This window comes from Nicotiana tomentosiformis, chromosome 11 (genome assembly GCF_000390325.3).
Source record: "Nicotiana tomentosiformis chromosome 11, ASM39032v3, whole genome shotgun sequence".
NCBI lineage: Eukaryota > Viridiplantae > Streptophyta > Magnoliopsida > Solanales > Solanaceae > Nicotiana > Nicotiana tomentosiformis.
Genome location: NC_090822.1, coordinates 91,111,447 through 91,183,535, shown reverse-complemented (window position 1 = coordinate 91,183,535; position 72,089 = coordinate 91,111,447). Strand labels below are relative to the sequence as shown.

The window sequence follows — 72,089 nt, the reverse complement described above, 5'->3', positions numbered from 1 at the left end:
GAGTCTGTATGTAGTTGGATTCATGTTATTGTCCGGGTAGACTTAGGTTCACTTACTTACTCTGCCTCATATTTGCTACCTCTTTACTGTACCTTATGTTGTTGGACCACTAGTGAGTGTCGATGTCGACCCCTCGTCACTACTTATCTGGGGTTAGGCTAGATACTTACTGGGTACACATTGCTTACGTACTCATACTACACTTGCTGCACATTGTTGTGTTGGTACATATATGTCTAAAGGCCATGTGAGAGCATAGGCATGTATACATGCGGGAACCTAGGTGAGCTGCATTTCATTTGTCGACCCGAAGCCAGCAAAGTCTCCTTCATAGTATTTACATTTTTCCTATCCAATTTGTATTTAGGACAGTTGCTGTATTTTATTTTATATTCCTAGTTAATGCTCATGAACTTGTGACACCGGGTTTTGGGATGATTATGGGTTGTTATGTATTGAATTTGTTAAAAGTATTATTATTTACTCTGTAAATCCCCATTCTTTACTTTTTAAATTGAAAGAAAATATGATTTCAAAAATAATAAAATGAGACCCCAATCAAGTAATTATTGTTGGCTTGCCTGACAGTAGTGTCCGGCGCCATCACGACCTTTATGAATTTTGGGTCGTGACACATGGCCATCCATCCACACCCAACTAACAAAATTCCATCAAATAATTATCTTTCAATTTCTACAATGGTTATGTATTTAAATTGGGAACATATGGCTTCCAATCACCATACCATAAGTTCTAATACTTAATTCATACTCGTATTCCCATAATATATCCATACATGTAAGTCTAAAGGTGTAGGATTACATTTTGGAAGAAATCTTGCAAAATCCTCCTTTGAGTTCTTGAAGAAATTTCTTAAAGATCTAAGCATTTTATGTGTAGATTTCATCAATACTAGTGTAGAAATGATGGAATTTCACACCAAGATAATGGGGATTGTTTACCTTGAAGAAGAGGGGAGTTGGTGGTCTTGAGAGAGTGGAGAAGAGCTCTGAAATCCATCCAAGTGAAATGGGGAAAATGAGCCCCGAATTGCCTTTAAAAGAGCTGGAGCTGGGGCGTGTCTACTCTAGCGAAGTGTGCCTCACTTCGCTGTCCACTGCAGGCACAAGATCCGCGCCTGGTCTAGCGAAGCGAGTTTTGCTTCGCTGTCCATCAAATTAACTTGGTGGTATAACTTTAGTAATTTGATCATAACTTTTAGTAGGAATGTCCAAATGACAAACGACTTGATGCGTTAGAAACTAATCTCAAAGGGATATACTCTAGGCACAAAATTCAAGGAAAGTATCTTCACATTATGAGAGTTATACCCGTTCAAAGGTAGGTATTGTGCAAATTAAGACACCTTTTCCACTTAATATTTCCAACTTTCGCCAATTAGTGCCAAAACCTTCTAGACCTATCCAAATGCAAATCCGGGCATACGTCCAAGTCCGAAATCACCATCCGGTCCTAAAGGAACTATCAAAATTCCGATCTGAGGTCGAATACTAAAAGGTCAAATTTGGTCAACTCTTTCAACTTAAGGCTTCCAACATGGAATTTATTCTTCCGAATTAATCCCAAAACACTTGAAAATAAAAACCGACGATTCACACACGTCATAATACATCATATGAAGCTATTAAATACTTCAAATAGTTGGAAGGAGCGTGAATGTTCAAAACGACAAGTCGGGTCGTTACAGATCCCATGTCAATCATGTGATTTATCTTACCGAAGAACTTGAAAAGTTGGGGTACAATCTTGGTAAAGATCTTTCTGAAGATTTAATCTTACAGTCAGTATATGATGTTGAATGTTTTCACTGTAAGAAGAAAGGGCATTGGAAGAGAAACTGCAATGAGTATCTTGCAACTCTAAAGGACAAGAAACAAGCTGAGACATTAATAAAAAATATTTTCAAGGTTTCTTTAGCTACTACTAATTCTTCTCTGTGGGTATTAGATACTGACAGTGGTTATAACATCTGCAATATGTTGAGAGGGTTCAAGTTAAGTAGGAGACTAAAGAAGGGAGAAATTAATCTACAAGTTGGAAATGGTGAAAAAGTTGCAGCCATAGCTGTAGGATCAATTTCTTTAATAATGCCTTCAGGCAAAGTATTTATGTTGGACGATTGGTTCTATGTTCCTAAATTTGCTTCGAACATAAATTCAGCTTCTATATTGGACAAGCGTTGATTTTGCATTAACATAGACAATGGTATTTGTTCTATTTAATATGGTGATGATTTATATGCAAATGACTATCTCCAACATGATGTTTATGTCTTACCTAATGTGAATGCAAATTCGATTATGCATGTTTCTACTCTTAAGAGAAAAAGAGACATTAATAAAAAATGTTTTCAAGGTTTCTTTAGCTACTATTAATTCTTCATTGTGGGTATTAGATACTGGCAGTAGTAAATGGGAAACGGGGTTGTAATACTCAAAACGACGGTCGGGTCGTTACAAGTATTTATCCAAACATCGAAAACCGTCCATGCCCTCTAAGAATTTATGACCTCCTCTTCAAAACTAAATTGTGACCTTGGACATGCAAACCTTAATCCCACACAACACACCGCATCTATCATGCCATTATATGAAAATATGAGAACCTCATAATCATTTTGAGTCACCAGTAGAATACATATCCGATCAGCCAGAAGCCTTCCATTTGATCCCATTCGGTAGAAAATTACAATACTTAACATGCTCCTCAGGTCGGTAGGAAATATCCATCTCAAACCGTGGTAGAAATCCTCGAGAATACCTTGGAATCCATTTGCACATAATCAAGTCATGCAGGTCACCAAATCCAAGAATATTTCATCCAAAACATCTGTAAAGTCTCACCACATCATAATTACCCAAAAGAACTGAGCATACCATTACCATGTTGGTCTAGCCTACTACCAGTTGTCCTATTTTCTCTCTAAGTTTCTTCTGAATAACCCTCAAGTTGACATTTCTCATTGTCAGAATACTACGATCCTTACCCAAAGCTCACTACAAGACATCCTAACATAAAACCACAATGTCCTAAGGCCCATAAGACATTGTATTCTTCTTAAGCATATCCATAAATACCACAACCGAGACACTCATTCTTAAGGACCTTATGTGAATTTAAAATTATTCTTCTTTCCTTTATCATACTGTAATGTAGAATCCGTAGTCAAACAAAATTACTGCAAATCCGGATACCATCCAATATAAATAAATGATTCTAGCGATATACGAATCCGAAATTTTTTCAATTGCCACTTATATATTTTTGAATCCATTAGCACCTTCTCGAGAGCCATCCACTTTGTTCATATCTAAATTGCACCGCCCGAACGGGCCGAAGGACACATGTCCCATTATCACAACAACACTCAAAGAAGTAACCCTGCTCTAACACCACCGATCGAATTCATACTCCATGTGTACTACATCCTTCTCAAACATCAACTCACTCATCCCTATGATTTTTCATATACTCATAAAGTGCAATATAACCCGTATCCAAGGAATTTTCCTTACTCGGTTCATCCTCGATCTCAGCCTCTACAAGTCATAACTAACCCACAAGTATGCCCCAAACCAAAACTAATATTTAACACATAACCATGAAAGCAAATCGTTAATAGCAGGCTTCCCCACTTGGCTCAAAACCATAGAACAAAACATTACATAAGTCATAATACCCATACTTTATTACCGCCATAATACTGCAGTTAGTTCAACGAAAATTCTTCTCAAGCTCATGCAACACCAATCATAAAATACCTCAATCATTCGCTAAGCTCGCATTTATTCTCTTGACAGTCAAGTCAACTTTCTCAACCAGGTTCAAATTCAAATCTCAACACATACACTCCGCTGGTAAAAAGAAACTTTCCACTCAATATTATAAGGAACACACTTACGTAGATTACTACGCAGGAGATAACCCACATGCTTAGCCTCAAATTGGCATCTTGCTATACCATTTCGTAGCCACAATTCCTATGCAATCCCTTAATTTTTCTTAGTTTGAATTCATCAACATGACATGAAAATCTAATTCGCTCCACAATTAAACTATATGATATATCCTTCAATACACTCAAAACTCGGACCATACGTCACATCACAACGAAAATCAAGCACCCAATGACCCTCTTTACATTCAAAGGAAACACTTCTTGTCACATTCAAACCATCTTAACACATCCCGCAGTTACATCATACTTATCATATAACTATTCAACCGCTCATCGAGCCACAAATTTCATTCATAGGGACACCACCGGACATATAAGTCCAATTGTACAAGTTACAACTAAAGCTAGCGAGCCTAAGCTATGGTCTAAACCTGGCCTCAAGTCCTCCAGACTAGCCCATCACCAAAACACATAATACACATTCCGAACCTCATTTATGGAATCACAAGCCGACGATACATAACTGATACCGAGCACTCACATGCACACATGAATGCGTGGAAGGAATTCAAAGAGTCATGTCTCAAGCTGAATCAATTCCGCATGATAAGGACCGAAGGATGGGAAGTATATATCCTAAATGCCTTGTAGCCTCTCGAATATAGGTATGGACGTCACCATACCGATCCGCAAGACTCTACTAGACACTTGCTCATGACTTGTAGAACCTATGAACCTAGAGCTCTGATACCAACTTGTCACGACTCAAAACTCGACTAGTCGTGATGGCACCTAATCCAACCCACTAGGCAAGCCAATTAACCACAAACCAATTCTAATAACAATTAATAAAGCAATTAAGTAAAGAAATATCTGAATCTTATACATTTCTCCAATGACTGGTAGTACAAATCATGAGCTTCTAAGAATAGAGTTTACAAAGTTGGTATGAAGTGAATACATCATCTGTTTGAAAATTACATAAATCGATTTTTATAAATCTAAGGCTACCATGAACAAAAGGCAGCTACAACCGGAATGCAGGTATATCTTCAGATCCAGCTCCCAACAAACACAGCAACATCAGCAGCCAACATATGCACGTAAGGTGCAGAAGTGTAGTATGAGTATAACCGACCCCATGTACTCAATAAGTAATAAACCTAACCTTAGGTTGAAAGTAGTGACGAGCTTGTACCAAGGTTAGAGTCCAACTGCAATAACAACAACAATTCATAACAACATAATGCAAGTAATAAAAGAAGTAACTAAAAGATATAATGCTCCGCTAAATCATGATTTCTGAAAATAATTATGCCTTTCCAGTATATCAGGGAAAACCCAAATCGTTTACCGAAGTTGCCAAAAATATGAGTGAGTTTAAAAACAGCAATTTTTCCTAAAATGTTTTTCAATAATAGATAAGATGTTTCATTTTCTTTCCAGATAGCCAGGGTGAAATGCATCCCCATGCCCATATGCCAATATGTGTGAGAAATCATGAATGACGTGATACTGTACAACATGAGGAAAATACATCTCTATGCATGTATGTCATGTGTGCATGTCAATGCAATGTATCTCAGAGATGAACTCATGTACTCACTCTCTAATAGTACTCAATCCCACTGTCTCACATATTCTACTCATCTTTCTCAATCACTCGGTACTGTATATGGCCAATCCGGCCAAGGGAAGATCTATCCCGGAATATACACATCAACTGATCATGAGTCACTAAGTACCAAGTAGAGCCAATCCAGCCTGTGGAGAAGATCCATCTCTAGGCATATAATTCTTCGGACAAGATCCATGTCTAGGGAAGATCTATCCCTCAATAATATCAACTGCGCTCATTGAGGGTGTACAGATTTCGGAGGGGCTCCTACAGACCAAGCGCTACAATCCGCACAAATAACTCACGTGTTGCACAAACAGCTCACGTGCTATAGTATCATATCAAGATCCACACGGACAACTCACATGCTACAATATCATATCAATATCCACACGGATAACTCACGTGCTACAATATCATATCAGAATCTGCACGGACAACTCACGTGCTATGGTATCAATACCTCCCAAACAGGCCCTCGGCCTCACTCAGTCATCAACCTCTCTAGTCTCACTCACAGGCTCACAATGTCATAAAACTAGCCCGAAAACAATGATGTGATGTATCAATAAATAACAACTAATATTGAGATATCATATGAATGTATGAATATTACTGAGTACGAAATATCAATGAAACCAGTGAAATGACAGTAAGAAACGACCACTATGGGTCCTAACAGTAACAAAATAGAGCCTAAACATGATATCTAGTATGATCGACAGCTCAATTACTTTATCACATGGTGAAAACATGGATATCAACAAAATAGGACCACTATACAGTGCCATGGAAACAACGGAATCCCAATTCACATGGTGCACGCCCACACTCCCGTCATCTAGTATGTGCGCTACCTCAATACCAATCACATAAGACGTATTTCGGGATTTCATACCCTCAACACTAAGTTTAGAAGAGTTACTAACCTCGAACATGCTAATTCCCATATCGAGCAAGCCAAGCGATGCTCCGAAAGTGTCATCTCGCGTGTACCAACCTCTGAACGGCTCAAAACTAGAAAAAAGCAACTCAAATACATCAAATAAAGCCCAAGGAAATAATTCCAAAGTATAAAGATCGAATCCTTAATCAAAACCCAAAACCGGCCAAAAGTCACATCGGGGCCTACGCCTCGGAACCCAACATTAGTTTTACTCAAATCCGACTCCAATTCGATGTTCAAAACTCAAAATTTCACATTATGAAACCTTAGGCAAAACCCCCCAATATCTCTTTAAAATTCATCAACCAATAGCTAAAATGAAGATAGATTCATGGAATAAGATCAAAACCAAGTGTAGAACACTTACCCCAATCCTTTTGATAAAAATTGCTCCAAAGGTCGCCTTCATCCGAGCTTGGAAATGTTAAAATGAAGCCAAAATTGCGAACCCTTGTATTTATCATTCTTCCCAGCACTTTCCTTTATGCGGTTAAAATGTCGCATCTGCGACCTTCGCTTTTGCGGTAAAACTTTGCTTCTGCGAAAACAAGCCTTGCCCAGCAACCCCCACACATGTGGTACTAAACTTCACATCTACGAAGACCCTCGCACATGCACTTCCACTCGACGCACCTGCGCATCCGCACTTGCACCCTTTTCTACGCTCCTGCAGGCCTCCTCATCCAGCTCTCATCCCGCTTCTGCGACCATCGCACCTGCAAAAACCAGCCGCAAGTGCGCTCACACCAAAACTAGCAACAACTAGCAATAACAATATGAAGAAAAATGATCCGAAATCAATCTGAAACAAGCCCGAGCCCCTCGGGACCCCGTCTGAACATACCAACAAGTCCCATAACATAATAGAGGCCTATTCGAGGCCTGAAATCACACCTAAAATATAAAAATGACGAATCACACCTCAAATCAAAATCTATGAACTTTGAACTTTCAAATTCTATATCTTGTGCCGAAATACATCAAATCATTCCGGAATGACTTCAAATTTTGCACACAAGTCATAAATGGCATAATGAAGCTATTCCAATTTCTAGAATTGGATTCCGACCTCGATATTAAAAAGTCAACCCCCAGTCAAACTTCCCAAAAATTCGACTTTCGCCATTTCAAGCCTAATTCCACTACGGACCTCCAAATAATTTTTCGTACACGCTCCTAAGTCCAAATTCACCATACGGAGCTACTGGAAATATCAAAATTCAAATTTGAGGTCGTTTACACATAAATCAGCATCCGGTCAACTTTTCCAACTTAAGTTTTCCATTATGAGACTAAGTGTCTTAATTCAATCTGAAATCTCTCCTGACCCAAACTAACTATTCCGATAGGTCATAATACAGTTATAAGGCACAAATAGAGTAGTAAATGGGGGAACAAGGATGTAATACTCAAAACGACCATTTTGGTCGTTACATTAATAATACCTTCGGGAAAAGTATTTATGCCGGATGATTGTTATTATGTTCCTAAATTTATTTCGAACATAAATTCAACTTCTATGTTGGACAAGCATGGATTTCGCATTAACATAAGCAATGGTATTTTCTCTATTTATTATGGTGATGATTTATATGCAAATGGCTATCTCCAACATTATGTTTATGTCTCACCTAATGTGAATGCAAATTTGTTTATGCATGTTTCTACTCTTAAGAGAAAAAGAGATGATCAAGTGAATCACACATACCTTTGGCATTGTAGACTTGGGCATATTGGAGAGAAAATAATTAATAAGTTGTACAAGGTAGAGTACCTTGACAAGTATGATTTTGAATCATATCCAACTTGTGAATATTGTCTGAAAGAAAAAATGACCAAATCTCCATTTACTGAAAATGGAGAAAGAGCTTTTGAATTATTGGGACTAATTCATACAGATGTTTGTGGGCCCATGAAAAGTCAAGCTAGAGGTGGATATTCTTACTTCGTCACCTTCACTGATGATATGTCAAGATATGGATTTGTGTATCTTATAAAATATAAATCTGAATCTTTTAAAATGTTCAAACGGTTCTGTAGTGAAGTTGAGAAATAGACTGGTAAAAGTATTAAAGTACTAAGGTCTGATAGAGGTGAAAAATATCTTAGTGAAGAGTTTACTAGGTATCTCAAAGAGAATGGGATTCTCTCACAATGGACACCCCCAGGAACACAACATAATGGTGTGTCTGAAAGAAGGAATCAAACCTTATTAGATATGGTTAGATCTATGATGAGGTTTACTCATTTTCCAATAAATTTGTGGGGATATGCTTTGGAAGCAACAACATACTTAATAAAGTTTCAACTAAGTCAGTCTCTACAACACCATATGATATATGGAAAGGACGTAAGCCTAATCTTAAACATATTAAAGTTTGGGGTTCTCCAGCTTATGTTAAGAGACTGCAGTCTGATAAACTTGACTCAAGATCTGATAAGTGTAGGTTCATAGAGTATCCCAAAGAAATAATGGGATATTATTTCCATCATCCTTCTGACCATAAAGTGTTTGTGGCTAGAAGAGCAACTTTTTTGGAAAGAGAATTTCTTTTAGAATGAAATTATAGTGGAGAAATAGAACTTGATGAAGTTCAGGAAACTAATGAATCAACACGAAATTAAGATCATGAGACACAAGTTGAAGAACCTTTATTAGATGTTTTGAAGTTAACTAGGAATTTATCATCTTCAACGGTTAAAGTTCAAGAACTAAATGCAGTTCAAGAACAGGTCAATGAACCAGTTCCAAACTAAATTGAACAACAACCAAATTTAGTACAAGGTGAAGGTCTACACGAGAATGTCATGTACCAACTAGATTAAATCTAATGGTACAAGATGATGTATCAAATGAGGTTGATCATAATGATGATGTCCCTAAGAAGTATGAAGAGTCAATACAAAGTTCTGATTGTGATGTAATGACCCGGCCGGTCATTTCAAGAGTTATAGCCCTGTTTCCCCCATTTCTGCTTCTTTTGTGCTTTGCATCTGTATTATGTCTTACCGCGTTGGTTGGCTCGGGTCCGGAATGGTTTTGTAGTTAATAGAGACACTTAGTCACTTAATTGGAAGTTTAAGTTGGAAAAGTTGACCGGTTATCGACTTGTGGGAAAACGACCTCGGATTTGAATTTTTATGATTCTATTAGCTCCGTTAGGTGATTTTGGACTTAGCAGCGTGTCCGGAATATAATTTGGAGGTCCGTAGTAAAATTAGGCTTGAATTGGCGAAAGTTGAAAACTTGACAATTTTGGCCGGAAGTGGAAATTTTGATATCGGGGTCGGATTGGATTTTTGGAAGTTGGAATATATTTGTGGTATTATTTTTGACTTGTGTGTAAAATTTTAAGTCAATCGGATGTGGTTTGGTAGGTTTCGGCGTTGTCATGGAATTCGTACGTTTAGAAGTTCTTTAGGCTTGAATCTGGTGTAATTTACTGTTTTGATGTTCTTTTGAGGTATTTGAAGGTTCGACTAAGTTTGTATCGGGTTATAGGACTTGTTGTTATAATTGGTTGAGGTCCTAGAGGCCTCGGGGTGATTTCGGGTGGTTATCGCCGTAGATGCATCTAAGAAGGATCTGGGTAGAGGACGCAGGTGCGATGGCATTCCCGCACCTGCGATGGTCGCAGAAGCGGATTTAGGGGCGCAGGTGCGATGTAGTTCCCGCACCCGCAAAAAGCGCAGATGCGGTCACTTGATCATAGGAGCAGAGGCAATGTTTTAGTTATTTTTTTGCAGAAGCGGGGTTTTCCCGCAGATGCGGAAATGGAGCCACATGTGCGAGAAGTCTGGGCAGAACCTATAAATAGAAGACTTCGAGATTTTTCACCATTTTCATCATTTTTTAGCTCGGAATTTGGAGATTTTGAGAGAGATTTCAGAGTAATCACTTAGGTAAGTTCCTTGTGCCTATTTATCTTCAATAATGGTATTTCCCCACTGATGTTTACACCTAGTAGGTAAGTGTTTGAGGTGAGATTTGGGAGATTAGAGCTTGGGAATATGAGAGTGAATTTTGGGGTTTTGGAGGGGCAATTGAGGTCAGATTTTGATACATTTGGTATGATTAGACTCGTGAGTGAATGGGCTTTTGGGTTTTGTAACTTTCGTCGGGTTTCGAGATGTGGGCCCGAGGGCCGAGTTGAGCCGATTTTGGATTTTGGACTATATTTTAGTAATTTTCTTGTGTAATTGATCCTTTTAGCCAATATTGATTATCTCGTACTGTTTGTGGCTAGATTCGGGGCATTTGGAGGCTGATTCGAGAGGCAAAGGCATTTTGAAGTAGGATTTCTGCGTAGTTGAGGTAAGTAATAGTCTTAAATCTGGTTTTGAGGGTATGAAACCCCGAGAATTGGTATGATGTGAATATTTGGAGGTGATGCACATGCAAGGTGACAGGTGTGTGAGCGTGCATCGTGAGGGATTGTGACTTGGTCTGTCCCGTGAGACTGTAAAGTCGAAAAGCCATTGTTATTACTTGTTTTTCCTTGTCTTTGAGCAATTGACTGTCTTTCATGTTAGAAACCATGCTTAGGCCATATGATATCATTGCTGGGACTCGCAGCGGTCGTATACATGTTGAATTGACTACTAATTATTGTCTTGTACTCAGTCACAGTCTTACTTATATGTTATATCTCTGTTCTCTCTCATTTCTTGTTGATAATTGTTGTACTCTCTATTTGGGCTAATTATTATGATATTCTGTGAGCCCGGGGGGCTGGAGAGGTTAGTGACTGAGATAGGGTGAGCTGTGAGGCATATGGATTGGATTGCACGTCGCAACAAGCCTTCGTGCTATATATATATATATATATATATATATATATTAATGGTTCAGGTTGCACGTCGCAACAATATTAGATCGGGTTACACGTCGCAATAATATTGGATCGGGTTGCACGCCGCAACAAGCCTTTGGGCTATATATATTAGTGGATCGGGTTGTATGCCGCAACAACATAGGATCGGGTTGCACGCCGCAACAATATAGCGCTTGGGCTGAAGGAGCCCCTCCGGAGTCTGTACACCCCCAGTGAGCGTAGGTACCTATTGAGAGTGTGTATTAAAGGCTGAGAGCCGAGAGTATGAGATGTTTAGATGAGTTGAGTTACTACTTCCTTGAGAGGTTGTACTTGCTTTTATTTATTGTTGCACTTAGTTGTTACTGCTTACTGCTTCCAGATATTTGAGGACATGTTACACGCTTGTGTCATTGATTTTGGGGGTTCATGGGACCAGTTTCTGCCGCTCACGGAGTTTGTATATAACAATAGTTACCAGTCGAGCATTCAGATAGCTCTGTATGAGGCTTAATATGGGAGGCGGTGCAGATATCTGGTGGGATGGTTTGAGTCGGGTGAGACTTGGCTCTTGGGTACAGACTTGGTCCAGGATGCATTAGACAAGGTGAAATTGATTCAGTAGAGGCTTCGCACGGCGTAGTCTAGGCAGAAGAGCCATGCTAACAGGAAGGTCCATGATATGTCTTTCATGGTTGGGGAGAAGGTTCTGCTGAAGGTATCACCCATGAAGGGTATTATGAGGTTTGTGAAGAGGGGCAAGTTGAGCCCTCAGTTCATTGGGCCTTTTGAGGTACTTCAGAGGATCGGGGAGGTGTCTTACAAGCTTGCCTTTCCACCTAGCTTGTTGAGTGTGCATCTAGTATTTCATGTTTCTATCCTTTGGAAGTATATCTGTGATCCGTCGCATGTTTTGGATTTTAGCACGGTTCAGTTGGATGGTGAATATGACTTATGATGTGGAGTCGATGGCCATTTTGGAGCGGCATATTTGGAAGTTAAGGTCAAAGGATATAGCTTCAATGAAGGTGCAGTGAAGAGGTCAGCCTGTGGAGGAGGCCACTTCGGAGACCGAGCGGGAGATGCGGAGCAGATATCCACACCTATTTGAGACTCTAGGTATGTTTCTAGACCCGTTCGAGGATGAACGTTTGTTTAAAAGGGGGAGGATGTAACGACCCGGCCGGTCGTTTCGAGAGTTATAGCCTTGTTTCCCCCATTTCTACTTCTTTTATGATTTGCAGCTGTATTATGTCTTACTGGGTTGGTTGGTTCGGGTCCGGAGTGGTTTTGGAGTGAATTGAGACAGTTAGTCTCTTAATTGGAAGCTTAAGTTGGAAAAGTCGACTGGATGTCGACTTGTGGGGAAATGACCTCGGATTTGAATTTTAATGGTTTTGTTAGCTCCGTTAGGTGATTTTGGACTTAGGAGCACGTCCGGAATGTAATTTAGAGGTCCGTACTAGAATTAGGCATAAATTGGCGAAATTAGAATTTTGGCGATTTTGGCCGGCAATGGAAATTTTGATATCGGGGTCGGACTGGATTTCTGGAAGTTGGAATAGGTTCGTGGTGTCATTTTTGACTTGTATGTAAACTTTAAGGTCAATCGGGCGTGGTTTGGTAGGTTTCGGTGTTGTTGTGGAATTCAGAAGTTTAGAAGTTCTTTAGGCTTAAATTCGGGTGTACTTTGGTGTTTTGATGTTGTTTTGAGAGATTTGAAGGTTCGACTAAGTTTGTATCGGATTATAGGACTTTCTTGTATAATTAGTTGAGGTCCCGGAGGCCTCGTGATGATTTTGGGTGGTTAACAACTTGATGGGAGTTGAGGAATTGCAGTTGAAGCTGCTGCTAGTGGTGTAACCGCACCTTCGGAGTGGGAACCGCTGGTGCGAGCCCGCAGATGTGAAGGAAGAGCCGCAGATACGGCTAAGGAGGATCTGGGCAGAAGACGCAAGTGCGATGGAATTCCCTCACCTACGATGGTCGTAGAAGCAGATTTAGGGGCGTAGGTGCGATGTTGTTCCCGTACCCGCGAAGAGCACAGATGCAGTCACTTGATTTCAGGAGCGGAGGCAGTGTTTTAGTGATTTTTCCATAGAAGTGGGGCTTTTCCCGCAGATGCGAAAATAGAGCCGTAGGTGTGAGAAGTCTGGGTAGAACCTATAAATAGAAGACTTCGAGATTGTTCACCACTTTCATCATTTGTTAGCTCGGATTTTGGGGATTTTGAGAGAGATTTCAGAGTAATCACTGAGGTAAGTTCCTTGTGCCTATTTATCTTTAATAATAGTGTTTCCCCACTGATATTTACACCTAGTTGGTGAGTGTTTGAGGTGAGATTTGGGAGATTAGGACTTGGGAATTGGAGAGTGAATTTTGGGATTTTGGAGGGAGAATTGAGGTCGGATTTTAATAAATTTGGTATGGTTAGACTAGTGAGTGAATGGGATTTTGGGTTTTATGACTTTTGTAGGGTCTCGAGAAGTGGGCCCGGGGTGACGGGTTGAGCCAATTTCGGATTTTGGACTATATTTTAGTAGTTTTCTTGTTGAATTGATCCTTTTAGCCAATAATGATTATCTCGTACTGTTTGTGGCTAGATTCTGGGCATTTAGACATCGATTCGAGAGGAAACGACATTTCGGAGTAGGATTTCTGTGCGGTTGAGGTAAGTAGCAGTCTTAAATCTAGCTTTGAGGGTATGAAACCCCGAGAATTTGTATGATGTGAATATTTAGAGGTGACGCACATGCTAGGTGACGGGCGTGTGAGCGTGCACCGTGAGGGATTGTGACTTGGTCCATCCCGTGAGACTGTAAAGCCGAATAGCCATTGTTATTTCTTGTTTTGCCTTGTCTTTGAGCAATTGATTGTCTTTCATGTTAGAAACCATGCTTAGGCCATATGATATCACTGTTGGGACCCGCAGCGGTCGTATACTTGTTAAATTGACTGCTAATTGCTATCTTGTACTCAGTCACAGTCTTACTTGTATGTTATATCTCTGTTCTCTCTCATTTCTTGTTGATACTTGTTATATTCTCTGTTTGGGCTAATTATTATGATATTTTGTGAGCCTGAGGGGCTGGAGAGGTTAGTGACTAAGATAGGGCCTGAGTGCCGAGCTGCGAGTTGTGAGGTATATGGATCGGGTTGCACGCCGCAACAAGCCTTCGGGCTATATATATATTATTAGATCGGGTTGCACGCCGCAACAATATTGGATTGAGTTGCACGTCGCAATAATATTGGATCGGGTTGCACGCCGCAACAAGATTTCGGGCTATATATATTATTGGATCAGGTTGCACGCCGCAACAATATTGGATCGGGTTGTACTCCGCAACAATAGTGGATCGGGCTACACACCGCAACAATATAGCGCTTGGGCGGAAGGAGCCCCTCCGGAGTCTGCACACCCCCAGTGAGTGCAAGTACCTATTGAGAGTATGTATTGAGGGTTGAGAGCCGAGAGTATGAGCTATTGAGATGAGTTGAGTGACTGCTGCCTTGAGAGGTTGTACTTGCTTTTATTTATTGTTGCACTTAGTTGTTATCTGTTATAGTTGTGAGATTTCTGGAAGTTTATATATGTTTTACTTAAGCTCGAACTGATTTGACTTATACCACCGTATTTGAAAGCATGTTTACTCTTTACTGAAAACTTTTGAAATAATCTGTATTTTTTTATAGCCTGTCCCTTCTCAGTTCCTTATTTAATTATGTTACTTGCTGAGTTAGTTGTACTCATGCAACACCCTGCACTTCATGTGCAGATTCAGGTGTGTACAGTTCTGGCGGTCGCTGAGTTCGTACGCGAGCTGATTATCGGAGATTACGAGGTATTTGTCGGCTTCCGTCGTCCTTGTTTCTCCTTTCTTATTATATTTTCTCTCTTGTATTGGCCTTCGGCAAAAACTGTAGTAGACTCTGTTTTTAGATTAGCTGTTAGATGCTCATGACTTAGTGACACCCCGATGTCGAGCTATCATTCCACACTTGTATTTTGAGTTTTTACCCCATTATTATGTAAACCTTCAGTTAGTTTAATTGTTTTAGCTCACTTCTGTTATATATTGAAAGCATATTGAGAATGTCGGCTTGCCTAGTTTAGCGATAGGTACCATAATGACTGGTTAGATATTTGGGCCGTGACAAGTTGGTAAAAGGCCATGGAATCAGAAATGGAATCCATGAAGGAAAATAACGTATGGACATTAGTTGAACCTTCAAAGTATATAAAACATATAGATTGTAAATGGGCTTTTAAGAAAAAGATTGGAGTCGACTATGACAAGACTTTCTCTCCCGTGGAAATGCTCAAATCAATTCGGATTTTGCTTGCTGTAGCAACATACTATGATTATGAAATATGGCAAATGGATGTGAAAATAACTTTCCTTAATGGTGATCTAGAAGGGTATGTGTACATGACACAACCTGAAGGTTTCATATCTCCGTCTGATCATAATAAAATTTGCAAGATACAAAGATCCATTTACGGACTAAAGCAAGCTTCTCGAAGTTGGAATATTTTCTTTAACAAGACAATTGAAAAGTTCAATTTTGTTAGATGCGAAGAAAAGCCTTGTGTGTACAAAAAGGTTAGTGGGAGCATAATTATATTCTTATTATTGTATGTTGATGATATATTGCTCATAGGGAATGATATACATGCATTGCAAAGTACCAGAATTTGGCTATCTGAACAGTTCTCCATGAAATACTTGGGAGAAGAAACTTATATATTGAGAATAAAGATATATAGAGATAGATCAAGGAAGCTGCTTAGACTTTCCCAATCTTTGTACATTGATACCATCTTAAAGAGGTATAACATGGATAATTTCAAAAGAGGCTATCTACCGATAGACACTGGAATTAATCTCGGTAGGAAGGATTGTCCTAAAACACCTGAAGAGAGAGTGATTGGCTCTTGGTGCAAAAGAGTTTGACAAGCACAAGTGGAAATTGAGAATGAAGTACAAGAGCGATTGGCTCTAGTGCAAGTAGAAAATTATTAGGGATATAGTAGATATTCCCTAGATCCAATCTCATATTTGATTATTTGAACATATTTTTCTGAGACGTTATTTGATATAAAAATATATGGCATCTGATATTCTTTTATCATAGTTATTATTAATTGCTTTATTAACTTGATAGGGTCCTTGATTAAATTTTGAGACTTGTCATCATGATGGAAATCATGATAGTGAGAGTAAAGTTTCTTATAATTTAATCTAAATTTGTTCTTGATCGTAGGATTATTAATTTGGACATTAGTAATCCGGTTAGATCAATATTTATATGATCGTCTTTATTGGATAAAGATTAGTTGGTCTCATTGACTAAATCAGATAGATAGATGATGCATATAGAGATATGATCGTTGAACCGACTCATTGGATAATTCCTAATGGTTAGAATTACCATAAACTGTCAATAGATTATTCTCTTGAAGAATGTGATGTAAGAGTTTCCTTTGACCTGAGATCGTCATAGTAATTGACAAGTTATTTATGGTGCTTTGATACTAGACACCTATGCCCTAGGGCGATAGTTGAAAATATATTGGGTATGATTAAATGCTTGTAGAATTAATGATTGATCGAGATAGAATCTGTCAACTCTTGGTAATGAGTTTAAGCTCCATGTTGTCATGAACTATAAATGACCAAACTAAGACCTTGACCAGGGCAATTAAATGAAAGAAGAAAAGCATTTCTTAGGTCATTCAATGGTCGATTATATTTGACACGAACACGTAGTTGGTCGCCTATTAGGATTTGACAGTTGAACCATATCCTAGGGTGACCCAGAGCTATAAGGACATAAGAAATTACTATATTATTCTTCTACTGGTTCTTGAGAGTAAATTGTATACTTCATTCTATCCGGTCGTGAAGGAGTGTTGCTAGACGCCACCCTTGATTAGTATAGTCATGTGATCATTTTACATCCGGCGTAGTATTGAACCTATGGGGTCGCACACTAGCGAATGTTCTGATCTTTGCTAAAGGAATAATTAATTTATTATTTGATAATTAAATTATAGAATTTAATTAGTCTAATAAATTAATTTATTAGTCCAAAAAAATATTATTATATTCTTTGCTAGCATAAATGATATAATTAATACGGTAAACGAATTGAAGTTTTCTATTTGGAATAGAAAATTAAAATATATCTCTTGGTTGACATATATATATATATATATATATATATATATATATATATATATATATGTATGTGTGTGTGAGAGAGAGAGAGAGATAATATTTATATATAAAGATATATAAAATGTTAAGAAAGTCCTTATAAGTTAAAACCAACTTTGAGTTGGATTAACCAGAAAGTCCATAAAGGACGTGTGGGCCATCAGAGTAATGGGATTAGTATTTTCCTATATAAAATAATGAAAATCCAATTTCTGACTTAGTAGGCGTTTGGACATAAGAATTGTAAAATTCGAAAAAAAAAATGGTGAAAAAAAATATTCAACTGAAAATTTGAAAATTTATAAACAAACGCTGATTTCGAAAAAAAGTAAATTTAAAAAAAAAAATCATCAACCAAATTGTATGTCCAAACGGGCCCTTAGTCTTTCATGGTTCCCTTTCTTTAACCTAAAGGAAACAGTTGGTGCTTGAGTATATATACATATAGTCAAATTAACGTGACTAACATAGCTTCTTGGAGAAGCTGTAAAACCAACAGCATCGAAAGAGTCAAGTAAAACTTTTGACAAGAAAATTCCGTTTATTGGTCTTTCACGCTTGCGCTAAGGTTTTTGAGAAGAACTTTAGCATAATAATTCGTTCAATTTGTTTGGTGGTTTCATTGATCAAAGGGTTGATAGAAAAGATCGGTCTCGGTGTGAATACGTATAGAGGCTTCGCACTATCGAATAAATTTTGAAACGAGATAATATTTACCAGGTACGTCTTAGATCTGATCTTTGACATGTAAATAAATTTTAAACACGAAAAAATATTTCTAGGATTGTATTGTCTTACGCCGCGTGTTATGAATATCTATATGCAATCCTTCAGTATCTACCTCTCAACTTTCTTTTGTTTTTTTATTTTAAAAATTAATTTAGGGTAGAAATCTATAAGGGAAAAGGTAGAGGAGGAGAAGGTCATCTTTTGTGGAGTTCAAGTATTTTACCAAAGTGATGCAAAGTCCAAATTCTCGTGCCTCTCAATTTTAATAATATTGACAAAAGTCTTTCTATTGTTTCTTGTTCCTGCAGCCTGCTAGGGGCAAGGGGCAAACAAACGTATATCCTTACAAGTCAAATCGGGGCTAGTGAGAATTGTTAAATTGTAAGCATTGGAGTATATTTTGATTAGTTTGCACGTTGCTTGACTAGTTTCAGATCGTTTGGCTTGGAATTGAAGAGATAGGAAGGCGTTCGGAGGTTGATACACGCGGAATGGATTTTTCAGAGTATTGTTTAGCTTGCTCGGATTTAATTTGGCTTGTTCGAGGTAAGTAACATTTCTAAACTTGGAGCTGAGGATATAAACCCAAAAAATATGTGTTATATGATTTGTTTGGGGTGACCCATATGCTAGGTGACGGGCGTGTGGGCGTGCACCGTAGAAATTGTGAAGTAATTGATTCCATGGAATTGTGTAGTCAAATAATCTTAGCATTGTCCATGTACTTTTATGTGTTAAAGAAACTTGAGCTGAGAATCATGTTAAAAATCATGTTGAGGCTATATGCCGGTATTATTGAGACCCACAGAGGTCATGTTGTTGTTGAGTTATTTGTTTAAATTATAATTTCATACTCAGTCATGTTCATTCACGATATTTTTAGCCTGAGAGACTGGAGAGATTAATGACTTAGTGAGGCCAAGGGCCTGATTGTGAGGATATTTATGGGATCGGGATGCACGTCGCAGCATGCCATATTTGCTTTATATATTGTATTATTATGGGATCGGGTTGCACGCCGCAACATATTATTATTTTTTATTTATGCCTGGATCTAGCTTATTATAGCGCTTGGGATGAAGGAGCCCCTCCGGAGTCTGCACCCCCACAGTAAGCGCAGTAGATATTATATTTGGGATGGAGTTCCCTAGGCATGGAGTTTCCATATAAATTCACATTTGGGATTGAGTTCCCTGGGCATGGAATTTCCCGATACATTATATTTGGGATGGAGTTCCCTAGGCATGGAGTTGCCATATACATTTATATTTGGGATGGAGTTTCCTGGGCTGGATTGGCCCTGGACAGTACTGAGTGATTGAATATCAGCTATTATATATATATATATATATATATATATATATATATATATATATATAGGGGATGGATTTTTCCTGGGCTGGATTAGCCATATACAATACCGAGTAATTGTTACGACCCAAAATCCTAACTTGTCGTGATAGCGCCTATTGCAATACTAGGCAAGCCGACACCATCAATAACCCACGATTTTCTTTAAGTTTGAAAATATAATGTTTAAACACAATCCAAAAATCTCGCAAATACCGATACAAACACTCCCAAAACCTGGTGTCATTGAGTACATGAGCATCTATACATTACAAGTCTGGGAAACACGGTCTATAATAATCTAAGACCAAATACAATAAACAAAAGGATAGGGAAGGAGAGACAAGGTCTGCGAAACATGGCAGCTACCTCTGAACCTCCGGAAAATCAACTGTGTGAAAGAATCAACACCCATTGTGTCTGGGATCACCTGGATCTGCACATGAAATGCAGGGTGTAATATGAGTACAACCAACTCAGTAAGTAACAATAATAAATAAAAACTGAAATTAGTGACGAGCTTCACAGTTAAGTCCAAATACAATGATTTTCAACATAATAGGGTAGGCATGCTCTCAAGTTCAACATTTTAAATTCCACACTAATTTCATATCAACTTCGACTGAAATAGAAGATAATGTCTTTCAGAAATTTCCAAAATAATGATATATGACAGCTGAAATGCAGCAATAATGAAATCAATGCATCCGCTCAGAGTAACAGTCACCCAGTCCTCTTATTAACTCCAACCTCACAGTCACTCTTTCCTCACAGTCACTATTTCCTCTCAATCACTCAGCACTCGACACTCGTACTCAGTAGGTACTTGCGCTCACTGGGGCTGTGTACCGACTCCGAAGGGGCTCCTTCAGTCCAAGCGAGCCAATCATGGCATATAACAATGAAACATGTTGCGGCGCGCAGCTCGATCCCATAAATATCCTCACAATTTGGCCATCGGCCTCACATAGTCATCAATCTCTCCAGTCTCTCGGGCTCAAATATCATGAAAATCAGCCCAAAAATGATAATATGATATATTAATAAATAGCAACAGAGACTGAGATATGATATGAAATGAACGAACCTGATTGAGTGTGAATTTACAATTTGAACATATAATTCAACCACAGAAATGACACCAGTGGGTACCAATAATAACAGCATATGCCAAGTTAACAGATTATTCAACTACACAGTTCCATAGAATTGACCAAGTCACAATTCCTACGGTGCACGCCCACACGCCTGTCACCTAGCATGTGCGTCACCTCAAGACCAATCACATAACACATAATCCGGGGTTTCATACCCTCAAGACCAAATTTAGAACTGTTACTTACCTCAAACAGTGTAATTCTTTATTCTGTTATGCCCTTGCAACGAGAATTGGTCTCTGAAAGCCTCGTATCTAGCCACAATTAATTCGATTAAGTCAATACCAATTATTGTAATTAATTCCATAAGGAAATACTAATTTTCCAATACAAATCCGAAGTTTAACTCAAAAATTGCCCATGGGGCCCACGTCTCGGAACCCAACAAAAGTTACAAAATATGAACGTCCATCCAACCACGAGTCCAACCATACAAATTTTACCAAATTTCGACATCAACTCGACCCTCAAATCTTCAATTAAAGTCTTTGAATATTTCTACCATTTTCAACCCAATATTTACCCATTTGAACTCAACAATCTTTCCACAAACCTTATTGGTATGTATATGTATAAATAATACTCTCACACCCAAGAATCATATTCCCAATCACCCATCTTTACCCAAACTAGAAATTGAAGACTCGGGTTAAAGATTCTTACCTCTTTGAAGCCTTAGCAAGATCCTTCTGAAATCTTCCAACCTTGAACAAGAATTGATGGACAAATGACTAGGTCTTCACTTTCTTTCTCTCTAAGATTCTCTCACCTCTCTCTAAAATATCAGATGAAACCCTTCAAAATGACCCTGAATAGTGTTTTATAAGAATGGGGTTAGGTTTATAAAACCAGAAAAATGAAGCCACGAAACACACTTTGTGGTCGCATATGCGATCGCAGAATTGATATGTGGTCCGCATATCGGCCGCAAAAATTTGGTGCCCAAATATTGGGGTCACCTGCCTGGGTCTACGGTAGTTATGTTGCCCGCAGATCTTCCGCCAAGCTGCCCCGCCTCGAATTTACTCTCCGACCATTATGCGGTCCGTAGAGTGATTCTGCGATCGCATAGTGGGCAACATAAATGACTTTTTCTGGCAAAAATTTTTCTTTACTCCCCAGTGCATTGTTCAAAACCTTAATTGCCTTAGCAAAAATTGTAACAACCTAGCCGGTCGTTTTGATATCTAGTGCATCATTCAGCGGTTTGAGGCCTTGAGCAGCTTCGCTTCAGGTATTATGACTTTTACGCTTGCTCGAAATTTAATTTCGGGAAGTTCGGAGTTGATTTGGAAATATAATTCTAATTTCGGAAGCCTTAAATTTGAGGAATTGACTGAAATATGATTTTGAGTAAACGACCTTGAAATCGAGATTTGAAGGTTCTAACAGGTTCGTATGATAATTTAGGACTTGGGCGTATGTCCGAATCGGGTTTTGGATGATCTGGGAGCGTTTCGGCGCCTATTGTGGAAGTTGGCATTTTGGAAGAATTTCATAAAAATTGGGTTGATGTGTATTTCAATGTTATCGATGTCCAATTGAGATTCTGAGTCTAGGAATATCTCCGTACGATGATTCTGGTTTTGGGAGCATGTCCGGAAGTGGATATGGAGGTTCGTAGGTTATTTTGGGGTCATTTGGCGAAAGTTAGAAATTCGAAGGTTTCTGAGAAGTTTGACCGGGAGTAGACTTAGTAATATCGGGGTCAGATTCCGATTTCAGAAGTTGGAGTAGGTCCGTAATGTCGAATGCGACTTGTGTGCAAAATTTAAGGTCAATCGAACGTGATTTGAAAGGTTTTGGCATCGAATGTAGAAGTTTGAAGTTTTAAAGTTCATTAAGCTTGAATTGGGGTGCGATTCATGGTTTTAGCGTTGTTTGGTGTGATTCGAAGGCTCGACTAAGTTCGTAATGTGTTTTGGGACACGTTGGTATAATTGGTTAAGGTCTCGGGGGCCTCGGGTGGATATCGGAGGTTAACAGATCAATTTTGGACTTAAGAATTCTGAAGCTTAATGCGTCTAGTGTAATCGCACCTGCGTGACTTTGGCCGCAGGTGCGAGATCACGGATGCGGCGAATTGCTCGCAAAAGAGAGAATGGACTGGAGTTGGGGGAGTCACATAAGCAGAGTGGAGAAGCGCACCTGCGAGTGCGCAAGAGCGAGGCAGCTGCCGTTGGTGCGTAAATGAGCACAGATGCGTGAGAGCAGGTCGCACCCTCACAGAAGCGAAAAGACTTCCGCAGGTACGAGTTCTTGGCTGGGCAGTGAGTATCGCAAGAGCGAAATTTGGACCGTACCTGCGGAACCGCAGAAGAGGTTAGGTCACCGCAGGTGCGATGAACGCAGGGCAGTGTGCTCTCTTTAAATCGAGGGGTTGGCTCATTTTCACTTCATTTCGACCATGGGAGCCGATTTTGGAGCACCTTTGGAGTGCCATCGTCATCAACTATAATGAGGTAAGTGATTTCTTCACATTGTGAGTTAAATACATGATTTTTATATGGATTCAAAAATGAAAATTTGTAGAAATTTGGGGTTTTGAAAAAAAATCTAGAAATTGGTATTTTTGGATTTTGACCACGAATTTGGGCATGGAATTGAGAATACATCATATCTTTGAGTTTGTAATGTTATGGGTAATATTTATCTTCAAAAATTTTCGGAATTCGGGCACGTGGGTTTGAGGGTTGCTTTATCAACTTTTTGAGTGGAGTTGAAAATTGTTATAAATTGATTAATTATGAGTATTAGAGTATATTTTGATTGGGTTGCATCTTATTTGACTAGTTTTGGATCGACGGTCGCTGGTTTGAGGTGTTAGGGAGGTGTTGGAGCCGGTGTTGGAACGTTGGAGTGAGGTAAGTCTCCTGTCTAACTCTGTGAGAGGAAAACTACCCCTAGGTGATATATTTGATGTGTACAACTTGTTGCGGGGACTACGTATGCATGAGGTGACGAGGGTCCATACGTAGTTAGATTTATGTTATTGTCCGGGTAGACTTAGGTTCACACCATGTTGTACTTGTACTATAGGGATTATCCTTGCTCGTTTAATTCTTTATTTTACATTTCAAATTGAGACTTGACTTACTATTGTAGAGACTTTACGATTTCACGATTAGTCACCAAATAACTTTACTCCTCTTACAGCATATTTCCGTGATATATATATATATACTTCATTGAAAGGTTTTGTTAAAGAAATTACAACCCACACGTTTATTCATGAGTGGGGTCAAGGACCCGTCAAAGCTTCTTATTCTAATGGGATCGGGCCGTTCTCCTCATCAGGATTATGTATTTCACTCTTATGGGATCGGGCAGTTCGCCTCGGCCGGATTTATGCACCACACTCTCATGGGAGCGGGTCGTTCACCTCAGCAGTTTAATAGATGCATGTATGGTTCGTGTTGTTCAACCCTCAACAGTGCACAATTTAAATATTTATGTTGGATCGGGTCATACGTCTCGGTATTTCCTACATCATATCCTTATGGAATCGTGCGTAATATTTGGCAAGAAGACGGAGTATCTATAAATCCCCCCCTCCCCGATTCAAATTATAACAACCTGCTTGTTGGGATCCAGTATACATAAATATATATATATATATATATATATATATATATATATATATGCTCCGGTTAAGGAGGAATTTGCTAATTAAGTGCATGAGTTTATTGTTAGGAGGCTAATTGTACCACATATTTACACTTGTTTATTTCATTTATTTACTTTGCCTCATATTTGCTCACCTCCTTACTGTACTTGATATTATTGGACCACTAGTGAGTGTCGATGTCGACCCCTCGTCACTACTTCTCTGGGGTTAGGCTAGATACTTACTGGGTACACGTTGATTACGTACTCATACTACACTTGCTGCACATTTTTGTGCAGGTACATATGTGACTAGTGGCCTTGTGAGAGCAGAGGCGTGTATGCATGCGGTGACTTATGTGAGCTGCATTCCATAGACATGCAGCCAGCAGAGTCTCCTTCAGAGTTATTTGTATTTTTCATGTCTAAGTTGCATTCCAGACAGATATTGTACTTTATTTTTACTTCTTAGTTGATGCTCAAGCACTTATGACACCGGGTTTTGGGGTGATTATGGGTTGTTCTATATTAAAATTGTTAAGAATATTATTATTTATACTGTGAATTCCATATTTTACAATTTAATTGAAGGAAAATATGACATCAAAAATATTAAAAAATGAGAACCAAATCAAGTGTCTATTTTTGGCTTGCCTGACAGCGGTGTTCGGCGCCATCACGACCTTTAATGGACTTTGGGTCCTGACAACATGGTATCAGAGCACTTGGTTCACGTAGGTCTCACGAGTCATGAGCAAGTCTAGTAGAGTCTTGCGGATCGGCACAAAGACATATTTACTTATCTTTAGAGGCTACAGGGCTGTTAGGAGAACTTCCCTTCTTGATTCCTCATCGTGTGATTTGATTCCTTTGAGGCTTATGCCTTTATTTTCTTCCTACTCATTCCTGTACAGTGTTGAGCACTCGTGTCAATTGGGCACCGAGGAGTTGTAGTGGTACTACAGACGTGGAGCAGGATGTTTCTCCCTGCGCATTCGAGCGAGTTATTAACGTCTTCTTGCAGAAGGATGTTTTGTCATTTCAGCTCAGTAGCTATATTTCGGATGTTTATGACTTATTATCTCGCGGTATTGATGTAATGTCGGGGTGCTTGTTTATGTGCCGACGCAGTGAATGACTTGAAAGGAGGATTTCTTAGCGCATGATGTAGAGGTTCAGTGTTTAATCCCAGCAAAGGAAAGGTAATCGTACTATGAATGTTCAGGTTTGGGGATGATGGAGTAATGAGGCTTGATATATTTTAGCGTAGTAGAGTTCTCAATTGTGATGTGGTGTCATCGCCCTTGTTGAATGTGTTAAGTTCGCCAGTGTTATGGTCTTCTTCAATTCGCCTTTGGGGTAGGGTATTGTGTAATAGTGTCGGGAAAGCGGCTGTCAGAGATCGCAGTGTGCAGTGGTTCAGGATCAAATCGATTTCCTAGTATTGATGGTTCGAGAAGGATGATCTTCAGAGAGGCTTTAAAGTTGGTAGCGATCTATTGGTCCAAGTGCTACAGAGACGGATTTTGATTTAAGGCAACAACTGGGCAGCAGAAGATGAGGAAGGACATGTGGAATGTGTCTTGTGGTGGTTAAATTTCTAGAAGGCCAAGTATGAGAAGCGGAAGTCGAGTAGTTGCTTAAAGGAGAGGGTTTGACCAAAATGGGAGAGTGGCAGAGTATCATATGGGTTCTGTGGTAGGATAGCTACACGCCTTGGGGAAAGTTTAGAGTGATTTGGGATTTATGGTGGACAGTGACTTGGTCTATGGACTAATTTGGAATACTGGTTGTTATACTGAGGAAGGTTGGATACGCCATAAATGAGTTGCTTGATATGAAGAGGATTCAACATGACTTCAGAATTGAAATGTATTATCATACCTTTAATTGATGTCAATGGGTAGTGAACGGACTTGTACTGCTGGTGAATGAGCACGTGCTCGGGAGGGTTTATTGGTTTCATAGTTATTGTACTCGGTGCAGCGTCGTTGAAAGAGGTCGACATGAAATTTCCACAGGTGGGACATATCATGTGAGAATGTTAGCGGTTTCGTGGTATGGATGAAGCTTCTATGAAGAATTCTATTGGCTATCCAGTAAGAGATTAAATATGTGAATGTGGCTAGTGATTCAGAATGTTCACGAAATGTTTCACATGAGGATTTCGAGAAATTTGGCAGGTCGATTGTGTAGGCTCGTGTCTATGAGGAAGGATGAATATTGGTGGGTTCTGGGGTTATGCAATTGTAGCTTAAAGCTAAGTGGGAGAGACCTACCATCTACGATTGGATTGCATGGTTGTCTACTTGTGAGGTTTCTGGTTATCGGCATATTGGTGGGTTATTATGACTAAGGAAAGAAAACATCAGTGGTAATTTGAGCAATGGATTGGAGGAATGTGTTCTATACTTGGGCCTTATCGGTTCATGTTCAATTTTGAGAAGACTCGGAGTTTCTGCTTCTGGTGGAAGTAATATACGAGGGAAAAGAATTTAGTTGGTTGCTTCTTTGATAGGGTGTTCACATACTGGAATAGCGCTAAAGTTTGGCTTATACTCGGGACCAAGACAGAGTGGGTGACTCTTAATAGTGGTCCTGGTGGGTTCAAGAATTTGAGTACAGTGCCTAAGGAATTGGAATATTCTATGATATCATCGGGTATGCGGTGCAGTGTTAGAGGAAGGGGATAAGTAGCTCTGGATTCACGGAAGTCTTATAGAATGGGTGTACCAGTTGGTTGTCCTATTGAGCGCTTAAGGAGAATACGAGATGGTTCATAGGTATTGAGACGATGTGGCATCGTGGATTGGGTCACTCGGGATGAGTGTTGTTGGGTTTCGTTACGTTAATGAATGGAGCTATTATTGTTTCTAAGGCAAGTTGAGAATAAATTGGAAGTTGAGGATCAAGGTTGCAGTTGATGTCGACAAGAATGTCAAGAACTTGGATGAGCAGGGAAGATTTTAGATGTTTAGATTAAGCTGGTATTGTCTTTAGCGTCACCTGAGATCGGTGTCATGTGGAAGAGGCTTTGTGTATTGACTTGCAGATTTTTTACTCACTCTACAGAATTACAATGGTTGGTGTTATAGATGTGCGAACCTTGCTACCTGAGCGGAATGGTCATGGGAGCATGCTCCGTGGGGGAATTTGTATAAGCGTTACATGTCAGTCACTTGATTGTTAAAGATTGAGACCGAATATGGAGGTCATTGTAATATCGCAAGTGCGAGAGTTTATGCCTGAGAGACATTTTATTCCTTGGGTCGTGGACCATGTGAGTTCATTTCAGATATGACGGTTGTTCTTATGTGTCGTGAATAGGTCATTGTGGGTCCTTGAGAGGCTATTTAGCCAAGCATGGTATGATCAGAATCAGTTTGAGGTCCGTTGGTGGGGTCCAAATGTGGATGTGTACTCTACACCAGCCTAGGTGTGTTCATTCAGCATAGCATTCCTTATGGAAGAGTATTCGGGCGTGGGATGTGAACTTCGTCGCCAGCTATTTCATGTAATACTCTATTGTGACATATGGAACGTGAGACGGTTTGATTATTTATACAATGTGTTGAGGTCCCGCGTAGCGGTGGTGTTATATGAGCAGGATGGCTCTCGAGATGCAGATCATATATCGCACCTTATTTGTGCTTGAGTTTTATAGTGTATGATGATACCCTTCTCCATAGGATTCATATTATGCAGTTGGCTTGCTTATGGTTGATATTCTGCCATTTTGTGAGTATAAGCGTTACGGCTCGATGCGTGTTTTCTTTAGATTATTATATGTGGATTGGGTGGCACGCCTCCACGGGTATGTTGTTTGGATCGGGTGGCACACCGCCATAGATATGTTGTTTGGATTGGGTGGCACGCCGCCACAGGTATCATGGTTGGATCGGGTTGCACGCCGCAATGGTATTATGTGTAGATCAAGTTGCACGCTGCAACAATGTGATATTGAGTAAAGTTTCCCATATCAATTATCATGTGTTTTGCTTCTCATTTCCTAAGGAAGGTTCATAACATCTTTTGGGTTGTTTAAATTAGTTACGTGGATTGAGTAGATCTTTCCAGAGTTTGTTTCCTTATGTATCACATTCGAGGTTGTAGCTTGTTGGCACATTGTGGCATTATATGAGACTTTTGGCAGTGTCTGAGGTGGCTTATTACCTGAGCAGCTTATACTGGGTGAGACGAGATCACTAGACCTGGGATCATTGCGATCAGATTTATATAAGGCACATTAAAGAGAAAATATCGATATTCGGTCCAGGATGAGGCAATGGTTTTGGTCTAGAGGAGAGACTCCATGAGTTGCGATTCAGCAGGTGGTTATGAGTTTCTACACATTTCTTCTGTCGTGACAGTATTGCGAGAGTGGAAATGGGACTAATGTGCTTCATGAGACGTTTTGTGGGCATAAGATTTGTGGGATTCCGGCTATTGTTGTCGGGGGATGTCATTATGGTCATGTGAATAATGCGGTTCATGGTGTGAATTCCTTAAGAGAATACAACCATGTATTGGTACATCGTGTAGAGATGGATACCGTGTTTGTGTGTTGGAAACAGACCTGGTAGAGAATTTCAGATATTGGAATCTGGTTTTAAGGCTTATTTGATTAAATAAAAGGGAGAATCTTCAGATTGTCTCGAGCTAATGTGCCTAACTGGGTTGTGGTGGCACGGATAGGTGCACGAGTTGTTGAACAGTGATTTCGAACAACTCCAGATAGGTTTTTAGCACGTTCGAGGGCGAACGTATGTTTAAGTGGGAGAGAATGTAACGACCCGACCGGTCATTTTGAGCTATAGCATGTCATTCAACGGTTTGAGGCCCCGAGCATTTTCACTTCAAGTATTATGACTTGTACACTTGGTCGGAATTTAATTTCGGGAAGTTCAGAGTTGATTTGGAAAGAAAATTCTAATTTCGGAAGCCTTAAGTTGGAGGAATTGACTGAAGTATGATTTTGAGTAAATGACCTCGGAATCGGTATTTGAAGGTTCCAACAGGTTCGTATGATGATTTTGGACTTGGGCGTTTGTCCGAATCGTGTTTTGGATAACCCGGGAGCGTTTCAGCGCCTATTGTGGAAGTTGGCATTTTAGAAGAATTTCATAAAAATTGGGTTGAGGTGTATTTCAATGTTATTGATATCCGTTTGGGATTCCGAGCCTGGGAATAGCTCCATACGGTGATTTTGGTATTGGGATCATGTCCGGAAGTGGATTTGGAGGTCCGTAGGTCATTCGGGGTCATTTGGCAAAAGTTAGAAATTCGAAGGTTTTTGAGAAGTTTGACCGGGAGTGGACTTTGTGATATCGGGGTCGGATTCCGATTTCGGAAGTTGGAGTAGGTCCGTAATGTCGAATGTGACTTGTGTATGAAATTTGAGGTCAATTGGACGTGATTTGAAAGGTTTTGGCATCGAATGTAAAAGTTTGAAGTTCTAAAGTTCATTAAGCTTAAATTGGGGTGCGAGTCATGGTTTTAGCATTGTTTGGTGTGGTTCGAAGGCTCGACTAAGTTTGTAATGTGTTTTGGGACATGTTGGTATAATTGGTTAAGGTCCTTGGGGCCTCGGGTGGATTCCGGAAGGTTAACGGATCGATTTTTGAACTTAAGAATTTCGAAGCTTAATGCTTCTGTTGTAATCGCACCTACATGACTTTGGCCGCAGGTGCGAGATTGCAGGTGTGGTGAATTGCTCGCTGAAGCGAGAATGGAATGGAGCTGGGGGATCCGTAGAAGCGGACTGGAGAAGCGCACATGCGAGTGTGCATGAGTGAGGCAGTTGTCGCTGGTGCGTAAATGGGCGCAGATGCGCGAGAGCAGGTCGCACTTGCGATGCCTGCAGAAGCGAAAAGACTTCCGCAGGTGCGAGTTCTTGGTTGGGTAGTGAGGACCGCATGAGCGGAATTTGGACCGCACCTGCGGAGTCGCAGAAGCGGTCAGGTCACCGTAGGTGCGATGAAAGTTGGGCAGTGTGCTCTCTTTAGATCGAGGGTTTAGCTCATTTTCATTTCATTTCGTCCATGGGAGCCGATTTTGGAGCACTTTTGGAGTGCCATCGTCATCAACTATAATGGGGTAAGTGATTTCTTCACATTGTGAGTTAAATACATGATTGTTTATGGATTCAAGCATGAAAATTTGTAGAAATTTGGGATTTTGAAAAAGAACCTAGAAATTGGTATTTTTGGATTATGACCACGAATTTGGGCATGGAATTGAGAATAAATCATATCTTTGAGTTTGTAATGTTATGGGTAAAGTTTATCTTCAAATAATTTCGAAATCAGGGCACGTGGGTTTGAGGGTTGCTTTATCGATCTTTCGAGCGGAATTGAAAATTGTTATAAATTGATTAATTATGAGTATTAGAGTATATTTTAATTGGGTTGCATCTTATTTGACTAGTTTTGGATCGACGGTCACCGGTTTGAGGTGTTAGGGCGGTGTTGTAGACGGTTTTGGAACTTCGGAGTGAGGTAAGTCTCATGTCTAACTCTGTGAGGGGAAAACAACCCTAGATGATATATTTGATGTGTACAACTTGTTGCGGGGACTACGTACGCACAAGGTGACGAGAGTCCGTACGTAGTTAGATTTATGTTATTGTCTGGGTAGACTTAGGTTCACACCATGTTGTACTTGTACTATAGGGATTACCCTTGCTTGTTTAATTATTTATTTTACATTTCTACTTAAGACTAGACTTGCTATTGTAGAGATTTCACGATTAGTCACCGAATAACTTTACTTCTCTTACGACATGTTTCTGTGATATATATATATATATACTTCATTGAAAGGTTTTGTTAAAGAAATTACAACTCACGCGTTTATTCGTGAGTGGTGTAAAGCTTCTTATTCTAATGGGGCCAGGCCGTTCGCCTTGGCAGGATTATGTATTTCACTCTTATGGGATCGGGCCGGTCGCCTCGGCAGGATTTATGTACCACACTCTTATGGGAGTGGGTCGTTCACCTCGACAGTTTAATAGATGCATCTATGGTTCGTGTCGTTCGACAGAGTTTTTCTATATGGCACAGGAGAATTATAGAAGTATTCCTCGTGGGATGATCGTGTATGAAATATGTGTTAGTCATTCTAGTGCTGGAGTTGGGATCAGTTACGGTGATTCATGTGTTCGATGAATTTGGAGACTGGGAGTTCTCATAAGTATATTGTTTCGGGTTGCGGCCTATTTGAGGTAAGTATCTTGTTTAAACTCGGTTGAGGCACTAGTTGCGTGAATTATTTGTGATAGCTACACGCTATGAGTGCGCATAGGTATGGGGTTTGAGCTCATGTGCGAGCACCAGGGAAATTATTCATGCTCGGGAAAATGCTTAGGCTATGATACGCCTAGAGTTGACAGTTAAGCATAAAGTTATAATGTTCTCGTATCCATACCTTTGTTGAGAACTATTTGACTATACTTGAGGGTACGAAGAGGCTAATTCCCTGAATAAACTTGGTAGTTACTATTTCTATGATAACTTGCCGATTTGAGCTGTGATAGCACACTTTGCATATGCCTACACTATGGCGTGTTATTTATACCAGTCCAGGAACATGAGAATCTTATTTTATTTATCATATACATGTGTACTTGTTTGATTGCCCATGTATGATATGCTTGGACTGGAGGCCTGTGACCATGCTGAGCGGATTATGTTATTGGCACGTGAGTTATCTGTGCATATCCATATACTAATATTATTGGCACGTGAGTTGTCCGTGTAGTTGATGTTAATGTGATCTATAGGAGAGCTAGTTACCATCATTTGTTTTGTGTATTGGTTCTACTATGTATAACGAGCTCACAGCATTGCGGTTGTGGTGGTGCTAGTTGAACTTGCGAAACAGTTCTCTTCTTTTAGATATTTTCCATTTTTAGGTGCACGGATTGCGCAATTTGTGGCTTGAGTTATATTGGTATGGCGTGTCTGTTGAATAGTTATGTTTGATAATATAAGGTCATAGGGCTTAGAATGGGTATATCATATTTGATTACGGTATATTTGGGAGGATGATATCGAAAGTCGGCTTAGAGAGTGAGTATAGTTCTGGTTGGGGCGAAAGAGCTCCATGACTAGTTGATCTGATGAGTGATTATGAGTTTTTGAGTGTTTCTTTCATCATCGGCAGTGTACAAAGGTTTTGAACAAGGTTTTATCTGATATAAGGTTTATCACCGGTATCGGGTTTGTTTTTAAGCAGCTACGGTGATTAGAAAATTATTGTGAATATGCGAGTTGTGTGGTATGTTTTGTGAGTGGAGTTATGGCTATGGCTTGAAACAAATAGTTCAGACTCATACAGTGTGTAGATATGAGATTCGGATCATGAAAAGAATTTTGGATGTTAGAAATTCGGCTTTAAGTTTTTGGGGTAGGGTTAAATTAATACTTTTCAATTATGTTATGTTGTCAAGCCTATATGGAATAGGGTGATGTGGTATCACCCTCGGATATACGCATGGTAAGGTGGAACAGTGATTTCAAGGCTTAGGAACAACTCTTGGCACGCTCGAGGACGAACGTATGTTTAAATGGGGGGAATGTAACGACCCGACCGGTCGTTTTTAGAATTTACGCCCCTTTCAACTATTTGAAGTCTTGAATAGCTTCATATGATATATTATGATGTGTATGCATTATCAGTTTTATTTTCAGGTGTTTCGGAACATGTTCGGAAGAATGAATTCCATGTTGGAAGTCTTAAGTTGAAAGAGTTGACCAAATTTGACTTTTTAGTATTTGACCTCGGATCAGAGTTTTGATGATTCTGTTAGGTCCGGACAGTGATTTTGGACTTGGGCATATGCCCGGAATTGAATTTGGATATTTCTAGAATGTTTCGACGTCGTTTCTTCAAGCATAAATGGTATCACACTAAGCAAATGAGCTCCAAATTCAGTTTTGATTGAAGTATTACATCCGTATTTAAATTACGGAGCCATAGCAAAAAGAATCGTCGAATTCTGACATTGTATGAGAGAATTATACACACTTTCATGTTGGGAAAGTTTGCAATTTTTCTAGGGCAGAGGCAAATCACAGGTATCAAATGCGATTTATAAGTCTCACGTGTCAAATGCGACTTGCCTAGACAGATTCTAAAACGAGGGTTTCGGCCATATTTAACACACTTGGAGTATGAAGCTCGGATTGAAGCGCTTTTTAGGCGATTTTCACCATATAGATTGGGGAAAGTGATTCTAACTCGATTTTGGTTAAATTACACGAATCTATTGTTGTTTTTATCAACAAATTAGTATTTTGGGTTGAAAATGGTAGAAAATTTTATAGACTTTAATTGAGGATTTGAAGGCCGAGTTGTGATCGAATTTGAGTAATTTTGGTATGGTTGGACTTGTGTTTGAATGAAGGTTCGGATTTTATAATTTTTGTCGGATTCCGAGATGTGGACCCCACCATTAACTTTTGGTTGACTTTTCGAGTAGAGTTGGAAAGTTTTATAAATTGTTAAATATTAAGCATTGGAGTATATTTTTATTAATTTGCATATTATTTGACTAGTTTCGGATAGTTTGGCTTGGAATTGAGGAGATAGGAAGGCGATCGGAGGTTGATACACGCGGCATGGATTTTCCGGAATATTGTTTAGCTTGCTCGGATTTAATTCGGCTTGTTCTAGGTAAGTAATATTTCTAAACTTGGAGTTGAGGGTATAAACCCCAAAAATACGTGTTATATGATTTGTTTGGGGTGACGCACATGCTAGGTGATGGGCGTGTGGGCGTGCACCGTAGAAACTGTGACATAATTGATTTCGTGAAATTGTGTAGTCAAATAATCTTGACATTGTCCATGTACTTTCATGTTTTAAAGAAACTTGAGCAGATAATCATGTTAAAAATAATGTTGAGGCTATATGTCGCTATTATTGAGACCCGCAGAGGTTATGTTGTTGTTGAATTATTTGTTTAAATTGTAATTTCATACTCAGTCATGTTCATTCATTTTATATCATATCTCAGTCTCTGTTGCTATTTATTGATATATCATATCATCATTTTTGGGCTAATTTTCACGATATGTTTAGCTCGAGAGGCTGTAGAGATTGATGACTGAGTGAGGCCGAGGGCCTGATTGTGAGGATATTTATGGGACCGGGCTGCACGTCGCATCATGCCATATTGGCTTTATATATTTTATTATTATGGGATCGGGCTGCACGCCACAGCATATTTTATTTATTTATTTATGCCTAGATCGGGCTTATTATAGCATTTGGGTTGAAGGAGCCCCTCCGGAGTCTGCACCCCCACAGTGAGCGCAATGGATATTATATTTGGGATGTAGTTCCTTGGGCATGGAGTTGCCATATAAATTCACATTTGGGATGCAGTTCCCTGGGCATGGAGTTGCCCTATACATTATATTTGGGATGGAGTTCCCTAAGCATGGAGTTGTCCAATACATTTATATTTGGTATGGAGTTCCCTGGGCTGGATTGGCCTTGTACAGTAATGAGTGACTGAATGTCAGTTATTATGTATATATATTTGGGATAGCTCTTTCCTGGGCTGGATTGGTCATATACAGTACTGAGTGACTGTGTGCGAGTTGTCATTTATATTTGGGCTGGATCTGCCATTTACAGTACCAAGTGACTGAGTGTGCTGAATATTGAACGTGTTGAGTTGAAATGCGAGATAGTGAGATTGAGTACTCTGAAAGTGTGAGTACATGAGTTCATCATTGTGTTGTATTGCATTAGACATGCATACTTGATATGTAGACATAGAGAAGTATTTTTTTTCTCATGCCATCTGATAATGAAATTTCTTATCTGTCGTTAAAGTTTTTGAGAAAAATCACAAATTTCAGACTTACTCATATTTTCGGTGCTTTTTGGCAAAAGGATTTGAGTTTTACTGTTATACATGAGAAGAAAATGTTTATTTTTCGGAATTGTATACGAGCTGAGCATTTTATTATTGAGTTATTACTTGTGTTGTTTAAATTGTATTGTTATAAGTTGTTATTGGTTATTGGTGTGGACTCTGACCTTGGTACAAGCTCGTCACTACTTTCAACCTAAGGTTAGGTTTGTTACTTATTAAGTACATGGGGTCGGTTGTACTCATACTACACTTCTGCACCTTGCGTGCAGATTATTGATGTTGATGTTGTTGTACATGGTGGGAGCTAGCATTGAAGATGTACTTGCGATATAGTCATAGCTGCCTCTTGTTCTAGGTAGCTTTAGAATTTTTAAATCTGTTCATGTATATTTCAAACAGATGACATATTTTTATTTCACACCACCTTTGTAAATTCTAATCTTAGAAGCTCATGATTTGTAGTACCAGTCCTTGGGGGAGTGTATTAGAGTCAGTTAAATATTAATTGAATCAGATTGTTGTAATTTGGCTTACCTAACGGTGAGGTTAGGTGTCATCACGGCTAGTTGGATTTTGGGTCGTGACACGAAGCTAAGAACATCTCGTACTGAGGCTCGAATGAAGCGCTTACCACCTAGGCCATCGAGACAACGCCCCCGAATCCAAATCGAGTTCCAAGACCTTGGAAAGCATAATCAAACGGTTGCACACGACTAACGAAGGGCCGTGATATCCGTTCCCAACCGGATATAACAGTGTGGATCTCGGCCCGTATCAGCAGTAGATCAATGATTAACAAAAAAAGAGATTTTTACCTTTTTTAGAATTATATTTAGGGTAAAATTTCCCCTACTATATAAAGGGGAAGTTTATTGTTCAATAAACTCATTGTAACACACATACCAAGGCAATATAAACTTTGTTTCTCTGCTTCTAAGTTATTTAAAAGTTCTTATTTTTCCCATAGTTCTTCACATATATTTTGGCTCCGAATCGAGGGCAAAACAACTGTCAAGCTTAGGTCCGAGCTCGGAATCAACTTCACAACTGGTTTGGTTATTTATTCGCTTATCTAACGTTATTGATCACTTGTATTAAATTAATCCAAGAAATTTGTCCAAAAGCCTTTTTCTCTGAGCGCGACACCGAAGCCGATCCCGAAGAAGTTTCGTATGCCCGATATTCCAAAATATAATAGAACCACATATCCAAATGATCATGTGACCTTCTACACATGTGCAATCAAGAGGAACGACTTGGAAGATAACAAAAACGAGTCGGTTTTGCTAAATATGTTCGGAGAAATTTTGTCAAAGGGAGCAATGATATGGTACCACAACTTACCGCCAAATTCTATTGATTCATTTGCTATGCTTGAAGATGCCTTTGTGAAAGCACATGCCGGGTCCATCAAGGTCGAAACCAGGAAATCGAACCTTTTTCAAGGTGAAACAATGGGACAACAAAATGCTAAGGGAGCTCGTATCAAGGTTTCAAATGGAACAGATGGACTTGCCTCCGGTTACGGATGATTGGGCCATTCAGCCATTTACTCAAGGACTTAACCCCCGAAGATCCTTGGCTTCACAACAGTTAAAACAAAATTTGATAGAGTACCCGGTGGTAACTTGGGTCGGCGTCCACAACAGGTACCAGTCAAAAATCAAAGTCGAGGACGATTAACTCGGGGTCCCTTCTAGGTCCATTTATCCCATCAGAGCCAATGATAGGTCTAGGAAAGTCGTCGATCATGAGCCGAGATTGATCAGAGATCTGTACCAACCGTATAATGGAGAACGAATGGGTAACAGATCTTGGCGTCACCCTACGAGGAACAAGAAGAGGAGCGATCGAGGCTACACTAACCGAGGACTGATGAAAAAAAATGGTTTTGATAAGCCACTCGGGGCCAGGGAGGTTACCAAGGTTATCGGAATATAACTTTAACGTCGATGCTTCTAGCATCGTGTCCGCCATCGGGAGCATCAAGGATACCAAGTGACCTCGACCATTACAGTCTGACCCTACCCAGAAAGACCCTAACTTAATGTGTAAGTATCATGGCACTCATGGCCGTAGGACCGAGGACTATCGACAGTTAAGAGAAGAAGTGGCCCGGTTATTCAATAATGGGCATCTCCGGGAATTTTTGAGCTATCGAACCAACAATCACTTCAGGAACAGGGACTCCAACAAATAGAGTGAACAAGAAGAACCTCATCACGTCATCAACGTTATCATTGGATGGGTCGATGTCCCCCCAGGTACCAATGATAAAGCGCACTAAAGTGTCCATCACAAGAGAAAAACGAACCCGAGATTATATCCTAGAGGGAACCATTTCGTTCAATAATGAGGACGCTGAAGGCATCGTACAACCGCATAATGATGCACCGGTAATATATGTACTTATAAATAAATCTTGAGTTAAGCGTGTGTTGATTGATCCAGCTAGCTCGGCCAACATTATTAGATCGAGGGTCGTGGAGGAGTTGGGTTTACAAGATAAAATAGTGTCAGCAGTTCGGGTGTTGAACGGATTTAATATGGTATGTGAAACCACTAAAGGGGAGATAACCCTACCAGTGAACACCACCGGGACCATCCAGGAAATAAAGTTCTATGTGATTGGGGAGATATGAGATATAACGCTCTATTCGGAAGACCATGGGTTCATAACATGAGTGTGGTACATTCGACCTTGCACCAGGCGTTGAAGTTCCATGCACTAGGAGGGATCAAAATAGTGCACGGAGAGCAGCCGACTGCAAATGAGATGTTCGCAGTCAATGAAGTATTCCCTCTACTCGCAGTTTCGACATTAAAAAGCACGGAGCCAGCCGGAAAGGCTGAAGTTAAATAACAATTAGCGATGTCAATCCTAGTCGGATTAGAAGAACGAGGAGTCGGTGAGGAAGATGATTACGGAGTTCTGAGATAGTTCATAGCTCTTGATGATACCGATACCACCAAATCGACGGTCGAGGAGATGGAGCAAGTCATATTTTAACCGAACACATACTATATCAAAAGGTATACCTGGGCACGGGGTTAACCCCCGATCTCAAGAAAGAACTCATTAGTTTCCTTAAAACTAACGTATCTTGTTTCACCTAGTCCAATCTTGATATGGCAAGGATCCCGCCGGAGATAACCATCCATAAGTTGAGTTTTGGATCTGAAGTTCCACCCCGTTAAATAGAAGATGAGGCCTCAATCCAAAGTCAAGCATGCATTCATCAAAGACGAGGTATCTAAACTCCTTAAAGTAGGTTCCATTCGGGAAGTTAAATACCCAAACTGGTTAGCTAACATAGTGGTAGTGCCTAAAAAAGGAAATAAATTAAGAATTTGCGTAGATTACAAAATTTTGAACAAGGCATGGCATAAGGACTCTTTTCCTTTGCCTAACATCGATCGCATGATCGATGCGACGGCTGGGCACCAGATACTCAACTTTCTCGATGCCTATTTCGGGTACAACCGAATCCATATGGACTCGGGAGATCAAGAAAAGACTTCTTTTATCACTAAATTCGGCACCTATCGTTATAATGTAATGCCATTCGGGTTAAAAAATGCCAGTGCCACTTATCAATGCCTAGTAAATCGGACGTTCGAATAACAAATAGGGAAATCAATAGAGGTTTATATTGACGACATGTTAGTCAAGTCCCTGCGAGTAAAGGACCATTTGAAACATTTTTAGGAAACCTTCGACATATTAAAGAGATATAATATAAAGTTGAACCCAGAAAAATGCGCATTCGGGGTCGGATCCAAAAAATTCCTCGAGTTCATGATGTCCAACCGAGGGATCGAGATCAATCCCGATAAAATTAAAGCTATAGAAGACAATACCATGATGGATAGTTTGAAGACCGTTCAGAGGCTAACCAGTTGTATAGCCGCCCTTAGCCGGTTCATTTTGAGGTCCTGAGACAAAAGCCATCAGTTCTTCTCACTATTGAAGAAGAAGAATAACTTCTCTTGAACCCCGGAGTGCCAACAAGCTTTGGAAGAACTCAAATGGTATCTTTCGAGTCCATCCCTACTCCATACTCCGAAGGCGGATGAACAATTGTACCTTTACTTGGTGGTATCCAAGGGGGCGGTAAGTGGAGTCTTAGTCTGGGAGAAGGAAGGTATGCAATTTCCTATTTACTATGTTAGTAGAACTCTGGGCGAGGCCAAAACAAGGTATCCTCACCTGGAAAAATTGGCTCTCGCTTTGCTAAGCACCTCCAGAAAGATAAAACCATACTTTCAATGCCACCCCATATGTGTCGTAACCTATTACCCACTGAGGAACATCATGCACAAACCCGAGCTCTCTGGCCGGTTGGCCAAATGGGAAGTCAAAATTAGCGGGTACAATATCGAGTATCGACCTCGAACTGCCATCAAAAATCACAAATTTTGTCAGACTTCGTGGCCGACTTTACGCCAGCCTCTATACCCAAAGTCGAAAGGTAATTATTGTTAACTTCCAGGATTACTTCGGGAGTTTGGACCCTCTTTACGGACGGTGCTTCGAACGCAAAGTTGTCCGGGCTCGGCATCGTGCTGAAACCACCTACTGGTAGTATAGTTAGGCAATCTATTAGAACTGTGAAATTGACAAACAATGAGGCCGAGTATGAGGCCATGATTGCACATCTCGAATTGGCTAAAAGCTTTGGGGTCGAGGTGGTCAAAGCTAAGTGCGATTCCCTCCTTGTGGTAAATCAAGTCAATGGGACGTTCAAAGTAAAAAGGGAACGAATACAAAGGTATTTAAACAAGTTGTAAGTAACCCTGCATCAATTCAAGGAATGGAGCCTGCAACACGTGCCCCGAGATTAAAATAGCGAGGCCGATGCTCTCGCTAACGTGGGGTCATCGGTTGATGACGATGAATTCGGTTTGGGAACAGTCGTTCAACTCATGAAGTCGGTGGTAGAAGAAGGCCATGCCGAAGTAAACTCGACAAGTTTAACTTGGGATTGGAGGAACAAATACATAGATTAATTAAAGATTGGGAGGTTTCCCTCGGATCCTAAAGAATCGAGAGCTCTACGCATGAAGGTGGCCAGGTTTAGCATGTCCAAAGAGACTCTGTTCAGAAGAACATTCGATGGCCCGCTCACCATATGCTTGGGTCGGGAGATACCGAATATGTCTTGAGAGAAGTTCACAAAGGCACTTGCAGAAACCATTCGGGGGCAGAATCTTTGGTTCAGGAATTAATCAGGGCCGCTATTACTGGATCGACATGAAAAAAGATGCAAAGGATTTCTTACGAAGGTGCAATGGCTGTCAGAGACACGCGTAGATGATTCATCAACTCGAAGAGATACTGCATTCAGTCGTGTCCCCATGGCCGTTCATGAAGTGGGAAATGGACATCGTTGGTCCCCTGTCGTGGGCACCTCGTAAGGATCAATTCATACTATTTATGATCGATTATTTTTCTAAATAGGTCGAAGCTTAAGCGTTCGAGAAAATCCGGGAAAAGGAAGTCAATGACTTCATTTGGGATCACATAGTATTCCGATTCGGGATACCGGCCGAGATAGTATGTGATAATGGGAAGCAATTCATCGGTAGCAAGGTAAATTTTTTTTTCAAAGATCACAAAATTAAAAAGATCATATTAACTCCCTACCACCCTAGTGGGAACGGACATGCGCAATCAAAAAACAAGACCATACTTCAAAACCTAAAAAAGAGGTTGACCGATGCTAAAGGGAAATGGAAAGAAATCTTGTACGAAGTCCTATGGGAGTATCGCACGACCTTGAAATATAGTATCGGGGACACCCTATTTTCATTGGTCTACGGTTTCAAAGCATTAATACCAGTCAAAATAGGAGAACCGAGCCTCCGGTTCCGATATGCGACTGAAAAATAGAACGGTGAGGCCATGAGCACGAGCCTGGAACTATTGGATGAAAGGCGTAAGGCCGCCCTAGTCCGGTTGTCCGCCCAAAAATAGTAGATAGAAAGGTATTACAACCGAAGAGCCAACCTCCGACACTTCAAGATCAGTGACTGGGTGTTAAGAAAAGTAACACTGCACACCTGGAACCCGAACGAGGGGAAGCTGGGACCGAATTAGGAAGGACCATATCGAGTCATCGGAATTACCGACAAAGGCTCATACAAACTCAAAGCTGGAAATGGTGTACCCCTACCAAACAACTGGAACATGATGAACTTAAAGTTGTACTACTGCTAAGGTACGACCTCATTTACTTTTAAATTATATTATGAATCAGATTAACACTTGCAGGCAATGACCAAGGGAGAATGTGACTATTAGGTATGAAAACACGGGTTGCACTATTTTTTCCTAGAACCGATTTTATCCTACAATGGGTTTTTCGGCAAGGTTTTATCGAGGCAACAGTAAATAGTGCTAACTTAGAATTGAAGGCCGGTCTCAACCGGAGTCAATGGGTGTTCATTTTGCATCAACAATATCCGAGCCCTCTCAAGATCGACCTTGAATACTGGGGGACATTACCCTCGGGTCAAGGTTCTTAGCAAGGAAAGAAGGAAACTTTGTACTTGAATAGCTAAGGATCGGTGGTAAGGATTTATTGTAAGGTCCAAACGGTTGAGTAAATCGTGCCCGCGTAGTCCACCTTAGCCATGATACAAGCTTTTACACGCTTTCGATCATGTACTTTACACACATAAATGAAAGAGACAATCCACCTTGCTATTACGTATTTTTTCCACTTAAATTATGGATCCTAAGAGCCCATGGGCTACCCCTATTCGAGGACTATCAAGACCAAAGGCTACCCCCATTCGGGGACTATCAAAACCAAGGGCTACCCATACTCGGGGACTATAGTCTGAAAAAGTTCGGGCAACTCAGGCTACCAAATCCTGGAGCCACAAAACCTATTAGAAAGGCTATGGCCACCCTAAAAAATGGCTCGGAGAAGTCCGAAGCTCGTAATCAGAACATAAGACCTTTATAAGAATTTAAAGCCTGATAAAAGGTTACCATCGACAAAATATTTTGGTCACACCGAGTTTTCAAAGCCTCGAGAAAATAAAGTTACATCAAATTTAGGCCCCATTCGAACTTCTAAAAAACGAACGCCTTATAACTACATCAGATTCTATTCTAAGGTATTAAAATATTGCAAGGATATAAATTATGAAAAGATGTTAAAAAAGTATAGACTCGAAATTACCAAAAAGGGAAATTTTATATATATTCCGGAATGTATTTACAAAGTCCCTACTAAAATGGACCCAAAAAAAACAAAAGTGTGCATAAGTCAAAAACTAAAAAAACACTAAAGCATATACTCCTAATCTTCACCAGGGCCCGACTCGTCGCCAAAGTCGTCGGAACCCTCCGAGCCCTCGAAACTCTCAGAGGCTTCGACACATTCAGGATCATACAACTTCTTCGCTTACCTCAAATTTTTTGGCTTTCTCAATTTCAGCGAACAAGTCAAAACCTCGGGCGTGAATTTCCTCGAGGGTTTCTCTTAGGGACAACCGCTTCATATATTCGACCTTAGCCTTCAAGCGGGCCTCAACTGCCTCCACATTGGCCTTGTATTGGGCCACCATTTCTTTGATGTCGGTGGAGGTTGCATCTAATTTGGACTTCATTGCCTCATACTCTCTACCGAGGACGTCCTGCGCTACGACAACCAAGCTCAACTGGGCTCGGAGATTGTCATTCAGCTGGGACCGTTTTTTAGCTTTCTCCATCGTCACCCAAAGTTGGACCTCTAACAATGCCAGCTTCGCCTCGGTGGTTTCCTTCTCCGAAGCAGTAGGTCCACTTTGCTTTTTCGCCCCTTGTCCATGGCTTGAAACTCGTTCATCTCAATACGGATTTGGTCGAGCTTCTATTGGACCTGCGAAGTTTTGTTGTTAGCCACCAAAACTAATTCCTCGTTTTTAACTTCAAATATATTTACCTTTTCGACCAGGTTGGCGTATTCCCTCTTCAGGGTCAAAGCTTCCTTCTGAGCCCTGTCCAACTCGGCCTAAAGGTCCTTGACAGCCCCATCTTGTTGCTCACTGAGCAGCTTGTACATGTCCTTTTTCCGAGCCTGCTCCTTGAGCTTGAACTCGAGTTGGCTTATCTCCAAGCGATACCAGAGGAAACTTTCATGGTGGAGCACTGAAGCATGTAAAGAAAGGGAAATAAGTAAGAAACATCAAAGGAATTTTTAAAAGTAATTCATAAGGGGAGATCCAAGGTATTAGAACCTTACCTGATTCAATGTGTGATGTGCCTCATTGAAGAGGCTCAACGTGCCCACTTCGTTCATCTTTGTCTGGTCCTCCTCGGTTACCAGACATCAGAGGTAACTGGCTACGCCTACCGTAGCAGATAAGACCCGGGCATCCACCAGGATCGTGAGAATAACCGTCCTCTTGCGCTTGGGGTCCACACTCGGCGTAGGGAATTGTTTCACCAATCGTGGGCTCATGCTAGGTCCGCCATCTCCTGAGGGCACGTCCTTCTTTGGTATCTCCAGATGGCCCAACCCGAAGAAATCTTCTAGAGTTGACAGATCCATGTCATCGAAGAAGGAGTGAAGGGGGTCTTCTGCACCTTGTGTCCCTTTGCTTGATTTTTCTTTTCCCGCTTGGGCCTCTTCTAGCATGGAATCAGTGTAGGAGGGTGTCTCAACGATGTCGATCACACCGATAGCCTCCTTCAAAGCAGGAATAGTTTCTTGAGAGGTCGCAGCCCCCATCTCAATTATGGCCTCTCAAACTAGAAGGAGCTCTGCCTCATGGTTCTTCTCCTCGATTGCCGCCTGCTCCCCGAGAGGGGTAGATCCGTGGGCAACAAATATGTCGTCTTCTTCAGACTCATACCTAAGATGGAGAAGTGAGTCAGAATTTGGCACCCGGGAGTTGGTGATCTTCTTGGGATTACGAGACGTCCTCTTCTTTGGCTTCACTTCGGAATCCTAGGAGCCCGAAGACTTTCTTTTCCTCTTCTTCTTTTCCCCCACAATAGCCTCGGGCTGCCCCGTAACGGAGGGATCAACGAACAAGGATACATCCCCATCCCTTTCCAACGGCCTAAGTTTGGTGGTCTTAGGCAAACCTGTGAAGTAAAGAAGAGAGATCAACGCTATGTAATTTAAAAGCATAGTAATAGTTATTCGGAGGGGAACTTTACCATGAGAACGTGCCTCCCATATGTCCTTCGAAAGCTTGCGCCATGAGCGCTCGAAGTATGACATCTACTTAAAGATATCTTTGATCTACTCCTTGAGCCAGGGAATCGCATTAGGAACTCGTCCAACAACTGTACAACCACAAATACTAATGATGAGAAAGGAAATAAAGAAAAATTGACGCTTAGAGAAAGGTTGCACTTATGAGATGCATTCCACTTCTCGGGAAATGGCAGGAATTCGGGAGGGATCAGATCCTCAGTTTTCACCTGAACAAAATGTCCCTGCTAGCCTCAGTCCCGATCATCGTCGATACTCGAAAAAAGGGGGCTTTGCTGGCCCGACGAGTGATTTTGATCAGCCCTCCTCAGAAAATTCGTGGACTATATAGGCGGAGTAAATGGTCAAGGGTGAACTGAGAGGATTCGATGTGGCTAACAAAATAATGGAGGAGGATCACGATCCTTCAAAGAGACAGGTGGATTTGCCTGAGGCATACCTCATACAGAAGGCCAAAATCACCAGGTCTACCGGGCCTATAGTGAAAGAGTAGGTGTAACCACTCAAGTACCCCTCCACGTGGGTAGTAATATCATCCTCGGGCACGAGGACTACTACGTCCTTGCCTTCCCATTTGTAGTCCTCTCAGACTATGTGAAGGACATCTTCAGTGATGGACCATATGTATCTACATGCTCCTTCGCCTCGGTCCTGTTTGGATTAGGGCTTCTCGACTTTGAAGTCGTCCTTTATTGAGCAACCCCCGGGTATAAAGCTTTTCATGGGAGGCTCGGGGGAAGATGCCTCGGGGAAGCCACCTCGGGAGCGGCCACTTCGAGAATAACCGCCTCGAAAGCAGCCACCTCGGCATTTGTGGCCGGGTGGGAAGATGAAGAGGCAGCCTGTTAAGGAACTAATTTGGAAGTTTTAGCCATTGCTATCTGGTAAAGTTTAAAAATTTAAAGAAAAAATATGAAGGTTTGAAGTAACGAGTTTGAAGGCTGAAGAGCAGAGTATAAAGATTTGAAGAAAATCTAGGTAAGAACCTAAGAACAATTATGAGGATGTGAAGATCAAAGATGAAGATATGAAGATTTGAAAGAAGTTGGTGATAGCTAGAAATTTCGAAGGTGGAAGCTTGATCGGAAAGTGGAAAATGAGCAGAGGGAAGAAGCTTTTATAGGGGAAGTACGCGACGCTTCGCATTCGGAGGCAACCAGCTGATGGTTGACACGTGTCAGAAGTCAGAACGACACGACTGATGGAATGTTTCAACTTCTTGGTCGTTACGGTTGTAACGTACGAAGGAAGGAACCGGACTTCATCTATCGCCTCTTATCGCTTCGGCAAACCTACTCTCTGAGAAACGAGGAAACTATCTGTATACGGGTAAAACCGTGGATAGTGAGCACCCCAATTTTCTGGTGAGGTAAATGAAGCAAGGACGGAACTACATGGGATCAGAATCGAAGCTAAGAACCTCTCGTACTGAGGCTCAAACGAAGCGCTTACCACTGGGGCCATCGAGACAATGCCTCCCGCATCTGGTTCGAGCTCCAAGACCTCGGAAAGCATAACCAAACGGTTGTACACGACTAACGAAGGGCCGTGATATCCGCGCCCAACCGGATATCACGGTGTGGATCTCGGCCCGTATAGGCAGCAGATCAGTGATTAACGAAATAGAAGATTTTTACCTTTCTTAGAATTGTATTTAGGGTAAAACTCTCCTACTATAAAAGAGGCAAGTTTATTATTCAATACACTCATTGCAACACGCATACCAAGGCAATATAAACTTATTTTCTTTTCTTCTAAGTTATTCAAAAGTTCTTATTTTGCTTATAGTTCTTCACATATAATTTGGCTCCAAATCGAGGGCAGAACAACTGTCAAGCTTAGGTCCGAGCTCGGAATCAACTTCACAACTGGTTTGGTTATTTATTCGCATATCTAACATTATTGATCACTTGTATTAAATTAATCCACATATCCTTTAAATCACGTATAAATTCAATTGTTATCCATTTTAAGGGTCTCTCTATATATAAATGGAGGACTGACACATATATAATGTCATTAGTATATATGGAGTATATGATAATATTACATCCCTCTATAATCTTATGAAACATCTCAAGTTTCCTCAAATTAATCTATGGCTACTTCAATATTTGGAGTATTGATATATGTACACCTAAAGACATCTTAGAGAATGTCAATGAGGCTTATTGAGTTTCATACTGATCACTTCCTTTACCTCATGTTCAATTCGGAAGTTGCTCCAAATGCTATGAGTGAGCACCATTACTCTACATCCAGTTATAGTTAGCTCCACACTAGATTGATGGCAACATTACTCTAATGTCCCGATATTGTATTTTAGTATTCTTGTGAGCTCTAAATATCCTCATGGATTTATGTACATGTAAGCAGGAGAAGACCTTATGTTGGTAATCCTAATAAGGATAGAAAGGCCTTTTCCTTCACAAATCACAAGCATGAGGAAAATAAGAACTAGCAAGAATAAAAAAGACCAATCATCTATTTTCTTAATCACAATAAAGATTTCACTTTCCAGTAAACATTATTTTCCTATCCATGTCACTTAAATTGTACCTTGCAAACAGCTCAAAAATGTAAAAGTAATTTCAAGATTATTATTTTGTTACATTAAACGTGATCTATAGATGAAGTACACAAATAACTCTCAAAATAATCTTGAATTTTTATTCCTGCATGCTCCAAAACTTTAAGTTTAATAAGTGTTGCCCTTCCCTTACCCTATGGGCAATACTTTTAAATTTTAAGCTCAAACTTCTTCCCATGGCACAAGTTGGGGTCAAAATTTAAAGACCACCCCAAAAAGTATTATATGTCTGCAATTATTTGTTAAAAAATATGTCACAACTTAGAACCATTGATTTGGATGAAGGAAAAGTTATTTGGCAGAAATTCAAAAATAGCCAGATTTATAAGTGGTTATTCAAAAATAACCACAGTTTCAAAAGATCGAAATTTAGCCACTTAAATTTGAACGAAAATACTGCTCAAAATCCGAAAAATACTCCAGCATAAGTATACTGGAACTCCAGCATAATATACTGGACTTCCAGCATAAGTATACTGGACTTCTAGCATAATATACTAGAGTTCCAGTATAATATACCAGTCCAGCATAATATGTTGGAAGTTCATACACAGGTGCGCCGATCTCTAGTATATTATGCTGAAACTTTCCGTGTTGCAGCAAAATAATGGTTATTTTTCAATGATTTTGCAAACGCTGACTATTTTTGAATGACCAGTCTGAAAACAGGCTAGCCCGTGCTATTTTTACAAGTTATTTGGGCTGATTGAAAAATGGGCTAGGCTTATGTTGTATTTGGCCCAGTCTGTCCTTCACCCCTGGTATAAATAAAGAAACGGACAGAAAGGAAGAGGGAGATAGTGAAAATGGCGATATGGGGTGCGTTTTGGGGAACAAGGGTAATGGAAATAGTGAAGAAGCACGATTCCGGCGGGCTTGTTTGGAAGAGAATAAAGCTCACTCCTACTCGCAAAGCTAATGCCAAGAAACGTCTTCGCCGTGTTTGGCAGGTCAACTTCCTACTCTTCTTTTCCTTTTATTCTTCTTTAAACTCGGAATCTTTCCTTGTAAAAGTTTAGGGTTTTATGCTGATTCACACCGCTTATGCTATTTTTTTATTCAGTTGATGACATTATGTGGGAGATCTTTAATTTAGTTTCTTAGGTTGATGTAAATAATGAGGTTAATTTTAAAAAAATATATGAGGCGGTTGAACTAAACCCAGCGTTTAAGATACGGAGCATAAATATATGTGAAAAATTACCAAAATTATAACAAATACTGAATTCTGAATCCATAATTTCTATAGTGCAATGAGTTCAGACTTAGTTGGAAGCGTTACATGACAACCGTGCCTGTGGGTTGTAGCAGGCTGCTTGGTGGATGAGTGTGTGCAAGCTGGCCCTAGCTCCATTGCCACAAAAAAGAAAAAAAGAAGAAGAAAGAAAGTCACTTTTTCTATTGCCTAGGAATTTTAGAAAGTCGTCTTTGACTCACTAACAGCTAATTTTTTTTTCTAAAAAACTGGAAAATCAAAACTATTTGTACAAGGAAGGTCAATGATGCACAATGTTTTGATCTGCCATGACTTACTAAGGCACTACAATAGAAAGACAACTCCTAGATGCTTAATGAAAATAGGCATCAGAAGGCATATGACATGATAAGCTGGGAGTTTTTGGAGGAAGCTTTAAGAGGATATGGATTTCCAGAGAAATTCATTCACAGTCAAAGTTAATGGTGAAGGTCATGATTACTTTGCTAGAAAGAGAGGATTGATGCACGAAGATCCTATTTCCCCACTACTATTTGTTCTAGTAATGGAGTACCTTTTCAGAACCTTAAAGACAATCAGTAGATTACCATACTTCAGGTTTCATCAAATGTGCAAAGAGATCAAGCTGACACACCTCATATTTGCAGATGATTTGATGATATTCTGCAAAGGTAATGTTAGCTCAGTTAATAGAGCAATGGAAGCTCTTGATCACTTCAGTAAAGTATCTGGTTTGATAGCCAATATGGAGAAATCTAGCTTCTTCGTAGCTGGGGTTGAAGAAGGTATTAAGGACCAATTGCTGGAAAGAACAGGATTTACTCTTGAAACTTTTCCTAGCAGATACTTAGGATTGCCTTTATCTCCAAGGAAATGGAATAAGATGGATTGCCAAATGTTGATTGGGAAGATCACTCACAAAATCAATGCTACCTATTCTAAGCAATTGTCTTATGCAGGAAGACTTCAAATAGTAAATGTTGTGCGTTTGTATGTGTCATGAATGGGGTCATTGTGTATCTTGAAAGGATACTTACCTATTTTGAGATGTTTGGAATCAACTTAGAGGTCCATTGGCGGGCCTAATGTGAAGGTAGATTCTACACCAGATCAAATATGTTTATACGGCACAACATTTGTCTATGGATGAGTCTTCGAGTGCGGTGGATGTTATTCATGTCGTCGTTTATTTTATGTGTTACTCTTTTATGCCATGTGGGTTGTGAGACGACTTTATTATTCACACATGTGTTATGATCCTGTGTAGCTTCTGGTGTTATATGAGTGAGTTGGCTCTCGAGATGCTGGTTGTTTAATGCACCTTAGTCGTGCTTGGGCCTTTGTAGCACATGATGCTATCCGTTACCCGAGGGTTATGTTTATGCACTTGGCGTGCTTATGGTTGATATACATATGTTTAGTGAGTATGCGTATTTTGGCTCGATGGGTATTCCCTTATTGATTGTTATGTGTGGATCTAGTGGCACGCCGCCACAAGTATGATGACCAAGGAAACAATTCCAAATGATAAAGGTCGAATCTTTAATAAAAAGTCCAAAGTCAACTAAAAAGTGAAACCCGGGCCCGCACCTTGAAGCCCGACAAAACTCATAAAATCTGACAACTCATTCAATTACGAGTCCAACCGTACTAGTTTCACTCAAATCTGACTCTGAATCGATGTTCAAAACTCAAAAATTCACTTTATGAAATTTTAGAAAAAACCCCCCAATTTCTTTTTGGAAATCATCAACCAATTGCCAAAAATTAAGATAGATTCACAAAATATAATATAAATCGAGTGTAGAACACTTACCCCAATCCACGTGATGAAAATTGCTTCAAAACTCGCCTTAATCTGAGCCCCAAATCTCAAAATATGATAAAAGAACCAAAAGCCTTGATTTTATAGCTTCTGCCCACCAAATCCCGCATGTGTGGTCACATTGTCGCATCTGCGACCTCCGCTTCTGCGGAACAATTTTACTTATGCGAAGCATCTCTGAAGACCGGCCTTCCGCATCTGCGTGACTTTCCCCGCTTCTGTACACACGTAGGTGCGGTTCAGAATCCCGCTTTTGTGCTCAATCTCGCTTATGGGCCCATGGACATTGCTTATGCACGATCGTAGATGCGCCTCAAGCTCCGCATCTGTGATGACTCTCAAACTCAGCTCCTTTCATAGGTGCGATCTGCAATTGTCTTATGCAGGAAGACTTCAAATAGTAAATGTTGTGCTCTTCTTTATACATAGCTTCTGGGACTGTCTTTATTTTATCTCAATTATTTTACCTCAAAGTGTGGTAAAAGGAGTAGATAGGCTATGCAGGGAGTATCTGTGAGGTAAAAATAAGGGGCAGAAGAAAGTGGCATTGGTTGCATGGGAAAAGGTGTGTTATCCAAAGAAATTAGGGGGTTTAAATATCAAAAGGTGCAAAGAATGGAATATAGTCTCAGTAGGTAAACTACTATGGCAACTGGTATTGAATAAGGAATCCCTGTGGGTAAAGTGGGTTCATGGAGTCTACGTGAAAGCAGATCATGACATATGGGCATATACTCCTCAAACTCACTCAAAGAATTGATGAAGGAATGGTACTCCCATGGCATATATGTTCTAACCTTAGGATGGAGATATTCAATCACAAGCAGTTATCTTGTTATAGTTGGCCAACTACAGAACTTAGAGATTGCAGACTTAATTTGGACAGCTGTAGCACAGCCTAAACACAGGTTTATTGGTTAGCTTGCAACACTAGGTAGATTGCTAACTAAAGACAGATTGATCGGGATGCAATTACAGGTTGATAATATAAATTGTAGTTTGTGTAATGAGGACAAACTGGAAACAAAGGACCACTTGTTTGTAGAATGCGGCTGGATAAATGCAGTAAGACAAGAAATTAATTTGTGGTTAGGACAACCAGTGCCGGTTGCAGGCATCAAACAAATGCTGGAAATGATCAAACGTAAGCATTGGAAACAATTCAAGAAGGATGTGGTAGTTGCAGCCAATGTAGCAGTGATATACCACACCCGGAGAGTTAGAAATATAAAAAAATTTAAGAACTGTAAATAGAGAAGAGGTAGTTACACAAATTAAGAGGGAAGTTATAGAGAGGTTAGAGTTACTTCAGAAGTCAAAGAAATCACAAAAATGTAGGAGTTTAGTTCAACAAGTTCTTTGTAATTAGCTGTTTTTTTTGTGTTGGAGGCCTAAATTCTGTGGTCAGATTTAGGTGCTCTATACGTGTAATCGTTTGTTGTTGTCAATTATAATATTTACATTGTTACCAAAAAACAAAAGAGTTCCAGTTATTTTTTTCGATTGTATCATCTTATTCCAAAGATTTTGTTCCATGAATTTCCTTTGAAATATCATCTTTAACAACATCATGAGACCATTAGTCACTTTAATGAAATCAGCCGTATTGATCTATGGCTGTCCTTTTCTTGTATGTTGCTATGTGGCTCTCGGGAGTATTGTTTGATAAGACTCATTTGCATGCTTATTTGATCCTTTTGATGGTTTCTTGAGTTGGTTTCCCTATTTATGATCAATCAATTAAGTTGACTTCAGGGCATTGAGGAACTAATGAGCTTAAGATGCAAATATTCATTGGCCTATTATCCACCGAGTTTCGAACTGTGTGCCACTTGACCTCGGGATTTCTCAGTTATAAAAAGGCGATCAAATATTGATGTAAATGAGGTTGAAATTGTTAATAAACTGGCCATTATTCTCATTCAATAGTTACCTTGAGGAATAAAGTATACGGACTTTTTGTATTGGATTTAGACTGGTTTAATTGGAGCGACATGGATAGTAAGGATTCATATAGCTGACCGCAACTAGGTGCAATCTTACAATTGTACATGATATAGATGCAATGATTGATCCGATAGGGGAATTGCACATTCTGTAATTATCTTTTGTAACACTGGCTCAGTGCAAGGTTACCAACTATATTATTTTCTCATTACTTATCAAAAAACAGTCTTTATTATGTATATAATATCTAGAACTTTCTAAATTTTTTGCGTATTTTCTTTTTTTAATGTTGTCTCCCTCCCCTCCCCCTTATGTTTTCATTATTTATTTATTTATTTATTATTATTATTATTATTATTATTATTATTATTATTTTCCCCTCGTGTTCTTCCTCTTCTCACTCTTTCTAAGCCGAGGGTCTATTGGAAACAACCTCTCTATCTTCACTAGGTAGGGGTAAGGTCTGCGTACGCACTATCCTCCCCACACCTCACTTGTGGGAATATACTGGGGTTGTTGTTGCTGTTGTTGTTCTCCTTATTTGTTTGTAGAAACTATAATGTATGATCAGTTCAAAGAAAATACATGTGTGCTCTCTCTCTCTCACACACACACACACACACTATATATATATATATATATATATATATATATATATATATATATATATATTCCCTCCGTTTCAGTTTATGTGAACGTATTTCCTTTTTGGTCCGTTCCAAAAAAATTGACCCCTTTCTAAATTTGGAAACAATTTAGCTTAAACTTCCAATTCTATCCTTAATGAGAAACTTTTATAACCACACAAATACTCTGGACCCCTTTTTGACTTGTTTAGGACCACAAATTCAAAAAGTCTTCATTTTTCTTAAACTCCGTGCATTGTCAAACAGGTTCACATAAATTGGAACGGAGGGAGTATAACTTTTAGGTCATTTCAATTAACAGAATCCTACTGAAATGGATAAATGTTTGTATTGTAAGATTCTCAAAAGAAGAAATTACAAATAGAAAAGCAAAAATTGCTTAAATGAGCTATTTAGACAAAACAAAGAAAATCTATTTATTTTTGGCTCAGGTAATGAGAGGTCGATATTGCTCGGACTCTTCAAAAAATTCTAGCCGCACCCATGTTGATTTGACACAATTTGTGTATGGGTGTGTGATCCACACCAGATATCTTCTGAATAAAATATTAGGTGTTTATAAAAAATTAAATTTTATTTATTCTAGTTCAATTTAGTTTGTCAAAATATATACTTATATATGTCATAATATATATGTATTGGCCATACACCACTGCCCGTATCTGCACTCGAATCCATATCCCTGAATCGTAAACTTTATGTGATGAAGAACCCGACCTCTAGATCCCCGCCCATATCGGGTACCCACCCCCGAGTCCGAGCATCATAGCAACGATCGGACAAGCCCATTTAGCAATTATCTGAGAAACAGAAGATTTAGTGTTGAATAATTGGCATGTCTTGTGGTCTTGATCTTAACTGTACGTAGTCCAAGAGAAACCAAACAAACCTACCTTTTTCAGAAGGAGAACAAGGAAATGGGAAACCAGCACAAATAATTTTTTTTACAAGTCCAGTCTGATAATGGTTACCTGGAATAAGGCACTGATAGTAGATTAGCTTTTCGGGAATTCACCTTTCCTTTTCTCTCACCCAAAATATGTAATAGTAATGGAATTCCAAGTCCTATGACTTGTGATATTGGGATTTGTTTACCTGTATCAGTTGCTGCTCATGTTGATCTAATTTAAGGAGAATATGATTTTTTTTTTTTTGTATGTGGACCTGGAAGAACTCATAAAACTTCATTTCTTCTCAATGATCTGTGTTTCGAATTAGATTTTATAAGGAATTATATCCCGATTTTTAAAAAAAAAATGTCAGATATACAGAGGTTCTAATATTTTTATTCTGCAGAATGAAGCTGTCTTGAGGGCATGTTCTGAACCACCTCCAACTACAGAGGTAGATGCTGGACAAATAAGTAATGTGCAATTAAAAACCAGTAAGAGTTAGCTCAGAAAGAAGTGACCGAGTATGAAGAGGTAAAATGAACTGTGGGTGACAGCTGCTGCTTGCAAGGTCTTTATTATACTTGGTCAACTACATTAGTGTATTACCCCTGAATTTTGCTTAACCTGTTAGCCTACTTTGTTAGCATGAAGTGAACTGATTTGGACGTCTCACTTTTACATGGGTTACACTAGATCAAAGTATACTTTTCTTAGCTTAGCTGTACTGAGTATTTAAATCTGTGACAAATTTTATCAAATGCAATCTATTGTGTTTCTGTTTCTGTTTGATCACAAGCTTGTTTGATGATGACCTGGAGCGCGAGACATTTGACGTCTAGCATTTCTGTCATTGTTTTGCTAGGGTGTTTTGGTCCCTCTGCAGTAGCAAATGTTGGCCATTTAGTTTGAAATGGATGTTGAAATTTGGTTTTGGTGTCATGGACTCATAGGGAATCAATCTTATGAGTCTTTATAGCCTGTTTGGCCAAGCTTTTTTGGGGCCAGAAGTGTTTTATCCAAAAAATGAGGTGTTTGGCCTAGTTTTTGGAAGGGAAAAAAGTGCTTTTGAAGAGAAGCAGAAACAGTTTTGGAGAACTAGAAAAAAGTAGTTTCTTTTCAAAAGCACTTTTGAGAAAAATACACTTAGAAACAATTTTTAAAAACTTGACTAAACATTAATTGATGCTCATAAGTGTTTTTCAAATTAATTAGCCAAACATAAAATTGCTTCTCACCAAAAGTACTTTTGAGAAAAGCATTTCTCAAAATAAGTTAGATTTTTGCAGCTTGGCCAAACAGGCTATAGCCAAAAAATAGGTAAGATACTGGATCTTTCATTTGTATAGTGTGTTCCATCACGGTATGGGAGAAAATCAACTAGGAAAAGTTCATGGCTGTCAAATCCGTTTTCAGTTTCCTTCTAAACAAAAGAGGGTGGTTTAACATCTTGAATACTGTAATGGGCTTAACATTTACCTTACTGTTACATCACAAATTAGCCTTGAATCTTACTAAATTTTAACCATTGTTTAAAAATATTACTAGTGTTGGGGCAAGTTTTGAGCACCTCAACTAATTATCGGACATCCTGTCTAGTTCACAAACATAGGTTCGACAAGCATAGGTTGTAAAGGTATTCATGGTCGCCCCTGGTGTTGTAGTTTAAATTCGAGGTGGTTTGGTTCAAGATCAGTTGATTAAGGAGTACAAATATTGTCTTTGCCTTTGTGTGCATCTCATTTGAAAAAACTGGAACGGTGGCTTAGGTGTAGAAACAGGAAAGTATTGCCTAAGTTTGGATATGTTATTACATCACAGATTGTACGACCCACATGCAAAAAGCCTATCTTTGTATGCTCCTTAGTATCGAGGTAACCTTTCAGATGGGCTAGAGACCAATGAGTTGAATTGGTCTTTAACTGGTATTTTCAATAGGCATACCGTGTAGATTCTACTTCTCTTTTTACTACACTACTAGTATTTTTAGCAATACTAAAAGGAACAATATGATAATTTCTTTTTCAATATCTTGGTCACATATGCACGGGGTGTGAGGCCCTTATACCCTGTTCAACAGGCAAAAGTCGCAAGTATGATTTTTTATGAAGTATGTGTTCAGGTCAACTTGCATACACCGACTATTTCTCTCTATAGATACCGAGTAATTGTTCCTACTAAGACTTAGTTACCTGGGATGAAATTTTTTAGCATTTTGGTCTTTGTTCGAATTTGAACTCTGATTTCTCGTGGTTTAAGACATGTGATTCACTTCTTCCTGTTTGGGCGCTAAAAGTCAAGGCTGTAAATTGTAACGTTTGGGCAAAATTTGATCGCTTTAACGTTGAGAATTGTTGGTCACTATTAGCGGCGGTCTTACTACAAGTCTACAATTATGTTTATTCATGTGAATTCACTTATGAGACTTGAAAGGTGTATACGCTCAAAATAGTTTTCGACCTTCGTACGATTGGTGAAGACGGACGGAAGAGCGTCTTCATAATATCGAGGTGAGATTTGAAGAAGGCACGAACAAGTTTCGAGTTTTGGGGAGATTAAATATCGAGCTCAACGTCATTATCGAGCTCGAGTTCGAATCGAGCTAGAAGAGAAGCGATGCTATCAAGCTTAAGAGCCAGAGACCGACCAATACCGAGTCCGGATCAAGACCGGGCCCCGAATCAATATCTAGCTCGAGTCAATATCGAGCTCTGACTTTGGAGACCGATCAATATCAAGTCCGATCAAGATCAGGCTCATAGACAGGAGCCGTTACAGCCGCACTAAGGGAGAGAATCTCGGCGGTAATTAGGAAAAAACTGATTTATCATGAGTTCTCCACTATGTATTTTTAATTATATCTAAAGTAAGATCCCTCCACTATAAGAGGGATGGCTATATTTCTGTAAGAGGGGAAGAAGACACAATACTATTGATACATTCCTATATTAAGAGATTATCCTTTGGAACCTTATACATTGAATCATCTTGCTTATTCATAAATCTTTCCCTTTTTAACTTTGTGTGTATTTCATTATTTATAGTCAATATTCAACATTTCTACTTACTCTTACGATTTGTGTCAAGCTATACCACATACCCTTAGAACTACGTACAAATTCAACTCTATCCGTTTTTCGGGTAAACAGTTTGGCGCCCACCGTGGGGCTAAGGATAGCAATGGTTATTTGATACGAATTCGCAAAACACACCATTTTATGCTTGTTTTTGGAAGTGTCTTTGATTTCGGATTAGCAACAACGAGCTATCAATTAAATGGCCTTATCTAACGACAACGAAGCTGGTCTTCAAGGTGAGAACAACAACTTGACGCCCAGGGCCGAAAGGTCGCTTGTCGACGTCGTTGGTGCTCGAGTCGAAGTGTCATTAGACGTTAATTTGTATGTGGCCATTGAGGCAAACCTACGTTCTGAACCTGAAAATAACATTCATTGTGGTACTCCATCTGTATCTCGAGATACCCATAACGTTGAGGAAAACGGAGCCAGCTTGCGTATGATTTTTAAAATATTGCAAGCTCAACAAGCAATAATAGCTCAGTTGCAGAGTCAAACCCAGACACCGAGCAGGCCGGAGCCTAGTCCACCCCGAGAAATCACCCACAGAACGGAACCAGCTATAGTAAGGTCAAATGAGCAAGAGTCGGGGACTAATCCCGAAATTGCTAAGGTGTTCGAAGAAATGACCAAACGAATAGAATCAGGAAAAAAAAGGATCGAGGCAAACGACAAAAAAGGTGGAAACATATAACTCCAGGGTTGATCAGATATTGAAGGGCTTAGATTCCAAAACATTCTTACAAAAGTCTTTCCCCCCAAGCGCGACTCCTAAACCGATCCCAAAGAAGTTTCGCATGCCCAAAATTCCTAAATATAACGGAACTACCGGCCCCAACGAACATGCCACCTCTTACACATGTGCCATTAAAGGGAACAATCTAGAGGACGATGAAATCGAATCCGTATTATTGAAGAAATTCGGTGAAACCCTGTCAAAGGGAGCAATGATATGGTATCATAATTTACCATCTAATTATATCGATTCTTTTTCTATGCTTGTAGATTCTTTCGTAAAAACACACGCTGGGGCCATGCAGACCGATCCTGCCCAGAGGAACCCCAATTAAATGTGCGAATATCATGGCACCCATGGCCACAAAATGGAAGATTGGAGGCAACTAAGAGAGGAGGTAGCCCGGTTATTCAATAAAGGGCACCTTCGAGAATTTTTAAGCGACAGGGCCAAAAACCATTTCAAAAATAGGGATTTCGGTAAACAAAACGAACAAGAAGAACCACAGCATATCATCCACATGATCATCGGTGGCATCGATACCCCTCAAAGGACGGTGCTTAAACGCACTAAGACATCGATTATGAGAGAGAAACGACCTCGAACTCAGGATTACGCACCCATAGGAACCCTGTCCTTTAATGATGAAGATGCAAAATGAGTCATGCAACCTCACAACGATGCACTGGTAATATCCGTACTTATGAATAAAACTAAAGTTAAACGTGTGTTAATTGATCCAGGTAGCTTGTCCAACATTATTAGATCGAAGGTCGTAGAACAGCTCGGTCTACAAGACCAGGTCGTACCTGCGACCTTGGTTCTAAACGGACTCAATATGGTATGTGAAACTACCAAAGGCGAGATAATTCTGCCGATAAACGTGGTCGGGACCATCCAGGAAACGAAGTTCCACGTAATCGAAGGCGATATGAGGTACAACGCCCATTTTGGAAGGCCATGGATCCACAATATAAGAGTTGTACCTTCGACCCTCAACCGGGTTCTTAAATTCCCAACATCGGAGGGAGTCAAAACAGTGTACGGAGAACAACTGGCCGCAAGAGAAATGTTTGCCGTCGAAGAAGCAATTCCGATATCCTCACCTTCGTCAGCAAAGGGGTCGGACTCGAAGGGGGGACGTGATGCCAAATAGCAATCACAGACGTCAGCTTCAACCCAACTAGAAAATCAGAAGATTGACGAAGATGATGAGCAAAGGATCCATCGATCCTTCGTGGTCCCCGATGATTCCGACTCTACCCAATCAACGGTTGAAGAATTAGAGCAAGTCATACTGATCGAACATTTTCCCGAACGAAAGGTATACCTAGGAACGAGATTAACCCCTGAACTCAGGAAAAGGCTTATCCAATTTCTTATTGATAACATAGATATTTTTGCTTGGTCCCATTTAGATATAACAAGGATCCCACCGGATATAACGACGCATCGTCTAAGCATGGACCCTAGGTTCAAACCGGTGAAGCAAAAGAGAAGACCCCAGTCTGAGGTAAAACACGCATTCATAAAGGATGATGTAACTAAACTTCTCAAAATAGGGTCAATCGGGAGGTGAAATACCCCGAATGGTTAGCCAATGTAGTTGTAGTCCCTAAAAAGGGGAACAAACTCAGAATGTATGTAGATTATAAGGATTTAAATAAAGCGTGCCCCAAAGATTCTTTTCCGCTGCCCAACATCGATCACATGATCGATACCACGGCCGGCCATGAGGTCCTTACTTTTCTCGATGCCTATTCCGGGTATAATCAAATCAAAATGAACCCGAAAGACCGAGAAAAACCTTCATTTATCACCAAGTATGGAACATATTGTTATAATGTAACGCCTAGTAAATAAAATGTTCAAGGAACAAATAGGTAAATAGTTTATGTTGATGACATGCTAGTTAAGTCCCTACGCGCAGAGGACCATTTGGCTCATTTACATAAAACGTTCGAGATTTTAAAGAAATACAACATGAAGCTCAACCCCGAGAAATGTGCTTTCGGGGTCGGTTCGGGAAAGTTCCTTGGCTTCATGGTATCGAATCGGGGGATCGATCAACCTCGATAAAATTAAGGCCATCGAAGACATCACCGTCGTGGACAGTGTAAAAGCCGTGCAGAAGCTAACCCGATGGATAGCGGCCTTAGGTCGATTCATTTCGAGGTCGTCGGATCGAAGCCACAGATTTTTCTCTCTACTCAAAAAGAAGAACGATTTCGCCCAGACCACGGAATGCCAACATGCATTAGAGGAATTGAAGCGATACCTATCGAGCCCACCACTACTTCACACTCCAAAGGCAGACGAGAAACTTTACTTGTACTTGATAGTAACGAAAATCGCGGGAAGTGGTGTCCTAGTTCGAGAAGAGCAAGGTACGCAATTTTCCGTTTATTATATAAGTCGAACCTTAGGAGAAGCAGAAACTAGATATCCACACTTAGAGAAATTGTCACTTGCTCTAATAAGCGCCTCTAGAAAGTTAAGACCATACTTTCAATATCACCCCATATGTGTATTAACCACTTACCCACTTCGTAGCCTTTAGAAAGTTAAGACCATACTTTCAATATCACCCCATATGTGTATTAACCACTTACCCACTTCGTAATATTTTGCACAAGTCCGAACCATCGGGCAGATTGGCCAAATGGGCCGTCGAACTCAGTGGGCACGATATCGAATATCAACCCCGGACGATTATCAAGTCTCAAATTTTAACGGATTTCGTGGCCGATTTCACGCCAACCCTCATACCCGAAGTTGAAAAGGAACTCTTGTTAAAATCGGGTACACCATCGGGGGTATGGACCCTCTTCACAGACGATGCTTCAAATGTGAAGGAGTCCGAGCTAGGCATCGTTTTGAAACCGCCCATGGGTAGCACTATTAGGCAATCTATCAAGACTTCTAGGTTAACTAACAATGAGGCCGAGTACGAGGCTATGATTGCAGGTCTCGAGCTAGATAAAAGCTTGGGGGCAGAAGTCATTGAAGCCAAGTGTGACTCTTTACTGGTGGTGAACCAAGTAAACAAAACCTTCGAAGTTCGAGAGGATAGAATGCAAAGGTATTTGGACAAACTGCAGGTAACTTTGCACCGTTTCAAGAAATAGACTTTACAGCATGTACCTCGAGAACAAAATAGCGAGGTCGATGCACTTGCAAATTTGGGGTCATCGGTCGAAGAAGATGAGATCAGCTCGGGGACTGTCGTTCAACTCTCGAGATCCGTAATCGAGGAAGGTCACGCTGGGATAAACTCCACAAGTCTAACCTGAGATTGGAGAAACAAATATATAGAATACTTCAAGAACGAGAAACTTCCATCGGACCCATAGGAGTCAAGAGCTCTACGCACAAAAGCTGCACGGTTCACCTTATTCAATGATGGAAAGCTGTTTAGAAGGGTGTTCGATGGCCCACTGCAATATGTTTGGGACCGGAAGATACCGACTACATCCTACGTGAAATTCACGAGGGCACTTGTGGAAATCATTCCGGCGCCGATTCATTAGTCCGAAAAATAATCAGAGCTGGATATTATTAGATCGATATGGACAAATATGCAAGGGAGTTCGTCCGAAAATGCGATAAATGTCAAAGACATGCACCCATGATCCATCATCTCGGAGAACAACTTCACTCGGTCCTATCCCTATGGCCATTCATGAAATGGGGGATGAATATCGTCGGCCCTCTGCCATCAGCCCCAGGTAAAGCTAAGTTTATTTTATTTATGATTGATTATTTCTCTAAATGGGTCGAAGCACGGGCTTTCGAGAAGGTTAGAGAGAAAGAGGTTATAGATTTCATCTGGGATCACATCGTGTGTCGATTTGGGATACCCGCAGAAATAGTATGCGACAATGGTAAACAATTTATCGGCAGTAAAATGAAGAAATTTCTCAAAGACCATAAAATAAAAAGGATATTGTCAACACCGTATCACCCTAGTGGGAACGGACAAGCCGAATCGACGAACAAGACTATCATCCAAAACCTGAAGAAAAGGTTTAACGAAGCTAAAGGGAAATGGAGAGAAATTCTACCTGAAGTCCTTTGGGCATATCGAACAACATCGAAGTCTAGTACAGGGGCAACTCCGTTTTCCTTAGTATATGGCTCCGAAGCCTTGATTCCAGTCGGAGAACCCAACGCCAGGTTTCGACATGCAACGGAGTAATTGAACCACGAAGCTATGAATACTAGCCTCGAATTATTAGATGAAAAATGAGAAGCGACACTCGTTCGAATGGCTGCACAAAAGCAACGAATCGAAAGGTACTACAATAGAAGAACCAACCTTCGTCATTTCAGGGTCGGGGACTTAGTTCTAAGGAAGGTCACAATCAACACTCGAGATCCTAATGAAGGGAAGCTCGGTTCGAATTGGGAAGGGCCCTATCAAGTCCTCGATGTAGTCGGAAAAGGATCTTATAAACTCAGAACGATGGACGGCGAACCACTGCCAAACAACTGAAACATATCACTTCTCAAACGATATTATAGTTAAGGTATGAATTTCTCCCTTCTTTCGTTTATATATATTCGACGCTAACTCATTGCAGGAGTTCAACAAAAGATATCGAGACCTCGGGTTTTAAAGTACGCGTTGCACTCTTTTCCCCTTAGATTAGTTTTTATCCCAAATGGGTTTTTCCGGCGAGGTTTTTAACGAGGCAACAATTATGTGCTACCTGAGGACAATTCAACAGTATCCAAGGTTTCTTTACAATCAACCTCGAATACTGGGGGGCATTACCATCGAATAAATCAAGTTCGATACAAGAAAGTTACTTCATGTCAAATAGGGGCTCGATAGGATAAAATGTAAGGTCCAAATGGTCAAAACGAACAATGCCCGCGTAGTTTTGCTTGAACCTTGGCACAAAACACAAACACATGTATATTGACTTATGAAGAGAAACTTTTTTTTACCAATATCTCATATTTTGGAAAGTTCATTCTACTTCATGATTCAAACAGGTATAAGGGCTGATCACGACCGAAGGAGTTTGAAAACACTTACCCCATAAATCGGGGACTGCCAATTAAAATACTGTAGAAATCAAGATCAATAAGCCTACGGGCTACTCTTACTTCGAGTTCAAGCAATCACTCACTCGACTATTAAAGCCTACGGGCTACCTTACTTCGAGTTCGAGCAATCACTCACTCGACCACTAAGCCTACGGGCTACCTTACTTCGAGTTCGAGCAATCACTCACTCGACCAATAAAGCCTACGGGCTACCTTACTTCGAGTTCGTGTAATCACTCACTCGACCAATAAAACCTACGGGCTACCTTACTTCGAGTTCGAGCAAACACTCGCTCAACCACTAAGCCTACGGGCTACCTTACTTCGAGTTCCAGCAATCACTCACTCGACCAATAAAGCCTACGGGCTACCTTACTTCGAGTTCGAGCAATCACTCACTCGGCCAATAAAGCCTACGGGCTACCTTACTTCGATTTCGAGCAAGCACTCGCTCGACTACTAAGCCTACGAGCTACTCTTATTTCGAGTTCAAGCAATCACTCACTCGACTACTAAGCCTACGGGATAACATTATTTCAAGTTCGAGCAAACACTTGCTCGACTACTAAACCTACGGGCTACCTCACTTCGAGTTCGAGCAAGCACCCACTCGATTGCTAAGCCTACGGGCTACTCTTATTTCGAGTTCGAGCAAACACTCACTCGACCACTAAGCCTACGAGCTACTTCACTTCGAGTTCGAGCAAGCACTCACTCGATTACTAAGCTTGTGGGATACTCTTATTTCAAGTTCGAGCAATCACTCACTTGACTACTAAGCCTACATGCTACTTTTATTTTGAGTTCGAGCAATCACTCACTCGACTACTAAGCCTACGGGCTACCTCACTTCGAGTTCGAGCAAGCACTCACTCGATTGCTAAGCCTACAAGCTACTCTTATTTCGAGTTCGAGCAAACACTCACTCGACCACTAAGCCTACGGGCTACTTCACTTCGAGTTCGAGCAAGCACTCACTCGATTACTAAACCAACGGGCTACTCTTATTTCGAGTTCGAGCAATCACTCACTCAACTACTAAGCCTACGGGCTACTCTTATTTCGAGTTCGAGCAATCACTCACTCGACTACTAAGCCTACGTGCTACTCTTATTTCGAGTTCGAGCAACCACTCACTCGATCACTAAGCCTACGAGCTACTCTTATTTCGAGTTCGAGCAATCACTCCCTCGACTATTAAAGGCCTACGGACTACGATTACCTCAAGCTTGAACAATGACTCACTCGGTTATAAAGACTACAAGATCCGGCTTCGATCAAATTGCCTAAAGCCTCGAACTTATGAAAATTTTCATAAGACATGAATGAAACCGAGTTTTCATAAGGCTTGACTGAAGCAAAGTTTTTACAAGGCAGAATATGAAACAAAGACAAATCGAGAAAGTAAAAGATCTTCATACACAAAAAATCCTAAGGTTCCTGATTATCTCCGGGAGAAGCCTCTTCACCATCGAGATCCTCCCCGCTCTCAGACTCACTTTTACTCTCATCATCATCATCATCATCTTCATCAGAAACCAAGGCTCCAGCTTCAGCTTCAAATTCTTTAGCCTTTTTTATCTCTTCGGTGAGATTGAAACCTCGAGCATGGATTTCCTCAAGGGTCTCCTTTCGAGATTGGCATTTGGCGATTTCAGCAATCCAGTATGCTCGAGTTTAAGCGGTCTCGATTGCCTTTCTTGCCTGTACCTGAGCGGCTTCGGCATCAGCCCGATAGACAGCCACGAATGCATCCGCCTAGGCCTTTGTTTTATCTGCTTCAACTTTGGCCTTAGCGAGTTCAGATGCCAACCGAGCCTCGAGCTCCTCTATTTTCCTCACTTGAATCGAGCTCCTCTCCTTTATGCCTTGAAGTTGACTTTCGACCGATAATAATTGAGCTCGAGTAGTTTCTTTTTCTGCACCAAGGCGGTCCATGCCATCTTTCCATCCCAAGGTCTCCGCCCTTATCGTATCAACCTCCTCACGAAGCAGCCTGATCAGCTCAAGCTTCTGCTGCAACTGTGAGATCGAAATATTAGCCATCGTTCCAGAATCGAGCTCGTGGGTTTTTAATATTATCATTACCTGCTCAGTCAGGTCGGCCTGGTGTTGATGAGCATTGGACAACTCGACTCGGAGCCCCCTGATTTCCTCTTCCCTTTGCCCGCAGAGGAGTTTAAGGGCGTTTCTCTCTTCAGTGACCTTTCGGAGGTCGGCCTCGTACCGACTCAACTCAGCTCGAGATCGAGAACATGCCTATCGATGAACCACTAAGGCCTACGAAGGAAGAAGAAAAAAAGTTGGAAAAGAAAAGCAAACATAAAGTTGGCACCAACGAAGGGAGTTAGAGCTTACCCGATTCAAAGCTTGTTGCACTTCGAAGAAAAGGCTCGGCATATCACTAGGGCCAGCAACATCTTCGACACCAGTAAGCAAATCACGAAAGGGATCCTCTCCTTCGTGGAACCGACCTACCTCGAGGGTCCCCAAAGCTTAGGCTTCCCGAATCGCCCCTTCGAAAAAATCGGGGAGAATAGGCGAGTCGCTTGGGGCATTCTCCTCGGTCCGGAGAGCTTCAGGACCAGCCCTTTAGATAAACCCGTCGTTTGTTGGCTTCGGTGGGAGGCATCCTCGATCTCCATCAACTCGGGGACTTTGCCCGAATCCTTCTCCGATATCCCCTCAGTTAGAGGCGGAGACACATAAAACCACCATCGATCCAACTACCTTTGTGGCGGCGATGGTTTTCTTCACTCGGGCCACCAGTATGGTCCCATAGTTCTCTTCTTCTTAGTCTTCATCCCTTAGACGCGGAACTGATTATTCGGTCAAAACGATGGTATTCTTTCTCGGCTTACGAGCCGTCCTCGTCTTAGGTTGTGGATCCTCGAAAGTAGAGGCCATTTTCCTCTTATGGTCCTTCGCCGGTTTCGGGACCAGGGCTGGCGTCTCTTCCTCACCAGGCAGGGGCCTCAAAACCGCATCTTTGCCCACGCCTACACACAAGAAAATTGGTTAAGTATATGGAAAACATTTCGTTCGAACTATCAAAGACATGAGAAAGAAGCTTACCATGATTTTTGGCCTCCCAATGGCCCTTTGACAAATCACGCCACGAGCGCTCAGCGTAAGTAGAAGTCGAAGCTAGGTCCCGTACCCAACTCTTAAGATTAGGAATTGCACCAGGCATCCAAGGAACCGCTACATCGCAAAAGGGGATATCGGTGAGAAAGAAACAAAGAGGCAAAACAATAGGAGATAACATCAGAATTGTACTTACGCTTTATGTTCCATTCCTCGAAAAACGGCATCTTCTCGGCCGGAATTAGGTCCGAAGTCTTCACTCGAACGAACCTGCCCATCCATCCTCGATCTTTATCCTCGTCTATGCTCGAGAACAACACCTTGGTAGCCCGGCGCTGGAGTTTTATTAACCCACCTCGATAGAGGCGGGGGCTGTACAGTCTAATAAGATGGTTGAGGGTGAAAGGCATCCCCGCGATCTTGTTCACGAAGAAGCGGATCAGAATAACGATCCGCCAAAATGAATGATGGATTTGGCCTTGGGTTATTTGGTATTGGCGGCAAAAATCGATAACGATAAGGTCGAGGGGGCCCAATGTGAAAGGGTAAGTATACACACTTAAAAACCCTTTCACATAAGTAGTGATACCTTCTTCGGGAGCCGGGATTATGACTTCTATTTTTTTCCCAGTTACAATCTTTCCTCAACTGCTCGAGGTGCCCTTTAGTTATCGAGCACATATACCTCGATACTGGTTCACATCGATCAGGAACCGACGAGGCTTTATCAACCTTAAAATCAGAGGTAAGAACACACGCCCTGGGAACACACTCCTCAGGCTGAGGCTCCACCGGTGTTTTGTCGACGACAGGCTGTGAAGAAGAAGCTTTTTCTTTTTGAGGAACAATTTTGGATGTTTTCGCCATTTTGGATTTAGAGATCAGAAATAGAAGATGTGGTGTTTTAAACAAAGATTTTTTAGTGAAAATCACAGAAGAAAGGTTTTTTCACAGACTTACAGATGAACTCAGAAGATTTGAGAAAAAACTTGGAAATTTTGGAGATTGGAGATGTAAAAGTGATAAAAGGTAAAAAAAAAGGAAAGGGGGCTATTTATAGATTGAGCAACGACGGTTCAATATCAACGGTGGCCGACCACGTCTGATACGCATTTAATACCTTGGTAAACTGAATCGACGGGACAGTTATCACATTCGTCATGGTCGGGCTCGATGCAAACGTCAGTGTATATCTAATCGAACCTTTGGGAAATTATATCGTTTCTCGCCACATCCTTCCCGAGAAACGAGAGGACTATCTGTATACGGTCAAAATAGTTTTCGACCTTCGTACGATTGGTGAAGACGGACCGAAGAGCTTCTTCATAATATCGAGGTGATATTTGAAGAAGGTACGAACGAGTTTCGAGTTTCGGGGAGATTAAATACCGAGCTCGACGTCATTATCGAGCTCGAGTCCGAATCGAGCTATGAAGAGAAGAGATGGTATCAAGCTTAAGAGCCAGAGACCGACCAATACCGAGCCCAGATCAAGACCGGGCCCCGAATCAATATCTAGCTCGAGTCAATATCGAGCTCTGAATTTGGAGACCGATCAATATCAAGTCCGATCAAGATCGGGCTCATAGACAGGAGTCGTTACAGCCGCACTAAGGGAGAGAATCTCGACGGAAATTAGGGAAAAACTGATTTCTCATGAGTTCCCAACTATGTATTTTTAATTATATCTAAAGTAGGATCCCTCCACTATAAGAGAGATGGCTATATTTCTGTAAGATACATTCTCATATTAAGAGATTATCCTTTGGAGTCTTATACATTGATTCATCTTGCTTATTCATAAATCTTTCCCTTTTTAACTTTGTTTGTATTTCATTGTTTATGGTTAATATTTAACATTTCTATTTACTCTTACGATTTGTGTCAAGCTATACCACATACCCTTAGAACTACGTACAAATTTAACTCTATCCGTTTTTCGGGTAAACAAAAAGTTTGTACTTGTTCAATATATAGATACTAATTAACCGAAATAAATCAAATAAACATCAATAATTTTGTACAGCTTTTTGAAGTGGTTGGTTTTGGAACTAGTCAATGTTCCAAAATTATCTTTCCATGTCGAAAGACTAAAATACCCTTGTACACCTAGGACCGGGACTAGATACCTTTCTTCCACTATAAGAATTGACCTAACCAAATGAGGCCATAAAAGCTGTGTTCATTTTTGTGGTCTACTCTGACGGCGTGCCTACGCTATTGACGATGTAAAATCCCCAAGTCAGCAATTTACACAGCCAATCAAATCCTACACTATCCTATCCTAAAAGAAAAAATCACTTCAGGTATTGTGGGATGGTTAAAAGTCATTTACATTTAAACAGATATTGAGTTTGAGACCTAAGAATAGAGAATTATTTATATGAATCGCTTATCTCTTTAATATTCTATCTGATGCAAATTCAGATTAGTTGAGTCAGTGAGTTTGAACAGTAACCAAATTCTATGGTAAGCCCTTCCACACTCCCACCCTTTATTAAGTAGTTAAAGCCATGACAGTGAAATGTCAATTATACAAATATTCCAAGACTCCCACCCTCTATGAAGTGCTTAAAGCCATAATAGTGAAATATCAATTATACATATAGTATGTATATATAAGGTGACGTGAAGAACTTCAACAGCCTTAGCTGATTCTAAACCACTGTCACAAGGAACTCTGGTCGGCACTTTTTTATATCTAGACTAGATTTTGCGTCTGAAAATTTAGTGCTTTGTTTTATTCCCCCTTTATTGTTTTTCCAAAAAGAAAAATTGACTATCCTCTATTGCTGTTAAGTTTGCCTAATAATTCTTAATAATCGCATATGTTTTTCCTGTCAAGTTTGCACTGTAAGCCGCCCATCTGCCGCTTAACGCCCACTTGGCAATTCTTGATAGGGATTGTGCCCCACTCTTTATAACCTTTTTTCTGAAATAATGAGATTATGTCACATTCAAATAAATCACTCCTTAATTAAATAAATCAAGCCTTGCTCTTACTGCTTACCTTGCATAAAGACATTTTATAATCAAATGATTAAAAGAAGTGGTTAGTGAGTATCAATCTATAAGTTTGCTTGCTTTTGGCGTAGATGCACAATTATCTACCATTGTTGACGTAATCATAGGAAAGATATATGAAGAGACGAATTCAAAATTTTAAATAAATAAATACGGAGTACTATGTTTGTAATTTGAAAACAAATAGAAGTCAGTTGCAAGACTTCATTTGCATGTTGGACACGTGTACTGCGTATCTTCCATTTGAAGAAGAAGAAGAAAAGAATAAGATAGAAGGATTAAATAACAATTTGGGCTAACAACAATATATGTTGTATAATTTTCTTGCTTAATTAAGTCAAACTTTCAATGTAGTTGGAAGACAGTTGGGGAATCTCTTTGCTTAGTCCGCTCTAGCTTTCTATAAAATTTAATGATTAAGAAGATGGTTACATTTTTATATAAGAGTGTTAGGTAATGTCATTACCAATTATGGGAGAAGCAGATAGAGATTTTATTTATTTGTTATACAAGGCAATGCCAAGAATCTGGAAACCAACTTTGCAGAATGACATGCATGGCCCCATAGGGCAGAGTTTTTCTTCTTCACTTACCAATTAGGTGTAATGATATGCCCATTTCTTGAAAAAATGAAGCAAAACCCTTTTAAGTTTTTTGAATCAATTGGACCACTTGGTTTCGTTTTTCAGAAGATGTCCTTGTTGTATGAAATTTCACTTTCTCCACTTTCACCTACTTGTCCTGTAAATTCAATACTTGTGTTAACTTTGTCCCTCCACAAATATACACCTAATTAATTTCCTTTCACTTGTGTCTTTACTAAGTAGTAAATTAGTAGCACCAATTTCACCAACCTATTTGAAGTGTGCAATGGAATGTCTTTTTGGACTCTACAAAGGTCTTTGCCCCCAAAACTTGTCTAGCTAGATGATTTTCTTCTTCAAAGTTCCTCACCAACTAAGTCCTTTTTGCAATTGAAAAGTGGAAACCCTTTTTTCTGCCCTCTATCACTGCTTTCGCTGACTCTATGCACCTCCTTTGCGGTATACCAGAAAAAGATATTAGTAACGAGTCTTATACGTGTTAGAAAAAAGTAATTTTGATATTTTGAACATTTTTCGGCGTGTGAAATGGGCGTAGAAATACATAAGGCTCTGTTTGGAAAGCCACTCAGTAAGTGGAATTAGTGTAATTACACAACCTAGTAATTACGACGATATGTTTATTTGTCATAATGTAATTACAGTGTAATTACAAGCGTACTGTTCGGTTGCACAAGTGTAATTATACAGTTACATTAAATTTTTAATGAAGCAATTATCAAAACTAAAAATCAATATAATTAATGTATTCCTATAAATGATTTTGTATAAGTACAGATGATATTAGATTTGGTATATAAGATGAATATTTTTTCTTGAATATACATTAATTAGTAATCGTATATTTATAACTAATATTAAAAAAATAATTGATATATATTTTCCAAACTAATTAATATTTAGCTTAATTAATTATAAAACCTAAAAACATGCGTTTTGTAAGAACATCAGGGAATGCATGTTTGATAAAATAAATTAATATTTATGTTTGACAAAACTAATATATCAATTTTAATTAAAAAATGAACAACATGTAATGTGAAATAACAAGCCAATACTACTAAAACAAGTAAATTAGAACCATAAGTATAACACAATTTCAAAATAAAATAAAAAACTAGTTTAGCATGTCAAATTCTAACATAATAAAATAAGTTCCAATACAACTTAAGATTAGGAAACATAATAAGTTTATAACCTCATTCAACAATAAAATTTCACTTTAATGACATCATTCATTATATGCAAAGTTTGTTAATGACTCATCTATACTATATTAAAAGTACGAAGGCCCTTAGCAAAATGTTGTTCGTCTTTTTTACCCTTTTAAAATATAGTTCACACTAGACAAAATAGTCATTTAATTATTTTCCTAATATTTAGCATTTTGAAGTCAACTAAAACTTTACTTATTAAAGATTTCTTATTTGAACGACTACACAGAAAATTCTAATATTTAGGACATCAAAATCAATTATATTTACAGTATACAATATTATAATATTATAATACTAAAAATATAAATATTTACGTGTAATATTTCCTAAGAGGATGTGCATATAATGTAATGGAAGGAAGCGAACAAAATTATAATAGAATAGCCTAACCGTAATTTGAAAACTAACAAAGGCAGCAAAATTTTTATATTAAAATAAATAAATAATGGAGCTCTTAATTAACGGATTAAAGAAAATATTCAATTTAATTCTTTTTCAACTTCATCATATTAGTAAATTTGTTTTTCAAATTGACAAATAACTTTTGAAAAAAAACTTGACAATTGTACTTCATGTTCAAATAATCTAATTTAAGAGGAGATAAAGAGATATATAAATACGATCGTATCATTTTACTTAATTATATCAAACATATGCTAATTAATCAAAAAATCAAGAAGCCAGTTAAATAACTTCGATAAGTGGGGGCAAAGCGAGAAATCATAATAAAGCATCTGAAGATTTACGTAAGACATGATTTCTTCTTAAGCTAGCTAAATAAGATTAACATTCATCATTTTCAGGACCATATATTTTTTCCAATATTATTTTTAATAACTCATATACATTGGTCAATATGGATATGTAATATTTAAACGTTATGTGTTCATAAATATAAAGTACACGCGCAAAGCGCGTACCATGTGACTAGTTATTTCTAATAATAGGAGGTGTAGTTTCAAAAACTAGAATAATAACGCAGTTATACTAAATAAAGAAAATAAAATATACGAGCAATTACATGAAATTACAAGAAGTAAAGGTAGAGAAATAAAAAATAAATTATGTACAAAGAAAAATAGATTTTAAAATTAAAAAATAAATTTAAAAGTAAAAATAAAATAAAAAGAAATTAAAATAATGGAAATAAAAAATTATAAAGAAAATAAATTAAAATAAAAGAAAAAGTAAAAGTAAAAGAAAGAAATGACAAAGTAACCTTGTAATTACACAATCTAATTATCACCAATTCTCATCCTCCCCTTGAGAATTGGAGAGTGTAATTACACATCTCTAATTACACACAATTCCATGTCGACCAAGTAATTACTTGGTCAAACAAACATGTCAAACTGTGTAATTACACTCAAATCCAATTCTGTGGTGCCTTTCCAAACAAGGTCTAAGTATGTTTGAATAGAAGAAATGGATTTGTTTGCTTTCGTTCACCTATCAGTAACTGTAACTAAGCTCCTGTACGACTTTGATTTAACGCTATCAATTCGACGAAGTTGTAAGAGGGGATTTCTTTATGTGTTAGTATTAATCATGTGAAGGAATCAGCATCTAGCATAGATGTGAGTTCTTTAATTAATTTTAAGAAAAAGTAAGTATAAAGAAAGTCTTTTCTAGGTTCCAGAGAAGGGATAGGTGATCTTGCAAAGATTATATCCTTATTCATTTGGTACTTCAAATAAAAATCCCTTT

At 39.7% G+C, this 72,089-nt stretch overlaps 1 protein-coding gene across 1 annotated transcript; it reads left to right on the top strand.

Moving 5' to 3' along the window:
- Positions 1-47,834: 47,834 nt before the first annotated feature.
- LOC138900740 (uncharacterized) lies at positions 47,835-54,376 on the top strand. Its single transcript, XM_070188227.1, has 2 exons — positions 47,835-48,009; positions 53,991-54,376. The coding sequence occupies exons 1-2, from the start codon at positions 47,866-47,868 to the stop codon at positions 54,087-54,089; spliced, it is 243 nt and encodes an 80-aa protein (XP_070044328.1). The 5' UTR covers positions 47,835-47,865; the 3' UTR covers positions 54,090-54,376.
- Positions 54,377-72,089: the final 17,713 nt, after the last annotated feature.

Bases quoted from the DNA above. Each gene is read 5' to 3' on its own strand.
- LOC138900740 (XM_070188227.1), top strand. From the start codon at position 47,866: ATGGCGATATGGGGTGCGTTTTGGGGAACAAGGGTAATGGAAATAGTG. The intron at 48,010-53,990 runs GTCAACTTCCTA...TTTATTCTGCAG, and splicing joins GTCTTCGCCGTGTTTGGCAG to AATGAAGCTGTCTTGAGGGC.